The 72,089-nt window shown below is 42.7% G+C and overlaps 1 protein-coding gene across 3 annotated transcripts; it reads left to right on the forward strand.

Moving 5' to 3' along the window:
* The first annotated feature begins 1,533 nt into the window (after positions 1–1,533).
* LOC147630864 (protein ACTIVITY OF BC1 COMPLEX KINASE 1, chloroplastic-like) lies at positions 1,534–42,878 on the forward strand. 3 transcript variants are annotated; one of them, XM_086809241.1, is made up of 15 exons: positions 1,534–2,178; positions 2,359–2,565; positions 2,681–2,770; positions 2,893–3,039; positions 15,448–15,612; positions 15,777–15,917; positions 16,061–16,240; positions 16,384–16,579; positions 39,908–40,035; positions 40,130–40,201; positions 40,702–40,805; positions 40,886–41,039; positions 41,211–41,280; positions 41,453–41,549; positions 42,739–42,878. In XM_086809241.1, exons 1-14 carry the CDS (start codon positions 1,804–1,806, stop codon positions 41,515–41,517), a joined length of 2,094 nt encoding a protein of 697 aa, XP_086665367.1. In that variant the 5' UTR covers positions 1,534–1,803; the 3' UTR covers positions 41,518–41,549; positions 42,739–42,878. The 3 variants fall into 3 exon arrangements, 2 of the variants coding, with proteins under 2 accessions (XP_086665367.1, XP_086665366.1); XR_015267492.1 differs by lacking the exon at positions 42,739–42,878 and having other exon boundaries at positions 40,689–40,805; positions 41,453–41,714; XM_086809240.1 differs by lacking the exon at positions 42,739–42,878 and having other exon boundaries at positions 41,453–41,714.
* The last annotated feature ends 29,211 nt before the right edge of the window (positions 42,879–72,089 follow it).

A 72,089-nucleotide genomic window follows, 5' to 3' on the forward strand; every position in this document is an offset into this window, starting at 1 on the left:
TGACAAATGTGTTCCCAATCCTCAAGACATGTGATCCTTAACTTTGGTGTCTGCTTCAAACACCATCCTCTACCTCTCCCAAGCATAGTCCATCTTTAATTCTTCGCCACCTCTTCAAATCAAGCACCCCTCTACTATCACACACTTTTAACATCTCTAATGTCATGGTCACATCATCTTGTATCACTCTCATCATTATGTTATAGCTGTCCCGATCAAAGGAGAAAAAAGTCTGGGATAAATGCTGAGTTGGATTAAGTGAGACCTTGTAGCTTTCATTGTCGTTTGTTTTCCTAACCCATCTCTATCATCATCAAACAAATGGCTCTTTGGCATCTAGACCCTCATTGCTTGTGCTATCACTTGTATCAGTATTGGAGTACTCTTTAAACACATCACCAACGAGGCAATCCATTCTTGTGCAAGAACTTGTATAAGGAAGACCACATACATTAACGACCACTTGCTTTGTTATGTGTTCATCTCACTGGCTAAGTGTTCTTTTTCATGCTTGAACTTATTAAAGTAAGAATTAATGCATTGGCATGAGAAAGAGAAGAGATAGAAATACCTTGATAATCAAATGGAATACCAGTTTTTTTTCAACACCTTCCAAGGAGAGAGGGGGAGAAAGAGAGAGGGAGGGGGAGAAAGAGAGAGGGAGGGGGAGGGGTAAAGAGGGAGAGTGGGGATGGAATATGAATGGTGCAACTGTAAATCCACCATAGTCCGAGTTTACTTATTTCCAGAGATTACTTCATGGGCGGCAACCTTTTGCATGGAGCTCAAATTTGAAAAAATATCTTACTTGTTATTAACTCTCAATGATGTGCATTCATTCGGCCCACGTGCTAATTTAATCCAAAATGAATGATGCGTTTTGAATCCGTTCCTCCCGAGCAAACCAATGAGATCTGGGCAGCCACCTAATGCCGACCACCCTAGATTACTCGCCACTCGGGATCACCGATGACCATCCACTTGCCCGCCGCCCGCTTGTGCCCCTCCTGAGTCCTGTGTCAAATAAAGTCGAGGGCCATTGGGACGTGTGCAGCTAGCTGCCAGCTCCAGCAATAGGCGTGTACGAACACGGAAGATTCACACGCGTTGTCAGTTGTTGCTTCTGAATGCAAGGGCACCTCAAGTTGCCAGGATTCTCGGCGCCAAACACTTCGAGGCAAAGGACTACTCCATCGAGGAGTTGGAGGCATCACTTTGAAACAAAGGAAGGCCCTATTTTCCCAAGAGCCTCTTGAACCTTATTGTGGTGTGTTCGCGCCAAAAGCCTCCACACACGTCAGCAAATGATCCGACAATGGAAGTCAACCCTCTGATCACAAATAACTTACGTAATACGCACGGATGTACTGGCCACCAGCCTTTCCACGTGTGCACTATCTCCAGAAAAGCAAGCAGACAGTGGAAGTCAACTCTCTGATCACAAATAACTTACGTAATACGCACGGATGTACTGGCCACCAGCCTTTCCACGTGTGCACTATCTCCAGAAAAGCGAGCAGACTGGAGCCATTCTTTTCTCAGCCAGAAACTGCAAATACAATCCACAAAAAAAATAGGAAATAAAGAAATCACAATACCCTCGCGTGGTAGTTTTGTAGACGCTGATGAGGGTCAGGGTTTGCATCTCAGACATTTGCATTTTTTATTGTTAGGGTTTGCATCCCATACACAATAGCAGGTTTAACGGTTTCATTTTCCACTTACACAGGGAGTGCAGCTTGGTTTCTGCATCTCAGACAGTTATATTGAGAGCAGTTTTTAGGGTTAGGGATATAGATCGCCATGGCCACTGCATCATCCGATCCCTTTCTAGGGCTGCGCTCGCACCCATTCGCTTCAGATACACAGGAAAGCAACCATGGCTACAGAGGCAGTTTTCTGGGAACAAGACTGTACACAGAGTTTGTCGTTTTTGCAGAAGCTTTGAGCAGGGGGAAACCTTCTGCTCGGAGAAATGGCGAGGTCTTTGCGGTTTCTTCTGCTACCACACAGATGAAAGGTGGTTCTTCTGTAAAAGGGTCCGTTTTGAAGCGCCGTGGAACCCTAGAAAACGCTTTCGTGAAAACACCGATGGAGGAGAAGTCCAGCACAGCCATGGATGTCCTTGACTTGGAACGGGGTGTTTGCATCCCTTTCAGAAAATATACACCAGAAGGGGCAAGCTTTTCCTTCAGCTACACTTTTTTTTCCCGGAACCGTTTTTTAAAATTTTCTGACTGATATAAAATTAAACAAATATCTTGAGGTCATTTGAGACGAGAAAATCTCCAGGAGTTTTCATAAAATCCAATTAGGTTTTGCATGTGGTTTTGAAATGAGTGAGCTCGTCTGGAACAGGTCCGACAGAAGGTTTTAGATTCACCTCGAGCCTTCTTTTCCGTTGTATCACGTGGTGCTGAGATCCTCTTGAAACTAGGCTACTACTGGAGCAGCCTCTCCTATGATTGCCTCATTGGCAAGGGTGAAGAAATGGTGCCCTATAGAGCTGGGCAGCTCAGGAATTTGTTGTGTGACCTAGGACCCTCTTTCATCAAAGCAGGGCAGGTACACTTTCAAGTTCAAGGCTTTGAAAATAACAGAGCCATTTTCTTGGTGGATTTTCTACATGACAAACTTAAGCATAACAGAGCTGTTGTTGATCTCCTTTACCTTCTTGCAGGTGCTCGCAAACAGGCCAGACATCATTCGTGAAGACTATATGAATGAGCTTTGCATCCTGCAGGATGATGTGCCAGCATTTCCTAATAAGGTGTGATTTTGGCCAAGTTCCAATGTATAGCAGATTCAGCTTGCTTTTTATTTGGATGAACAGTTGTGACCATTTGTTTAGTGCTTTGTGCATTCTATAACATGCCTCACGTATGCATGCAGGTTGCCTTTGAGATCATAGAGGAGCAGCTAGGTGCACCACTTGAGCAGTTGTTCAGCATAATATCAGCAGAAACTGTGGCGGCTGCAAGCTTAGGGCAAGTTTACAGGGCCACACTTCGCAGCTCAGGAAAAGAGGTTGCTATTAAGGTATTTCTGCTTCGTGCCTTTTTTTATAATGGTTGATTACCAGGTAGGCTTGAACCTGCAACCTCTTGCTAGGAAAACAAACACCCTTACTGACTGGGCTAGCACTTGTTGGCAATTTTGTAAATGATATATATATATATATGGTGGTGTGTGTGAGTGTTTCAAGTGCACTTGCACTTCAAATTTCCTTTTAAAAGACAAAGTCAAACATTTATTTGGCTATGCTATATCAATTGATGGGTCCTATGACTAGTTCCTTTTTTAAATGTATTGCATGGATGCCAATGCGCTTCCCTTCTCCCCCTCTCCCTTCCTTTAGAGTTGTACATAGGAGCAAACTGTAGGACCAAACTATGACATGCTTCTGAAGCTCTTCACCTTCATTCAAGCAAGGCTGCACACCTTACTGGAGGCTAAATTTGGAATTGGATTGTACTGCAAGGCTTCATTCTGCTCTCATACAACTTGAACTGCAAGGCTTCATTCTGCTCTCATTCAAGCAAGGCTGCACACCTTACTGGAGGCTAAATTTGGAATTGGATTGTACTGCAAGGCTTCATTCTGCTCTCATACAACTTGAACTGCTAAGATCTGTGCTTTTGGGAAGAATGCTAAATGTGGGATGCCCTGGGGCTTTCTATGGGGAGGGCCTACTCTTAGCTGCGAGCCTTAGCTGCAGGTCTGTTAGCCAGCCCTTCTCGTTCAGGGCAACAAGCTCGAAAAATACGGATACCCTAAGGGTATTTGGTGTGCAACTTGTGGTAGAGGACCGGTGACAAGGCAGTTCACACTTTATTGTAGCTGGAGCGGAGTGCGCTGATTGGGGAGGAGTTGATCTTCACCATGAGGAACTAGGATGCGTAGCATTTTCTTGATTATGGATGTACCTCGCACAGCTTGCTTTTCTCCAGGTCGGACTACTAGGACCTGGGTCCCAATCTTGCTCAATTGGACTGCTTTTATCTTGATGTGTGGGCATGTGACTGAGGTGGCTCCGTTGGCATCCTAGCCGGCACCACCTTTTCTGACCTTGCCCTGGTTCTCTTGCATCTTGGTGACCTGTGGTAGCAAGACCGTCAACTTTCTGCAGGATCCCAGATTGCCTCATACAGGACCCAAAGATCTGCCAACTCATTGAGATGTGGGAGTTCTCCTTCCCCTGGTGCTGCTGCTACAGCTCTGGATAGGGCTGTCCAGAAGGTCAGCCTCTTGTTTCAGGGGGCCACCCTGGATAGACTCTAGGTATTCTCCACCATAGCTTAGCCTCTCTTCAACATCTTCAACTCATGGGTTTGGGGAACCTTATCCACGACATCGACTTAGCCATTCCCTGGAGTAGCGGACCTCTCTAGCTTAACCTCCTCTATAACTTGTGCGGGCCCCAAGAGATCTCGATTTACCACTTTTTTCAACCACACAATGCAAGATGCAAGAATAATCAAGTGTTGTAGGCATATGCTCACTTATGGTAGTGCTATGTGTGAACAGGGCTTAACCAAGGGCACTTTTTCCCATGTGGTTTTTCCCCTTGGACATCAAGTGTGAAAGGACACTCTAACATATAATATTTTGTACTTCTATATTATATGGATGTGGCACACATGCAAGGGTAGACTTGCATTTTGTGGATACCACACTTTTGGCTCTCCCTCTCTCTCTCTCATTTCTGTGTGTGAGCTTCTCTACCCTGCACCTAACCCTAATGTGCAGGTTTGTGTGTGTGAGTGTGTGAGTCCAACACCCGACATTTGGTATCAGAGCAGGGAGCTGCCTGTGGATTTTTGCCCCAAGAAAAATTGCTGCTGACTGTGGAAATCCGTTGCCGAAATTCCGTCGAAAACTGTCATTCCGTCCGTCGCCTGCGTTTTTCCGTCGTCGGACTGCCTGCTTCCGTCGACACTCCTCCGTCCGGCCACCAGAGTCGGGTGGCACTAGTGGGGAGCCCACCACCGCCGCCTAGCTCGCAGGCAGCACCGCCCTCTGCAGTCAGCCGGCGTTTTCCGTCAGCGCTTCCATCCGCTGCCCAGAGCCGTCGACGGTCAGACCCGTTGCGTTCCGGCCTTGGTCGCCATCGCCCAGGTTTGACCACGCCCTCCCCGTTACGCCTGACGCCGGTTGCTGTTCCCACGACGGTCGTTTTGTTCGGGTCGCTGTCGACTCATGTCTGCCGCCTGTTCGGGTAGCCGTCGACGTTGCTGCCAGCGTGCCGTCCGTCCTGCCCGACTCCAGCGCCCTGTCACCTGTGTTCGCCGCCAGCGCCTCGTCACCTCTGTTCGCGCCAGCGCTTTTGCTACGCGGGGGGTTTTCGAAATTGAGGACAAAATCAGCAAATTGAACCTCTTTCATTTGCAGAAATTTGGGGGTTTGCAAAATTGAGGTCAAAATTGGCCAATTAGATGCACATTGAAGCAATTGGAGTGCATTAAAATTGGGGATTTTCTGATTGGAGCATGTAATTGGGCATTACAGCTGCGATTTGTCGCGTATGTATACACATTGTGTGTAATTGGATAATTTGGTGCAGGTTTACACTTGCTTTGGTTTGCAGGCATACATTTGCACAGGACATTTGGTTGCCTAGCAGTGCACATTGGTGCTTGGTTTGCTTGCAGATATATTTTGTTGACATGGCACAAAATGCTACAGATGTATTTGGTGTGCTCACCCAGGAGGACAAGCTGGATGGATCTAACTACTCCCTCTGGAGTTTCATGATCCGTAATTTGCTGGTAGCCAAAGGGCTTTGGGGCATCGTGTGTGGTGATGACACACGCCCACATACCATACAGCCAGCCACGCCTCAAAGGGGAGGTGCTCCCACACAAGAGCAGAAGAGATGGGACTCTAGAGATGCACAGGCCATGTCATTGATAGCCCTTTCAGTGAAAAGGACTATTATTCCGCACATTCGTTCATGCAAGACATCGAAGCTTGCATGGGACACATTGGAAGCAATGTATCAGGTACGCAACGAGGCAAGAGTTGCCTACTTGAAGAGGCAATTGGATCTTCTTTCTATGGATGAGGGTGACTCCATGGCAGATCATCTCACCAAAGTGAAAGATTTGCAGGAACAATTGCTCAACATTGATGAGGTTATCCCAGACAGACAGATGGTCACCAATACTCTTCATTCTTTACTGCCTTCCTACCTGGGCTTTCACACCTCTCTCAACCTCTCAATGAGAGGAGGTGGTGATCCCGTCACTTTTGAAGAGCTCGTGGGTTTACTCTTGCAGGAAGAGCAAACAAGAGCAAACTTATCGAGCAACCGTGGTGGAGAAAAGGCAATTACAGCCAAGGATAAGGGTAAAGCAAAGAGCTTTAGGCATGGGGGACAACAGTCTAGCAAGGTTGGTCATGGACAGCCCTCTTCTAGTGGTGAAAAGTCTGACAAAGGGGATGCAAACAAGCCCAAAAAGAAGGGCAAATGTCACTACTGCCATAAGCCTGGACACTACATCAGTGAATGTAGGAAGCGGATTGCAAAAGAGAAAAGGAAAGAAGCAGGCAATGCAGTAGCAGACTCTTCTGATGACAAAGCACAGCAATCAGCTAATGTAATCCAAGAAGAGTACACTTTTTTGGTCACATGCACTAGTGACACACCAAGTGCTTCAGACACTGATATGTCTTGCATTGCATCTGACAGACAGAATGCATCATGGTATTTTGATAGTGGTGCTTCGAGCCACATCACTTCATGCAAAGATGTATTTCAGCACTTGGTTTATGCTTCAAATGGCTGCACTGTATCATGTGCAAATCATACCACATATCCAGTAAAGGGAATTGGTAATGTCATACTTATTGCAGCCAATGGTGCCAATATATGTATGAAAAATGTATTGTATGTTCCAGGGATAAAGAAAAATCTGCTCTCCGTCTCAGCCATAAACGACCAAGGTTTAAAGGTTGAATTTGAAGACGGGAAGTGTTTGGTAAAAGACCCATTAAAGGGTTATGAAATAGTCACTTTTGGAACACGATACAAAGGCTTGTATAAGCTGGACAGCTATGACAAGCGCACTTATGATGCAAATAGAGTGGCTGCCCACACTCCTGCTATGCATGACGCAGAGCTATGGCATGCTCGTTTTGGGCATGTAAATTTTCAGAGTTTGATGCTTTTGCAGAAGCATCATATGGTTGATAATATGCCGCCTCTTGAGTCTCCACCAAGACATGTATGTGAGGGGTGTATTTTGGGAAAGATGCAACGAAAACCATTCCCCAAAGATGGAGCTGTTAGAGCTGAAAGGAAATTACAGCTCATACATAGTGATGTATGTGGTCCAATGCGGACACCATCCATAGGGGGGCATCTTTACTTCGTCACATTCATTGATGACTACTCCAGGTTTGCTTGGGCTTACCCTTTGAAAGTGAAAGCAGATGTGTTTACATGCTTTCGACACTTTGTAGCAATGGCTGAAAATATGTGTGCATGTAAAGTCCAAACACTCCGCTCAGATAGAGGTGGAGAATACATGTCAAATGCATTCAAAGATTATATGCTTCAAAAGGGCATCAAACACCAATGTACTGTGCCTTATACACCGCAGCAGAATGGTGTAGCTGAAAGGAAAAATAGATCTCTAATGGAGATGGCAAGATGCATGGTGAAAGCACAGAAGTTGCCTCACAAATTTTGGATGGAAGCCATAATGTGTGCAACTCATGTGTTGAACAGGTGTCCAACAAAAGCTTTGAAAACCATAACACCATTTGAGGCTTGGTATAGTCGAAAGCCAACAGTGGATTACATGCGTACATTTGGGTGTTTGGCATATGCACATGTGCCAGAACAACTCCGAACAAAGCTAGATGACAAAGCAATTAAATGCATTTTTGTGGGCTACAGCAATGAGAGCAAAGGATATCGTCTCTATAATCCAACTACACGAAGGATTTTTGTCAGTAGAGATGTGGTATTTGCTGAAAATTCACAACAGCCCATGTACAGCTTGTATAAAAGCAATGATACAGGCATACAAGACATGTTTGATGGACTTTTACCTTTGCATATAGGGGGGATTCAGATCAGCCAGCCCCTACACAAGAAAATCCACATGTAGAACATGTGGACCAGCCAGCCATTCAGCCCCCTTCAATGGAAGAAGTGGAAGATCTTGTCAGGGAAGAGCAAACAGCCATGGACACAGCCAAGTCAGTGCTAAGATGGTTGCTGAAAACTTTGTAAGAAAGCAAACTTGCAGTTCCACTCACAGGTAGAACAAGGGCTAGTTCCAGCCATGCTTTGAATGTTCATCGTGGGGAGTCTGCATTCGCAATGGGTGGTCTCTTTGATTCAGAAGAGCGGGATTTACAGGAGGAAGTATATGTAAATCAGCCCATTGGTTTTGTTGTTCTTGGTGAGGAACATAAAGTATGCTGGTTGCACAAAGCATTGTAGGGGTTAAAGCAAGCTCCAAGAGCTTGGTATGATAAGATACATGCTCATCTAACCAGCCAAGGTTATGAGGATAGTCTTCGTTCCCTTTGCTCATGATAGCTCTGATACCATGTGAGGGCAAAAGGACAAAAGAACCTGATGTGCGAGAGATCAGAGCAAATCAACACAGCATGAAATGGATGAATGAATATATTTATAATGGTGAATGTAATCCAGTACAAGAAGGCCTCTATGTGAGGCACTGATGAAGTGACCCTGAGGAAGTAGACTTGGCGATGAAGCAAGTCGGAGCAACAGCACGGTTGATGAGTGACGAAGGCTCGCGTCGGGGACTGTAGTGGCACTCCGAGTGATGTAGAGGGCTGCGAATGCAGGGTGCTGAGCAGGGCCTGCGAAACGCAAGTCTGTTGTTTATGGAGGTACAGGGTGCTGCGCACAGGGTAGGGCGGCAGCGGTATCACCAGGGCGATGACTGCTGTGGCTGAGTAGGGCGCTGCCTGGATCAGTCGTGGGCGTGGCTGCTGTATGCTGTTGGAGCAGGGCGCCACACTGTCACGTGCATCCCTCACTTGGATGCCACGTAGACATTTCTGTACAGAAGGTGCAGGACCTGGGATGGTGAATTGGTCCCATGTGAGCCCAGTCTGGGACGAGTCAGCCAGGGATCCATCTCAGTCGTCCGAGGTCAGGTGTGCATTGTCCTGCACATGAGTCCAAGGTCAGGTGTGCACTGTCCTGCACATGAAACAGTGCCAGTCCGCGCTGTGAGTCTCCCTCTGGAATGATGTCAGATGTTCTGTGTATCTAGTTTGCAACCGGATGCCAGACCTCTGTGGGCATGTAGGTTTGCATGTAGAGATGGGGCCAGCCCATAGGGCTACCCCAGTGCGAAGATTTGCACTCTTAGTGTGGGCATGGGGGAGATGTAGAACCACCCCCAAGGGGCCAGGAGGGCCCAGGCTGTGCCCACCAGCCATGGCATGGGCTGGAAGGGCTGTCGGCCAGCCCTAGGGCTTCTGGACAGGCAGCCGACAGGGCTAAAAGCCCCACCCAGCAGGTCGGCCAGGTGTGGGGGGCAGTCCCACACCCATGCACAGGGCTGCCCAGCAGCCTGGCACTGTCCCAGCAGGCATGCGCAGAGTGGCCAGCAGGTTGCATAGTGTGAAAGCATATTATTGCTAAAGACCTAGTCGTGAGGCTTTTATAAAGCTGGCCGGCTGGATGCTAAGGGGAGTATAAATACTCCAGCCAAGAAACAATGAAGGCATGTGAGTTTTCACCAAGTGCTCAAGCCAATCAAGGGCCAGTCAAGCCAAGGAGATTGCCAAGCAAAGGGGTGGACTTCTGAAGGTCAAGGGCAGGGATTTCCCAGCCAAGAAAAGGTCAAGATTTCTGTATTTGTATTCAGATTTACATCATTCTAATAAAGCAAATACACCATCCGTGGTGGGGGCCCTACAGAGGGTAATTGGGACCCAATACTGTGTCCTCTCCATCTTCCCCTTCTCTCTCTATTTTCTGCACATCTCCTTTCAATTTGTGCGTTAATTTCGTCGCGAAAAGAGTGCTGATTTCTGAGTTTTGAAGTACCGATCCTTCTCCGAAGCTTCCGCATATTACAGTGGTATCAGAGCCTACTTCAAGGACAAAGATTCAGCAAAGAAAACCATAAATTTTTTTCGCTCGTGTGGTTGGTTTTTAGACGCCGGTGGACTACCCCTTTCGGAGTGACTCCTGTCCCTCGAAGGACGGTTGGTTTTTAGTCTCCGGAAGTCTCCCACACAGATAGTGGATGGTCAGATTGCGTTCCGGAAAGGAATTGCATTTTCCCGCTATGGCGAGCTTTGGCGACGAGAGAGAACTAGAACCATGGGACCAGAGTGCACCAGGCAGCCCAGCGAGGGCACCCGGCTTGAGTGTCACAGACATGTTCCAGCAGATGATGCGAGCAATCGCAGACCAGACAACCAAGTTGGATGAGCAGAAGGCGCGGATTTTGGCTCTGGAGGAGTGTTCTCGCTCTCCAGCGTCGCGTTTTCCATCTCCTCCTCCCTCTCCTTCCGTATCCCAGATACCAGATCCTCGTCACAGGGACCCTCTCGTGGGGTCACAGCCGCAGCCAAGCTCCTTGCTTGAGATGCAGATGCGTGCATTGGAGATTCGACAACGAGAAGACGACGCCATGCGACGAGTGGAACACGAGCGTTACCTCAGAGCTTTGGACGCCAGATTGACACCAGCGGCGCCCTCCAATCATTTTCCCGAGAAAATGAATTTCAGTAAGTATAATGGTAAACTCGATCCCACTATTTATTCATGGTTACATCAATTTGAAGCTTACTTTGCCGCAGTTAGGAAAACAGATACTGACAAAGTGATCTTAGCTAGTTGGTACTTGGAAGGTGAGGCCATTTCTTGGTGGACTCAGTGGGCTCATGCCCACACCAGACCAGGTATGGCAGCTTATGTGTGGGACGAGTTCGTCCGCGACCTTAAGCAGCGGTTTCTACCGCCCCACTACCTTGAGTGACTCGAAGACGAGTTCAGGGAAGCGCGTCAGTATGCGCAACCAGTCCTTCAGTTTGCCAATAAAATTTCGACCTTGTGTCTACAATTCGGCATTTGTGGGTATATGCCAGGCATATTTCACCCACATTGACAAGTTTTCTGATCTCTCGGTAGACCTCACCGATCTGCTAAAGGGAGTGAAAACAAGAAGGCAAAAGGTTCGAATGACTCCACGAGCGTTGGAGGCATTCCAAAACCTCAAGGTGGCTTTGTCAGAAGTGCCTTGTTTAGCCCTTGCCTCGTGGGACGAACCATTTCAAGTGATCACCGATGCGAGTAACATCGCAATTGGAGGTGTATTGCAACAGAATGGTCATCCGGTAGCTTACATGTCTCGTAAGTTACTGCCCGCCGAAAAGAACTACTCAGTCTATGATCGTGAACTCCTAGCAGTTATACAGGCCTTGAAACATTGGAAACATTTCCTGTATGGCCGTGACTTCGAGGTTCGCACTGACCATCAGGCATTGCGCTGGAATCAGGCGATGCCAAGTGCACAGTGGAGTGATCGACAACACCGCTGGAGTCAGATATTCCAATAGTTCGGTGGTATGATTGAGTACCTTCCAAGAAAGGCCAATCCAGTGGCCGATGCTTTGAGCAGGAAGGGACAAGTATCTGCGATTCAGACCACTAGACTTGACCTTGTTGGTACAGGACTAGAAGACATGAAGCACACGTACGCGGATTCCGAGGAATTCGGTACACAGTGGGAACAGGCATTGGATGCCACAGGACCATGCCATTTTTTGATACGCGATGGTTGGCTTTTCTACAAAGGCCGACTATGTGTCATGAAATCATTTCGGGCAGCTCTTCTCCATGATGCCCATGACGCCATTACAGGTGGTCATAGGGGCATGAATTCGACTCTGGAGAAATTAGAACGACAATACTATTGGCCAAAGATGAGGCGTGATGTGTTTACATATGTACAACGCTGTGACATTTGTCAAAAGGTGAAAGCTCCTCGTGGAAAGAAGATAGGGTTGTTACAGCCTTTGCCAATTCCTGAGGGTCCTTTCCAGGACATTTCGATGGACTTTGTCACAAATCTGCCTCCCAGTCCGAGTAAGCGTAATACGCAGTGTTTAACTATTGTTGATAGGTTCAGCAAATTTGTTATGCTTATTCCTTGCAGGGCCAATGTGACTGCCGAGGATGTTGCCCAGCTATTCATTCGGCATTGGTACCCGATTGGCGGGATTCCTAGGACCATAGTGTCAGACCGAGATGCCAAGTTTACCAGTCATTTTTGGAGGGCATTGTTTGATAATTTTGGTACTAAGTTGAATTTTTCCAGTGCATTCCACCCACAGATAGATGGCCAGACAGAGATATACAACCAGTTGGCCTTTGATGTGCTGAAGTGTTATGTCCACGATCAGCAAGGTAAGTGGGAATCGTTTTTGCCTTTAGTTCAAGCTGTTTTGAATGACTCTTTTTCTTCAGCTATTGGCAGGACTCCATATGAGGCAGCGTTTGGAAGGCCTTTCCAGTCGTTGTTAACCAAGACTTTGTCTTCAGTATCTGAGGCGAACAGAGTGACGGAGTCTTACCAGGAGATCCTAGAGTCCGTGAAAGATAGATTGGCTAAAGCACAAGAGGCCTACACTCGACAGGCCAATAAAGACCGAAGGGACATGAAGTTTTCGGAAGGGGATTGGGTGTATCTTCGGATTATGAAGCAAAGATTGAAGCAGGTGGGCAAATGATGCCCAAAGTTGTCTTTCAGGAGCTTCGGACCATTTTTCCATCCGGAAAAAGATTAATGAGGTGTCTATGCAGTTAAAGCTACCTCCGAGTTGGACTATGCACGATGTATTTCATGTCAGTTGGTTAAAGCCATATGTAGGTCCACCCCCTTCAGAGGTCAAAGATGAAAGCGGAACCAGACATTATTGATGAAGCAGAAGTAATGGTTCCAGAATAGATCCTTCTGCACCGTTTCAAGCATGGCTCAGGCCGAAGAATACGACGGTTCCTCACGAAGTTTTAGGACCGAGGAACTCATGAAGCGGTATGGCTCGACAAAGAATTTTTCGAAGACTATCCGGCATTATTGACGGATTATTTGGAGGCTATGCAGCTTCCGTCAAGTTAAGCAGAAGGGGATGTCACGTGCATCCCGCACTTGGATGCCACGTAGACATTTCTGTACAGAAGGTGCAGGACCTGGGATGGTGGTGAACTGGTCCCATGTGAGCCCAGTCCGAGACGAGACAGCCAGGGATCCATCTCAGTCGTCCGAGGTCAGGTGTGCATTGTCCTGCACATGAGTCCAAGGTCAGGTGTGCACTGTCCTGCACATGAAACAGTGCCAGTCCGCGCTCTGAGTCTCCCTCTGGAATGATGTCAGATGTTCTGTGTATCTAGTTTGCAACCGGATGCCAGACCTCTGTGGGCTTGTAGGTTTGCATGTAGAGATGGGGCCAGCCCATAGGGCTACCCCAGTGCGAAGATTTGCACTCTTAGTGTGGGCATGGGGGAGATGTAGAACCACCCCCAAGGGGCCAGGAGGGCCCAGGCTGTGCCCACCAGCCATGGCATGGGCTGGAAGGGCTGTCGGCCAGCCCTAGGGCTTCTGGACAGGCAGCCGACAGGGCTAAAAGCCCCACCCAGCAGGTCGGCCAGGTGTGGGGGGCAGTCCCACACCCATGCACAGGGCTGCCCAGCAGCCTGGCACTGTCCCAGCAGGCATGCGCAGAGTGGCCAGCAGGTTGCATAGTGTGAAAGCATATTATTGCTAAAGACCTAGTCGTGAGGCTTTTATAAAGCTGGCCGACTGGATGCTAAGGGGAGTATAAATACTCCAGCCAAGAAACAATGAAGGCATCTCAGTTTTCACCAAGTGCTCAAGCCAATCAAGGGCCAGTCAAGCCAAGGAGATTGCCAAGCAAAGGGGTGGACTTCTGAAGGTCAAGGGCAGGGATTTCCCAGCCAAGAAAAGGTCAAGATTTCTGTATTTGTATTCAGATTTACATCATTCTAATAAAGCAAATACACCATCCGTGGTGGGGGCCCTACAGAGGGTAATTGGGACCCAATACTGTGTCCTCTCCATCTTCCCCTTCTCTCTCTATTTTCTGCACATCTCCTTTCAGTTTGTGCGTTAATTCCGTCGCGAAAAGAGTGCTGATTTCTGAGTTTTGAAGTACCGATCCTTCTCCGAAGCTTCCGCATATTACACACACTAGAATGGCGTGCTGCTGGAGCAGGGCACCGATGCTGAATCAAGATGATAGCGTTGATGTGCTGCAGCAACAGGGCGGAGCAGGGCACTGCCTGAATCAGTGGTTGCTGCTGAATTGGTGCACGATGATAATCAAGCTAAAGGAGGGGCAGCGTGGAGCTTATATGGTGCTGGCCCCTCAAAAAGCCAGGTCGGCTGGCTGTTGGCCAGCCTGGCCGACCTGGAGAAAAGATCTTTTTAGGCCTTTGTAACATGAATATAGAGGGCCTTCTTGGGCCCTTTTTGCTGCCCATTTTGGGCCTCTTTTGTCACACAAGAGGAAGGGGGGGAGGCAATGGCGATGGTGAGGAAGAGGGGCAAAGCACATCACAGTCAAAGGGGGGACAAAGGAGTGGGAGACAGGCATGCAACAGTGTTGACAATGGTGAACCATGGGAGAGAGAGAAGAGAGATAAAGAGAGAACAAAGCTCTTAGAGAGAGTATTTGCATGACTCATTGATAGGGATTTGATTGATATATGTGAAACAATGCCTTTATCGGCATAGGCCTTATCTTTTAAATCACAATCACAAATACACATAGGACACATGTCACACTTATCCAGATATAATGGGGTGTTCATACCTAAGTAGGTGTTCACACGCATACACATGAATAAGGTTACACACACACACACACACACACACACACACACACACACGAGATGACTCACACAGGAGACGGACACATGCACATGAGGTTCCGAATACCTAACAAACCCTCCTTCGGAGGGAAGGTGGTGAGACCCAATACACCAAGGAAGTAGCTACCTTCTTACTATCGGAATGTGCTGCGGAAATGAGACAAAGTACTGAGAGCAGAAAACACAGAAATGCAAGAGAGGAGAAGTGCTGTATAAACTCTGTCCAGATATAATGGGGTGTTCACACACATACACATGAATAAGGTTACACACACACATATCAGATGACTCATACACGAGACTGAGGACACACACACATGAGGCTCGAATACCCAACAAACGGAGGGGGGGGAGGGGGAGGGGAAAGAGCTCCATTACTTGCTTTGATGTTTACTCAAAGTGGCTTCTAAACCTCTCAAGAGCTTGCCTTGGAAAGTGGCATCTGAATGGATCCTGGTTCTTGGCTTCTAAGGCCAGCTTCTAAAATTTTGGACTTAATTAATAGAGATTATGTTCACCATTCTCATTCCTGGCTTGTATTTCTACAGGTTCAGCGGCCAGGGATAGAGCCCATAATCTACAGGGATTTGTTTCTTTTTAGGACATTGGCTTCCTTCTTAAATGGCATAAGTCTGAAGAAGCTGGGCTGCAATGCAGAGCTTATTGTTGATGAGTTTGGTGAAAAACTACTAGAAGAGCTCGACTACACTCTTGTGAGTCTTATAACTGGACGTTCTTGATGTGCATGCTCTGATTTTCTTATCTTTTTCTTTTCAAACCATATAAAACCTTGCCACAAATTTTTTTATTCGGTTGGTCTGTTGATATTTTCTGCTTTTAATGCAGGTGCTGGTGGATTTGTGGTTCTACTGTGTAGGAGGCTCGCAACATCAAGGATTTTTTGGAAAATTTCAAGGATGATGCAACGGTTAAGATACCAGAAGTATATCAAGATCTAAGTGGGTCAAGAGTACTTGTAATGGAGTGGATCGATGGAATACGTTGCACCAATCCTCAGGTTTTCTATATAATGCTTGTTCTTTTTGTGTGCATTCCACAGTTAATGTATAGATTTCAAACATATTTTAGGCTGCCTCGTCGTTGCTAGGTTTCAGGCTTACAATTAGCATTGCTTTCAAGGTTTATCTCTGTTTGGTGCAGGGTATCAAAGATGCTGGGATAAATGTGCCAGCTTTCATAACTGTGGGAGTGAGTGCAGCTCTGAGACAACTGCTTGAGTTTGGACTGTTTCATGGTGATCCACATCCAGGGAACATTTTTGCCATGCGAGATGGACGGATTGCCTATGTAGACTTTGGGAATGTTGCGGTGCTGAGTCAGGTATATGGCTCATTCCTGTGTGGACTAGTTGGAAGCACCAGGGCGTCCGCCCTGTTTGTGAAGAACAGGACAACACTATGTTTTCATGGACATCACAAATTCCCATGTTTTTTTCTTGGGTGGCTTTTTTGGGTTCCAAACAGCAAAACAAGCAGATTCTCATTGATGCGGTTGTCCATGCGGTAAACGAAGATTACACGGAGATGGCTAATGATTTTACTAGGTTGGGATTTCTTGCCCCTGGGACAGATGTGACTCCTATAGTACCAGCTTTGGAAGCAATCTGGCAAAACTCAACTGTGAAGGGGTTGTCTGACTTCAACTTCCGTTCTGTGACTGGTAAAGCTTGTTCTTTTCCTTTCAGTGTACTTTTTAGGATGTTGCTGCTTTTCTTTTTGTAGTCGAATGTGTAGATTTGTTTGAATGTATGTAGAGGCATAAGTTGCATGTGATGAAACCGTGTTGCGGCTCATGAAATCTATTTTGATACCATCCAGCTAGACTAGAGGTAAGCATCGTATAGTGTATACACAAATTCTGATGAAAGTGACTCATATTACTCAGGTTGCAGTATGCATATGTGAGAAGGATTGAAAGGGATTTTACAACGGTACTGTCACTGCGTCCCCAATTGCCAAGTGGGCCGGAGTATTTGCTTCACTGATAAAAGGAACAGCTTGTACTGTTGGCTGCTGCGGAAACCTGATTGTGTGCTGCACTGCTGCAAATGATTGGAGCTGCTTCAAGTAGTCTGCTTCTGCTACAGGCCGCACACCCCCCCGGATGGGGAACATGGAGCTGTTAGACTGGGATTGAAGATTTGTAAAATATCGGGCTAGTAAACTTGGCCCTATTGCAATTTTCTGCCCATTTATTACCCAGCTAGCCACTAATGGACTGCTGGCTCCCATCCATAAGTTTATTCTGTAGGATCTCCTTCTCTCTTCTCTGTTTATCTTTGCATTTTTAACAGCAAAATTTGCACTTTATCCCCTTCTGCTAACCCAACTGCTGGTGTCCGCATAATGCTCACTCAGTGACATCTTTCTTACCAGCCAGCATAGACTATAACATCATGGACTTTTGATCTTTGTACAGTGTGGCCCTAGTGTAGGATTTAGACATTGATCGATTGGATGCGGTGATGAATGTGACATCAACATTTTTTGGTTTGCTCAGCCTGGCTTCCTATATCTATTCCTGCCCTCGTACATTTTGTAGACCACAAGCATGCTATCAAACGAAAATTCTGGATGTATCCTCAGTGTATCATTGGCCTTCCGGGATGTTACATGAGTCGTAGTAGCATTTAATGTAGAAACATAGCGAATCGATAATCGACTCTCTCACCCATTTCTGGAAGCTTTTGCTCATGCTTCCGAGGACCGTTTGACAGTCAGAGCCCGTTGAGCATTTCTTGGGTGGTTTGAAACTGTTCTTGCACGTAGTGGTTCGTGCACATCGGCCCCATGATCTTTTGGACGTGGTTCATCTTGATAATCTCGAGACACGAGAGTTTCAAGTCTGGGCCTCAACAACAGGGGCAGCAAAAAGGCAAAAATAAGAGTAGCAAGTGGAGGCCAAGGATGGTAAGGACAAGGCAAGTGGGGGAGCGTTGGTGACTTGCCTCACCCCTGAAGAGTGTCGCATTGAGATAGCTGCTTGCAATGCTTTTATTGTGATTCCACCGAGCATACTGGAAAAGGAATGTCTAGAGAATACAGAGAAGTAGAATGGTAAGGGCAAGGAGAAGAACAAGGAGAAGGATAGTTTGTTTGCTCAACAGTAATGATGATCACAACTTCTCTTCACTTGACCCGGTATGGTAGGATCTTAGTAGCCATGGGCTGACATGATACAGTGATGTGGCGAGAGATGATTCATGAACATCCAGTGTCCATACTCTTTGATGGAGGAGCCTCAGAGGACATCATTTGCCATGTGGTTGAGTGGTTGAAGCTACCTATGACGGTGGACACTAGTGGCGTAGTCCTAGCCATCACACTGAAGGGCAAGTGGAAGAAGTCGAACGAGTGTGGGTTTGCTAAGACCTTAGAGGATGCCCTGCCCCGTTGGCTTTTGGGGGTTTTTCTGGATGTCGTACGTTCGAGGTGGCGCTTCTGTTGGGAAAATCGGAGTTCATGTGTGTGAACTCCTCGTTGAGGTGAAAGTGTGTGTGTGTGTGAACAGGGGCTTCTAGCCACTAGTGTGTTTGTGTGGTCAAGTGTCATGAGCAGAGTGTCGAGAAAGATAAGGCATTCAGCCTATAAAAAGGCATTGTACTTTGAAGGTTAAAATATCAATCATAATCAAATCATTGTACCGTGCAGTCACTTGTCTGTGTCATTTGTCTTTGCCCTGTATACTATGAGAGTCGGGGGAGGTTCCACTGCCTCTTCTGAGCTGGGTTCATACCACTTTCCAGGATCAGAGATGCCATGACTTTTTCTTCTAGAGCTCCGCAGACACAAGGAGTCCTTAGTGAGTTCTAGATCAGCAGTACTTGCTTGAGGACCAGCACAGAGAGCTCTCACCGACTTCTTCCATACCAGCACTCCAAGGGCCAATCCACCCACCATACATGGACCACAGGCTAGTGCAAGCGCTCGGTCAAGAGGTGTGACACTCGACAGAGCCACTGAGTTATGCAGAGCTCGATGCCCCAGACCCATGGCCCTTGCCCACGGCCACGCCACCACAAGAGGATCCGGGCCATCATCTCCCACCATCACAGGACCTTCATGCGCTGGCTCAGTTTTACCACCTTGAGCACCATGTCATAGCGGCTCATGAGGGATGTATTAGGGTGATATGAGAGCTCTCTGCTCATGTACCTAGATCAGATTTTATAGTTCTAGATTTTGGTTATCTTTCTTTATTACTATTTTGTACCCAGGATGATGTACCTCATGGATATGATGTTGGTCTCATGGGTCATTTTGGCCTTTTGAAGACGTTAATACAACTTTCTTTCTTTTCTTTCTTTTCTCCTCTCTTGCATGCACCATTGAGATCTTTTGTCCTCCTTAGCTTAGGCCTGTGTATCCCTAAAGATCTTCATGTGGTATCAGAGCAGGTCAGGCTGCTACCGAGCTGCCGCCTCCTTGCTGTTGTGCACTGATGCCTACAGGTGCCACTTTGACTGCTGTATGCTGCTGCTGTATGCCGCCCAGAGCCAACACAACACTGCCAGCGCTGTGCCAATGTAGCCAGTTCAGCGCCGCCACCATAACAGCGCCGCCCTGCTGCTAGTGCAGCACTGCCTGTCGTCTCTGGTAGCCTCTAGCTTCCACATCTACGTCACCAATCCGAGCAGTGTGCCACCTGCCACCTCTTCCTCTTCACGGACCTCCCGTGCATTTTGGTGCCTTGCTGCTGCTTCTGGGCGCCACTGCCTCTCTAGGCTCCCGCATCTCTGCTCTATGCGGACTCCGGCTCTGCTGCACCTCCTGTGCAGTGCATGCCTAGGCCCGCCTGTGCTGCTCCTGTGCAGATTGCCTCCACTCCAACGTGGCACTGTACTATTAACAGTAGACACCCTTTTCAGTTATCCTTCCGCCACTCTCTTCTCTGTGAGACTGACACAGCCTCCTACAATGTTGCCATTGATGCTGCTCAACATTAACCCAGCGCTCTCTTCATTCATGCGCTGCACTCTGCCCCACCATTGTTCTACCTGAGTATATCTTTTCTGCTCCAAGTGTTGCTATCAAACCATTGCAGGTCAATACCTTAAAGCACTATGGATCAAAACAGAAGTAGCATCTCTTTCGAAAGGTTCTCTGGCACGAATTTTGTTGTGTGCATGGCAACATGGATATGCTTACCCCGATTTGCAGCCATGATTTAGGTTTGGTTAGGGCTTTTGTAGGCTCAGGATGGCACATGAGAAAGTCCAAGGGACTGGACAGCAGTCGGCCAAGTGGGTTGAACCACACGTGTGAAAGTCGGCCTGCTCGAGGGCATCGTGTGAGACTATACAAAGGCTTATCAAATCATCGTGTTAATTGTCTAGTTCCCCCTTGGGGATAGATCATAAGACTAGCATAGACATAGGAGTTTTCATAGTCAGGACGCCTTTTAGGTGTGCTTCAGGCCACCGGATTTGTACAGTCATACATGCACTTTTGATAATATGAATATATTATAGATTAGGTGAAGCTTCTGTGTGACATTGGTATTAGAGCTTAGTGACATTGGTATTAGAGCTTTAGGCTGGTTCTGAGATATTGTGGCTACCCATGTCCCACCCACACTTACTGTATCGTGCATGGATGAAACCATCGCATGTGTCTTGATCTTTTGGTGGTGTGGTGACCAAGCAACATTGTATCAGAGCATCAAGTTCAACAATGCTAAGTGCTAAAGTTTCCCAAATGAAGGTGCACAGGTCCAAGGTATAGGAAAAGTGCATAGAAGACCCACTGGAAGTAATGCTAACATGGAAGAAAAGCCATGAGGTTGGTCAGGTCGTACTGCATAACCTGCAAGAATGGCAGACCTGATAGTCGGATGCCACTTGGTGCATACTGGGAAACGCTTTAAGAGTAACGGGTCCAAGGGATGAGGATCATCCACGGGGAGTGGTGCAAGGAAAACAAGGATTAGTCTCGGGAAAGAAGAACGTGGAAGTGTTCAGGGACAAGGCATGAAGGATAGGGGACTGAGTGGAACTGATGCATTGATCCACACCAGATTGTGGACGGGAATGAGAAGATTGCAAGGTTTTCAATAGAAATGTTGCAAGGCATTGAAGGATGACAGTGTGGGTTTTCATGAAGAGAGAAAAGGGATGATGACAATCATCCATGGTCAAGGATTTTGAAGCCCATCATCAAGTTTAGTAGAGGGGGATGTCATGTGCATGGCAACATGGACATGCTAACCCAGATTTGCAGCCATGATTTAGGTTTGGTTAGGGATTTTGTAGGCTTAGGATGGCATAGGAGCAAGTCCAAGGGAACAAACAGCAGTTGGCCAAGAGGGTTGAACCACACGTGAAAGTCGGCATCATAAATATGATTTATTCTCTCTTTCTGTTGGCCGATAGCAAGTCAGCCTGCTCTAGGGCATCATATGAGACTATATAAAGGCTTATCAAATCATTGTGTTAATTGTCTAGTTCCCCCATGGGGATATCCGATAGATCATAAGACTACAGTGATACATACACTTTTGATAATATGAATATATATATTATAGATTAGGTGAAAACTCTACGTTTTTCTCTCTCTTCTCTCCTTTTCTTTTCTGCATTATTGCATCAGTGTTCTTGTGAAAAGCATTTAGGGAGTAGCATAGAGCAATGTATAACACCCTGTCTGCTGAGAGCTGCAGTCTAATCCACATGTATCTAGACTCCTGGTCACGTGCTACCACCTGTAGGCGCTCCTGTAGCTCTCGCTTGAAGAGTACCGCTATACCTCCAGATCCTCTCGATGTGCTCTGCCATGTGGTCCCCCTTTATGTAATCTCCCACTGATAGCCCTCTACAATATATTCATATTATCAAAAGAAGAGAGAGGACAGAAGAGAGAGAAAAACACAGAGTTTTCACCTAATCTACAATATATTAATATTATCAAAAGTGTTTGTATGACTGTACAAATCCGGTGACCTAAAGCACATGTAAAAGGAGTCCTGACAATAAAAAGTCCTATGCCTATGCTAGTCTTATGATCTATCCCCATGGGACAATTAACACAATGATTTGATAAGCCTTTATATAGTCTCACATGATGCCCTAGAGCAAGCGGACCTGCCTGCAAAAAGAGAGAATAAATCATATGTATGTTGCCGACTTCCATACGTGTGGTTCAACCCTCTTGGTCGACTTGCACTTGTTCCTGTGCCATCCTAAGCCTACAAAAGCCCTAACCGAACCTAAATCATGGCTGCATGTCCATGTTGCCATGCACATAACATCCCCCTCTACTAAACTTGATAATGGGCTTCCAAATCCTTGACCATGGATGAGTGTCATCATCCCTTTTGTCCCTTCATGAAAACACACGCTTTCATCCTTCAAAACCTTGCAACCTTTCTATTGAAAACCTTGCAATCCTCTCATTCCCCTCCACAGTCTAGTGTAAATCTATGCAGCGGTTCCACTTTGTCCCTTGTCCCTGAACACTTCCACGATCTTCTTTCCTGAGAAGACTGATCCTTGGTTTCCTTGCACCCCTCCCAGTGGATGATCCTCATCCCTTGGAACCATTACTCTGAAAGCCTTTCCTAGTATGCCCCAAGCGGCATCCGACTATCATGTCTAAACCATTCTTGCGGGTCATGTTGTACAACCTGACCAACCTCATGAATTTTCTTCCATGTTTGTTACTTCCAGTAGGTCTTGTTCCTGTGCATTTTTCCTATACCTTGGACCTGTGCACCTTCATTTGGGAAACTTCAGCACTTCGATTGCTGAACCTAATGCTCTGATACAATGTTGCGTGGTCACCACACCACCAAAAGATCAAAACAGGCGATGGTTTCATCCATGGGTAATACAATAAGGGCGGGCGGGACATGGGCATCAACAATATCTTAGAAACAGCCTAAAGCTCTAATACCAATGTCACACGGAAGCTCTAATGGTCTCATCAGGATCGAGATATGCCATGACAGAAAGGATGAGAGTAGAGGCGAGGAGGAGGACATAGGGCCATTGGGAGAGTCACCATATGCAGCCCTTTCAGATGAGATCATACACTACTCAAACCGGGGGGAAGTCCTCCTTATGGGGGACTTCAATGCACGGACACAGAGCCGACAGACACACACTAGAGGTGGAGGACACGGGAGCTTGCAGGGTGTCAGAGGACATGGGGCCTGATAACACCAGATATGGTCATCACTTACTTGAGCTGGGAGCGCGACACCATCTCGTTATTTATAATGGGATGAGACAGTGGCAGGATTCAGGAGCACTGACATGCTTTCCACGATCAGGGGGGGTAGCACAATCATAGTCACATGGGAACGCCGTTCCACTGGTGTGGAACGGGGGAACGTGGAGGAAGCCGCCTTGGGAACGGTGGAACGTGGAGCAACGTGGTTTTTATTTTTTATTTCCCCTGATGCGCGAAACGGCAACATTAATGTTTTTTTTTTCCACGTTATGGCAGCCGGCAGCGTAATAGCGTATCCTTTTTTTTTTTTTTGAATAGAACGGGTTACGGGTGCCCAACGTTTTGGGCACCCGTTGTATAAAAAAAAAAAACGGATACCTGCTTTGAGCGCCGCCGCCGACCCCTAAAAAAAAAACAAATCAAAAAACGAATAGATTATGCAACGTTAAAAACAAACGTTGAAACTTGAAAGACGACCTGCAGGCTGCCCTGCAACGTTCAAAAAAAAAACGTCAATATCAACGTTAAAAAAAAAAACGTACCTCTCTGAGAACTTATAAAATCCAGTGCAGCTGCAAGTACAGTGTGCAATGTGCATAGCCAAGACTCAAGTACAATCTCTCTCTCTCATAGCCAAGTACAATCTCTCTCTCTCTCTCTCTCTCATAAGGGAACCAAGACAGCTTTCTCTCTCTCATAGCCAAGTACATTGTACAATCTCTCTCTCAAAGCCAAGTACAATCTCTCTCTCTCTCTCTCTCTCTCTCTCATATAATGCCTCCTAAGGGAACCAAGAGAGCCAAGAAGAACGAAGCATGGTCATGGTGGGATGAGGTGGATATTCTTGAGGCCAATCAAGGCGGAGGAGCTAGGAAGTGGAAATGTCGCTATTGTGGCAGCACCAAACATGGGGGAGTCAACCGAGTTCGAGGTCACCTAATCCATGAGCCGGGACAAGAAATCCAACCATGCTTGTCAATCTCAGCTGAGAAAAAGAGAGAGCTAGAAGCTAGGCATAATGAAGTGATTTTTCGTGCTCCTCCTCCAAGAGCTATGGCTGCGAACCCATCATTCTTTACAACTCCTTCAAGCAACTTCTCCACATCCGTAGGCTCTTCTTCCGTGCATCAACCGCCACCCCCCAAAGGCACGCAAAGAACTCTTGCGGGTTCTTGGAATCCACGCAAACGAGAAGCCGTGGATGCATCTATTGCAAGGTTCTTCTACCATGACCACATCGCTTTCAATGTGGCAAGGTCCCCTTATTTTCGGGAAATGGTTCGTCTCATTGCTGAATTTGGACCAACCTACACTCCCCCTTCTTCGGAGAGCCTTCGAACCACGCTTTTGGCAAAGGAAAAGGAAGCTGTTGAGCAAGCCATGCAAAACGTCAAGGAAGGGTGGCAACGCAACGGTGTCTCCATCATTAGTGATGGATGGAGTGATAGCCAATCTCGCTCCATCCATGGCATCATCGCATACTCTCGAGGGAACACATTTTTTGTGTCTTCCCATGATGCCTCTCCAACGGGCAAGTATGCCGACGTCATCGTGGAGGAATGGGCAGAGGCAATTGAGCAAGTGGGTCCTCAAGATGTGATCCAGGTCATTGGTGATGGGGAGGCCTCAAATTGAGCTGCAGGCGACCTTCTTTTGGCAAGGTATCCACACATCACATTCACTCCATGCATTGCACATGGCTTGAATAATCTTCTGAAAGACATTGATGGTCTTTCATGGGTAGCACCATGCATAGCAAAGGGAAAAGACAGTTTCATTCATCACTCGGCACACATTTAGCCTCTCCGAGTTTAGGAAAAGATCCCCAAACTTGGATCTTAAAAAATATTCGGAAACTCGTTTTGCATATAATTTTATTATGCTAGAGAGGCTAGTTGCACTCCATAACATTCTCAAGCAGCTTGTAGTGAGTGATGAGTGGAGCACGTGGCCCACTGCCCGTAGCACACAAGGAACAACTTGTTACACCCACATCATGGATGCTCCTTTGTGGGTGAAGATTGAGCATGTTGTCAACATTACGAAGCCCATTATCTACATGCTGCGTATGGTGGATGGGAAAAAACCTTGCATTGGCAAAGTTTATGAGGGCATGGACAAGATGGTGGAGCGTATCCTTTCTTTGGAGCCCGACACAACAAAGAAGGCAGAACTTCAAAGTTTGTGTCAAGCAAGGTGGGACCGATATCACTCACCAATGCATGCAGCTGCATTTATGATTGATCCAGAGTTTCAAGGCAAAGGCCAGGAATCGGATGAAGAAGTCACAAATGGCTGGGACAAAATCCTTGCCAGATTGGTGCCTGATGCTACGATGAGAAGCAAGATTAGAATTGATTTGGGAAAGTACAGAGCAAAGACAGGTAATTTTGGTTCAGCAGATGCCCAGCAAGATAGGACACTTATGGGAGGTGCTCTTTGGTGGGAGAACTACGGATCGGGTACTCCAGAGCTACAACGGCTTGCAATGCGCATTCTCAGTCAGAATGCAAGTTCTTCTCCAATTGAGCAACTATGGAGTGTTTTTAGCCATGTTGCCTCGAAGAAGAGAAATCGGCTACTCACTACCAGAACAAATGACCTTGTGTATGTGTCAGCCAACTTGCGACTATTAGCCCAGGTTGCTAGTGGTGACTTTGACCATGAGAGCTTCATAGATATGGAGCCACAGTTTGAGTCGGATGATGACGACCCTCCACCTCCACCTCCACCTCCACCTCCACCTCCACCTGCATCGATGCATGATGCATCTATGGATGATCTAGCTGACATCTTTGCACCTATTTGATATCACCTAGGACTTTAGGTTTCTTTGTTCTTAGCTATCTAGCTTTCACTATGTGGCTGTACATTGTACAAGCTATTGTACTTCTAGTTTTCTAAATATGAACAAGGTCATTGAGTTTGCTATCAAATTCTTGTCTCTTTTTGTCTACTTTCAATTGTATATTTGTCTCTTTTTGCCTGCTTTTAATTGTATATTTGTCTACTCATGTGTATTGAAATATGATAACGTGTCGTTCCGGATCCCGTTCCGGATTGCAAGGGGTCCCGTTCCCGTTCCGGATTGGCCCCTCGTTCCCATATCCGTTCCCGTTCCCTGGTGACTATGAGCACAATGGACTACATCATGGGGTCCATGGAGACCACACAGGCAGTGACATCTTTCACCATCCCCCCCTATCCTATTGGTGCGGATCACACGTACCTCTTACTGTCACTGGCAAGCTCCACACCAGCACCCACACAGCCCACACAGGCACAACTTTCTACTTCACCCATGACTTGGCAGACATATATGAGCATCATGTATATGACGGGCTATTCCAGATGGATCCCTTGTCAACTCTAGACACACTCACCACCCAGCTGTCAACTCTACTACATACGGCCGCCACCCGCAGCTTCCCCCATCATACATACATTGCACACACAGATAGATTTGGGAGCATGCCCCAGAATCGGTGGTATGATGATGAGTGCAGAGAGCTATATAGACACCTCCGTGCCCATAGAGCAATGGGACCATTACACATAGACAGGCGAGCCGACAGATTAGGATCCGCACACGCCGTAAGAGGCGTGCATATGAGGAGGCACAGTACTGGGATATATACCGCCTACTCATGAGCAGAGATGCAGCCACTGCATGGCACAGGATGAGAGAGTGTCATTTCCCCACGGATCTCCTCGTGATCGTTCTTGGTACGAGACTCGAATCCTGCAAACAAACAAACAAACAAACAAACAACAAGGGGGTGCGGGCTTGACTCACCTCCCAACCATGACAGCCTTGGGCAAGCCCACAGTCTTGGTTGTCCCCACCGAGCCACGAGCTGAGCTAACTAGGTTGACGTACCGACCAATCTCCTCCTCGCGACGTTCCATACCGCCACGAAGCTGCCCTTGCGGGCCTCGAGATTGCTGCTGGCCTCGGTTGCATAAAGCAGGTGCACGTCTGCACTAGATCCAGGCTCCAAGACCATAGAGCTCTCACAAACTCGAGAGACTCTCTATATCCCAATAACTAACCTTGGCCACCCTTTTATAGGCTCTTGGCCGGTCATCGGGCGTCCACACTTGGGCGCCCGCCCGTCCATACTTGGGTGCCCTCCCGTTAGTATATCCCTAACTTAGCTCGCCAATCAGCCTGCCTAGCTCCAAGCTTTCCCACGCCCCGAAACTAGTCTTGTGTGCGTGTAGCACACGGTAGATACACACTGTGCACATGACATACTCCCCTTCCTCTCAGAGCTCACTCCTGAGCTCACTAAAAAGGCAGGGTAATCTCTCTGAAGAGTAGTTAATGTCTCCCATGTAGCGTCGTCCTCAACACGATCCTTCCACTTGATCTTGTATTCCGTGATAAGCGTATTACGCAATCTTCTTTCACGAAATCCAAGAATCTTTTCAGGTTCGTGCGGAACAAATGTCATGTCCTCGACATCTATAATTTCTTGAGGAGTAACTAACTGATCCGTTCCACCCAGTACTTCCTTAAGTCTACTGACATGAAATACAGGATGAACTTTCACATGAGAAGGCAAATCCAATTCATATGCAATTGAACCAATCCGTCGTGTAATACGAAATGGTCCACAGTATCTAGGGGATAATTTTGGAGATCGACCTGTCCGTAAAGTCTCGGAATCTTTCGGAACTCGCAAATACACCATCATTCCTTCAGAGAACTCTCTAGGTGAATGATGTCTATTAGAATAAAACTTGTCTCGGTCTTGAGCACTTCTAATAGATTCCTTCGCAACTTGTAACATTTCCTGCATATCTTGCAAAAATTTACGTGCTGCATCATGCTGAAGTCCTGAGAATCCTACTGTAACAGGTGATCTAGGTTAAAAACCATACATAAGCATGAAAGGACTAAACCCTGTACTCGTATGCTTAGTACTGTTATATGCAAATTCTAACTTAGGAAGATAATCCTCCCATGAACTCTGTCTTTTGGATACATATGCTCGAAGCATATCCTCCAAAATGTGATTCACTCTTTCAGTCTGGCCATCAGATTGAGGATGATCAGAGGAACTCAAATTCAAAGTTGTTTCCAACTTTTCAAAAACAAGTTTCCAAAAGTCACTCGTAAACTTAGAGTCCCTATCACAGACTATGTCCTGCGGGGTAACCCGTACAGTCTAAACAATCTAAACAATTGCTCGATAAACTGCCGTGCTAATTGTGTAGCTGTAATAGTCTTCCGGGTCGGTAAAAATCTAGCCATTTTTGTCAAGCGATCTACCACAACCCAAATAGAATCGTGGCCTTGATGTGTTCTTGGCAATCCGGTAATAAAATCCATGGAAGTACTTTCCCATTTATTAGAAGATCATGTTTTCAAGTGTCAAATTTGTCAGGCAAATAAAGCTGAATGCTTTAGACAGGCTGGGTTGTTGCATCCTTTGCAAATCCCAGGTACATACCCTTTCATCTTTGGCCAATAAAAAGTGTTTCACTAACGATAGCGTCCTGTGTACCCTAGGGTGTCTAGCAGAAGGGGCGTTGTGACACTCCTTAAGAATCTTGGACCTAATGTCCGGGATCTGTGGTACACAAATTTTGTCATTACGGAATAGCAAACCATTCCGAATCATCCCCACTGGCCTCTTGCAGCCTGAATGGTAGACTGCTTAGTCATTGAGTCTTGGTCAATCAATGAGCTCCCGTCCTGGATCTTCTGCCAAAATGGACCAAAATAACTATCAATCCTGTAAAGCCCTCTCAATGACTGAAATAAGTCAGTAGAAATCTCGGTGAACGACAAAGTATTCACCTCTCTAATTCGACTAAGCGCATTTGCAACACTATTCATAGACTCTTTCTGATAACGGATCTCAAAATCAAAATCTTGCATTAACTCCGCCCAACGAGCTTTCCTTCCTGTCAAATCATCCGCATCACACACATACTTGATTGACTGATGATTAGTCAATACCACAAACTTGGAGCCATATAAATAATGTCTCCAAACCTTGAGAGCATGAATCACAGCATAAAGCTCCTTCTCAAGGGTTGGCCAACGAGATTGAGTGTCGTCTAGCTTTTTACTTTCAAAAGCAACCGGTCTACCATCTTGAAATAGAGCAGCCCCGATAGCATAGTCACTCTCACTGGCATCAGTTTCAAGAACATAAGGCCGGCAATGCTAAGATAGGTGCTTCCTTGACTTTATCTTTTAAAAGTCTGAAGGCCATATCCAAATCGTTATTCCAAGTGATAGGCTGATTTGACTTACGTCCACGACCTTTCAATAAGTCGGTCATCGGTAGTGTGAGCTGAGAGTACTCCCGCACAGATTTCCGAAGAAAAATAACAAAACTGAGGAAAGAACGAAGTTGTTTCACTGTTCACGGTATAGGCCAGTCTAGAACCTTCTGAACTCGGTCATAGTCAATGCTCAATCCATCTCTCGAGTGATCTTGTGTCCCAAGTAAATGATGTCGGTCATAAAGAACTCACATTTACTTAACTTAGCATATAGTCGATTCTGTCTTAAAATAGATAAGACAATCGTGAGGTGTCTGACATGATCCTCAAGAGTACGACTATACATCAAAATATCATCCAGGAACACCACCACAAATTTCCCCAAATGTTCACGAAAAAGATCGTTCATCATTTGCTGGAAAGTGGCTGGAGCATTGGTTAACCCAAAAGGTAATACGAGAAACTCGTAATGGCGATACCTAGTCCGAAAGGCGGTTCTTTCGACATGCCTTTCATGAATACGTATCTGGTGGTAGCCAGTACGTAAATCTATCTTCGTGAAATATTTCGCTCCTGCTAACCGGTCAATCAGGTCATCTGATCTAGGGAGAGGATAACGGTTCTTAATGGTGAGCTTGTTCAATCTCTTGTAATCTATACACATTCTCCAAGTATTGTCCTTCTTTCTCCGAAGCAACATAGGTGCACCCCAAGGTGATTTACTTGGACGGATCTGGCCCATCCTCAAATAATCTTCGAGTTGTTTAGCCAACTCATCTTCCTCAGCTTGGCTCATCCTGTAAGGTGGAATATTGACAGGATGAGCACCAGGGATCAAGTCAATACGATGATCTACTGTCCGTTCAGGTGGTAAACCATTTACATCCAAAGAAGGGATGAGAAAAGAAGAAAGTAGAATCAATATACAATGGAAAGCGGTATACAAAGAAGAATCCATTATATTTCCAAAATCAATTGTATTTACAAGAGGTCCCTGAGAGGGATGAATACAATCACCTAAAATACTATACTGGGTGTCCTTATGCAAAGAAAAAATATGACTAGACCAATCTATCTGGACTTCAAGAGTCTTAAACCACTCAATCCCTAATAACAAGTCTACATTTCCTAGATGCATTACATAGCATTCCAGAGTGTCTTTGTAGTCGTGAATCTGGATTGGAAGCATCTCCACCTTTCGATCCCAAACTTGCCTTCCTGAAGGTAAGCGTACCTCATAGGTATGATCGTTGGGTGTCGTATCAAGACTCAATTTCTGCACAAGTTTGTAGTTAACAAAGTTGTGTGAGCTGCCAGGGTCTAAAAGAATGTAAATCTTATGGCCATTCACTTCTCCATAAACTCGGAGAATATCATGCAAGCCAAATACTTTAGAATTGAACAGACAATCAGAACAAGTACTAGGACGAGAAAGTACAGTAATCGACGTACCTGTCAAAGACAACTGGTTAGCTGCCTTTGGCTTGGGTCGTGCGTTTGTCTTTGAACCCTTTTGCTTTGGGCACTCGTCACGCATGTGTCCTTTTTCTTCGTAGATAAAACAACGTCCTTCCTTCTTGAGCTTTAAAGCCCTAAGGAGTCGTTTCTTCTTCGCTGGTGTCAAACTTGAATTCTTCGAAGGTTGGTCCGAAGACTTTTCTTGTGTCGTGTTAACCATAGGTGCGGAGAACTTTCTTTTATGCTTGTTCCCCTGCTTGGTAACGGGTTTCGACTTGGAAGAGACCATTGTATCATCATAGATACGAGCTGAATGAATGGCCTCATCCAATGTTTTGCATTTGTTATTTTTAACCTGTAAACGGTATGAGTGTGGTAAACCAGCTACGAAGAATCCCAAAAGAGTAGTGTGATCCATCTTTGTAGCTTTCATGTGCAAGTCCCTAAACTTCTGGAGGTAGACCTCATAAGTGAGGTGCTGCGAGGTCATGGTCAAAGCTGAAAACCGGGCAACAACATCATAATACTCCTCTTTCTTGAGGAATTCTTTCTTGAAGACGTCTTCGAATTGTGCCCAAGTCGTTGGCTTAGGGTTGAGTTCCTTCCACCAAAGCAAAGCTTTGCCGGACAGGAAACCTGCTGCTAACTGGATCTTCTTTCCATCATCATATGGATGAAGCTTGCATCTGGGCTACGATTTGTGCCTGACGTTCCGACAAAGAAGCTTCATGAGCTACTTTGAACTCTTGGAAATCTGATTTTGACACAAAATCGTCAAAAAGATCGGCATCGGTACCTTCCGTAGCCGGCAAGCCTTCGCGTTCCACAACAAGGGGCTCCAACTCCGATTCTTGGGTCGACATCGTGAAGAGGGTAAGTGGAGAGAAAATTCGATCTTTGCACAATGAAAGTGCAAGGGAACTTGAGAGCTTGAGAGCTTGAAAACTTGAGAGATGTGTGGCAAGAAGCCCACTTAAGGGGTTTATAAAGATAGCCCCAAAAGCTAAAAATCCCCAAAAGCTATCTTTAGTGTTTGCTTTTGTGTTATATATATATATTCTATTTTCTTAAAAAAAAACACCTTGAAACCTTAGAGGAGGGGTTTTTAAACTTAAAAAAAAAAAACTAAAAAAAAAACGAAAGCCCACAGTCTTGGCCGTCCCCACCGAGCCACGAGCTGAGCTAACTAGGTTGACGTACCGACCAATCTCCCCCTCGCGACGTCCCATACCACCACGAAGCTGCCCTCGCGGGCCTCGAGATTGCTGTCGGCCTCGGCTGCATAAAGCAGGTGCACGTCTGCACTAGATCTAGGCTCCAAGACCATAGAGCTCTCACAAACTCGCAAGGCTCTCTATATCCCAATAACTAACCTTGGCCACCCTTTTATAGGCTCTTGGCCGGTCATCGGGCGTCCACACTTGGGCGCCCGCCCGTCCATACTTGGGTGCCCGCCTGTTAGTATATCCCTAACTCAGCTCGCCAATCAGCCTGCCTAGCTCCAAGCTTCCCCAAGCCTCAAAACTAGCCTTGCGTGCGTGTAGCACACGGTAGATACACACTGTGCACATGACAGAGAGCCTCGCCGTCGTACCCCGATTGAGGATCCACACACATGGCACACATATGCAAAGAGCCTCTACCATATCCCTCAACAACCGCCCATACCACAGCCTAGGAATCTCGCCCTTCCACCTCTACTTTCTTTACCGCCTCGATGGTAGAGAGCGCTATCCGCTGGTTACAGCATGGGAGATGACTGACCACACATGTATACAGAGTGAGCATCTTATTTATGCAGCTCACACACTGGGACCCTTTGTTGCTCACCTCTTTAATAGGGCACTAGTGGAGGGCCTACCAGCTGGACTATGCACACCATCGTGCCTCTCCACAAAGCGGGAGACATGCCAGACCCCAGCAACTACAGGACTATCATGATTGGTCATACATTGGCCAAACTTTATGGCGTAGTGCTTGAGGCAGAGTTGAGCTCATATGTAGAGAAGGAGGGACTGCAAGCACCAGGGCAGGTTGGATTCCGACGAGCTTTCTGCACTATTGACCATATATTCACTCTGAGATGTCTGATTGACCAGGCTAGGGGGCAGGAGAAGAGATTATACTGCTGCTTTGTGGATTTCCGCAAAGCATTTGACATGGTGCCACGAGAGAGACTCTTCCAGCGCCTATAGTCATTGGGGATCCCATCAGAGATGGTTTGGGGCATCTATGCTTTATATGAGCAAGTCTTCGGGCGCATACGATGCCCTGGGGGGCTATATGATGTTATTGCTAGCTTCATAGGTGTGAAGCAAGGATGCCCACTCTCTCCTACACTATTTGGGCTTTACATCGATGAGGTGGCTGACTTCATTGGTCACGGTGGAGGGGATGGGGTAGACATCTCACGTACCACAGTCCACATTATGCTATATGCAGATGATATTATTCTGGTCTCTGAGTCACGGATGGGACTACAGCACCATCTCCATGCACTCGATGACTTCTGCACACAGAGGGGGCTTACAGTGAACCTTGGGAAAACCAAGGCCATGATTTTCCACACCTCAGGGCCGGTTCGACGAGACAGGCCAACTTCACACTAGTAGGAGGACAGGTAGAGGTGGTAGACTCATATGTGTACCTGGGGATTACATTTATGACTCCGCCAGGAAGATTTACTATGGCACAGGCAGCTAGGGATAGTGCTTAGACATGTGGGGATGCACTTAAAGGACACAACCAGTGATTGGTGCTGCCAAAATCATGGATGGTAGTGCTGCCCACGCATGGGCTGAATCAAAACACAGTTCTATTCCCAGTTCTTGCCACTAGACTTTGCAAAAGATGTACGCAAAGAGTGGGATTGGTTCTCCCAAGATGAGGGAGGCAGTCTCCTCATACGTGGCGGGTAGTATTGGAAGACTCTACTTAAGGTTACACCATTTATGCAGATATTTGATGATGAGAAGAAGAGGAAATTGGAGTCGGGGTTGCAACAGCAATATGAGGAACACAGATACGATGGAAAGTGTTTTAGATGTGGCAGCACAGCTCATGGGGTTGCCAAATGCTTTGAGAACACTAAGAAGGTCAAGGCTAATGAATAGCTTAGTGCATATCTTTTTGAAAATTTTGATATGAGGAATACAGATGCGATGGAAAGTGTTTTAGATGTGGCAGCACAGCTCATGGGGTTGCCAAATGCTTTGAGAACACTAAGAAGGTCAAGGCTAATGAATAGCTTATTGCATATCTTTTTGAAAATTTTTATATGAGGAATACAGATGCGATGGAAAGTGTGTTAGATGTGGCAGCACAGCTCATGGGGTTGCCAAATGCTTTGAGAACACTAAACTATGTTCAGCATATGTATCATTCTTTTATGTATGAGTTTTTGGGACATGGTATTATGCATGTTTGGTGATATGTATATGATAAATTTTGTAAAGAAAATATTTATTTATTGGAGCCATGAAACATGTGATGTTTTGGGGTTGTTTTTGAGCAAAGTTGTTGGTGGGAAAAGTGTGTAGACAGTCTCTCTTTATTCAGGGCATTCAGGGAATGCTAAATGGTCATGTTTGAGGCATAAAGGCTGTAAAAAACTTCATGGGCAGCATGTATGGTACATGACACAGTGTGCTACTTGAGCGTATGCAAATAGGTATCTTGAGTGGATATGTATGGAGATGCCATGTATACTATGTGAATTCTCTATAGGTTTTGGAGAACCTGCCACGTTGATGGCTTGGTGGAGCAAGTTTTGAGACTTGTTGGAACTATGAGTTGGATATGTATCTAAAGAGGTACTATGAGATATGGCAGATGGCCATGTGGGCTTTTTGATCGGAAGCCAAAGAATGATAGATGGCAGATGCTATTAGGAACTTATGACTAAGGGTCATGAATATTCTGTGTATTGCACATGTTGGACTTGCAGTGGGATTGCAATTGTTAATTTTATGGACATACGAGCGTTGTGATTGGTGGTCATATGCCTGTGTCACTTGGCTTGTATTAAGCAAGGCTAGAGAGCGTGTGAAGACAGTCTGTGAAGACATTGGAAAGGCAAGGAAAAAGTTAGGTGTGGAGACAGAGGGTGTTTTCATGGCCAAGATCTCTTTCAACTGCGGACAACTCCGTAGAAGCCTGGTGTGTGTGTGTGTGTGGGGGGGGGGGGGGAATGGATGCCACAAACCCTCTACTCTTCAAGACATGTAGGGCACATTAGTCCGGGGTGGACACGCAGGGCGTGTTAATCGTGAGCATGTGTATGGAGCATATGGTTTGCATCCATATGGAGTCCAAGGGCGTGGTAGGATGTTTCGAACATCGGGCAAGGCGCATAGGATGTTCTGATCCTCGGGTAGGACTCATAGGATATTTAGGACCAGAAAGAAGATGGGTGTTTCTCCAAGTGCATTATGCATTCATGTGTGTGCTTGACCTTTATTTTTTATTTCTGTGACTTGTTTTATGGCCTAGATAATGCTTGGTATTTCTCCATGTGATTGTCCATGGGGCCGGGATGCTTGGGCACCTTATGGATGTGTATGTGCACATATGTTCGGGCCTAAAACAGTGTTCGTATGGGTTTTGCAGGTGGTAAGTGTGTATTGAACTTAATTTACAACTTTGAGTATTTTATTACTAAAGTTTATGGTTGTAGGTTCACACTTCACAAATTAAAGTCAGGCAACTTATAAGTTATTCACGTGGACCAGGCATAGTTTTAAAACACGTGGACAACTTATTAGATGGGCTCCCAGCTTTTTGGAATAAAAAGCATCCGACACACTAAAATAGGGCTTGTTAAAAGTGCATTGACAGGATGCTTTTGGACACTTTTGTGATTGGCGCAATGAAGAGAGGAGGTTACAGGGCTGTCTCGACCATCTCCACACGCCGCACAGGGCTGGTCGTACAGAGCAGCATGTCGTTTGGCACCTGGCCGTATAGTGCTGTTCACACGTGTGGGGATCGTGTTGTTGGAACTTATTGTTTCAGGGCTGGCCGTAGAGGGTGTTGGCTGGAGAGAGGGTTTTCGCTTCAGGCGGAGGTGTTCCCGTTCACTCCAAGGCATGCTGGTGAGTTCACACTAGCGGGTCGGATGTGCCTGTGAGTTCACACATAAGTAGGATGGAAGTGCCTGTTGGTTCAAGTGAGCAGGATGGGAGAGCCCGTGAGCTTGCTTGAGCCGGGACAGAAAGCACCTGTTGGAGAGCTTTCTGCAGGGCAGAGGTATTTGAAAGAGAACACGTGCAGCGCGTGATAGACGGTGGAAATACTGTGTCTTTGTTTGCTTGTGTTCATTTGAATGTACTTGGAGTAATAAGGTGCAAGCTGGTGGTGAATCCCCGAGTATTTGTGATCTTGTATTTTGAAACAGACTCCTTTTGGAATATAATCCTTAAGGGGATGGGTCGGCCCATCCTGTGGCCTTTAGTGTGGTGTACTGTGCCAATTGTTATATGTTGTGGTTGCTGCTTATGGCATGATTATGTGCTCTTAAGTATGATTTTGAAACATGCACCCACCCGTTATAGGATCTTAAATCAACTTTGCATACATCGGGATGATATCCAAAAGCCAGCTTTCCGAACTTCGTGAGTTTCTTGTGCAGTTTCTGCAAGGTTCTTGTGATGCCATTTGGGTTCACGAATGCCCTGTACCTTGCACACCTTAATACGTTGCCATGTAGGCCTTGCAGCCACCTTAGAGGCAAAATAAGAGGTTGTATATGGGCAATTTGGAGCTGTTTTGACAGCCCTATAGGTGCCTAGAGCTGTCCAACTTATACAAGCCTTTGTATCGTGTTCCAGAAGTGACTATTTCATAACCCGTTGATGGGTCTTTTACCAAACACTTCCCGTCTTCAAATTCAACCTTTAAACCTTGGTCGTTTATGGCTGAGACGGAGAGCAGATTTTTCTTTATCCCTGGAACATACAATACATTTTTCATACAAATATTGGCACCATTGGCTGCAATAAGTATGACATTGCCAATTCCCTTTACTGGATATGTGGTATGATCTGCACATGATACAGTGCGGCGATTTGAAGCATAAACCAAGTGCTGAAATACATCTTTGCATGAAGTGATGTGGCTCGAAGCACCACTATCAAAATACCATGATGCATTCTGTCTGTCAGATGCAATGCAAGACATATCAGTGACTGAAGTACTTGGTGTGTCACTAGTGCATGTGACCAAAAAAGTGTACTCTTCTTGGATTACATTAGCTGATTGCTGTGCTTTGTCATCAGAAGAGTCTTCTACTGCATTGCCTGCTTCTTTCCTTTTCTCTTTTGCAATCCGCTTCCTACATTCACTGATGTAGTGTCCAGGCTTATGGCAGTAGTGACATTTGCCCTTCTTTTTGGGCTTGTTTGCATCCCCTTTGTCAGATTTTTCACCACCAGAAGAGGGCTGTCCATGACCAGCCTTGCTAGACTGTTGTCCCCCATGCTTAAAGCTCTTTGCTTTACCCTTATCCTTGGCTGTAAATGCCTTGTCTCCACCACGGTTGCTCGATAAGTTTGCTCTTGTTTGCTCTTCCTGCAAGAGTAAACCCACGAGCTCTTCAAAAGTGACGGGATCACCACCTCCTCTCATTGAGAGGTTGAGAGAGGTGTGAAAGTCCAAGTAGGAAGGCGGTAAAGAATGAAGAGTGTTGGTGACCATCTGTCTGTTTGGGATAACCTCATCAATGTTGAGCAATTGTTCCTGCAAATCTTTCACTTTGGTGAGATGATCTGCCATGGAGTCACCCTCATCCATAGAAAGAAGATCCAATTGCCTCTTCAAGTAGGCAACTCTTGCCTCGTTGCGTACCTGATACATTGCTTCCAATGTGTCCCATGCAAGCTTCGATGTCTTGCAAGAACGAATGTGCGGAATAATAGTCCTTTTCACTGAAAGGGCTATCAATGACATGGCCTGTGTATCTCTAGAGTCCCATCTCTTTTGCTCTTGTGTGGGAGCAGGTTCTACATCAAGAGCTCTTTGAGCACCTCCCCTTTGAGGCGTGGCTGGCTGTATGGTAAGTGGGCATGTGTCATCACCACACACGATGCCCCAAAGCCCTTTGGCTACCAGCAAATTACGGATCATGAAACTCCAGAGTGAGTAGTTAGATCCATCCAACTTGTCCTCCTGGGTGAGCACACCAAATACATCTGTAGCATTCTGTGCCATGTCAACAAAATATACTTGCAAGCAAACCAAGCACCAATGTGCACTGCCAGGCAACCAAATGTCTTGTGCAAATGTATGCCTGCAAATCAAAGCAAGTGTAAACCTGCACCAAATTGTCCAATTACACACAATGTGTATACATATGTGACAAATCACTGCTGTAATGCCCAATTACATGCTCCAATCTGAAAATCCCCAATTTTTATGCACTCCAATCGCTTCAATGTGCATTTAATTGGCCAATTTTCATAAAAGCCCCAATTTTCTGCAATTGAAAGAGGTTCAATTTGCTGATTTTGACCTCAATTTTGAAAACCCCCAAATTGCAAGCAAAGCAACATGCCCAATTTTTTCAATTTGTCTTGAAATTGAGAAATCCCCCAAATCGCACCTGCAACTTTCCTTTGAATCTGACCTGCACAGAAGTGTCTGCAAGATTTGAATATTTCAATGCATATTTTCGCTCACATGGAAAGTGCCGGCAGGCGAGTGTAGTACGGATGGTAGGGACTTCTCTTGCAGACGTCAGTCCAGGTCCAGATGTGTTGCTTTGTTGGAAGAGCTGATGTTTGTGGAGCCTTAGTAAGAGTAGCTGACGCACGAGCAGACCTAACGATGGGTAGAAGGCAGGCGTGGAGGCTAGCTTTGTTGGTATGCAGAGGCGGGCGCTGGGTAGCCTGGGCGCCGGCCGGAGAGGGAGGAGGGAGGTGCCGCCCGCGGGCTGAGCGGCGGCAGTGGGCTCCCCACTAGTGCCGCCGGCTGCTGGTGGCCGGAACTGGCGGACGGAAATTTGCAGGCTTGCTGCTGCTTCTCCACAGGCAGAATTCCAGGGCCAGCTCCCAGCTCTGATACCAATTGTTGGGAGCTGGACTCACACACTCACACACACAAACCTGCACATTAGGGTTAGGTGCAGGATTGAGAAGCTCACACAGAAATGAGAGAGAGAAAGAGAGAGAGCCAAAAGTGTGGTATCCACAAAATGCAAGTCAACCCTTGCATGTGTGCCACATCCATATAATATAGAAGTACAAAATATTATATGTTAGTGTCCTTTCACACTTGATGTCCAAGGGGAAGAACCACATGGGAGAAAGTGCCCTTGGTTAAGCCCTGTTCACACATAGCACTACCATAAGTGAGCATATGCCTACAATGTTCACTATGGGATCGTAGAGGCTGTTTTTAATTATCTTGCCTTTAGCTGCATGTGAATATGACTCCTGTGGGACTCACTGTAGGTATTCACTAAAACTTAGTCTCTATCTTAAGGCAGGTTTGAAAAGTAACAAGCCCCTTAAACATTTTGATTTGGACTGACTTTAATAGGGTTTCACATACTGTTTCATAGTGTAGGTCAAGCTAGCACATACATGGCTAGTCTTGAATGGGCATTGAAACACGTATAGAAGTGTGTGGTTTACCTGATGATGGAGCTAGGATTTTAAAATCAAGGCAAGGCAAAGTGCATTATTAATCAGGAGATATGTTGCAAATCATCCAGAGTGGTTGGGTTGTTCTAAGGGGAGTCTTTTGGGAGGATGCTGAGTGATGACAGATGAGTATGAGGCTTTGTATGGAAGGGCTCAACCTTGTGTAAGGACACAGGTTTGGAGGAATGTCATTGCTCGTTCATCTTGATTAGAAGCTTCTGTCTCAAGTCTTTCAAGAAGGATCCTATATCAAGGTTGGCGTAATTATATGGAGTTGTTTGTGTTGCTTATTACAGTCCAGACTCTTTTGAAAGGCAGTAGAAACTAGTACTTGGGTGTTGATGAGAACATAAGCAATTTTTTTTCATTTGTGTGTGTGTGTGTGTGTGTGTGTTTGCGTGGGCGCAGGCCCCCGTGTGAGTTGAAATCAGTGCTTTAACTTGATTTTTTTCTGATACCTTTTACTCTGTCCATGACAGCCAAATTTAATCAGCTAGTGTATCAATATCCTATACGCATTCCTGAACGATTTTCCCTAGTTATACGCTCGCTTTTAACTCAAGAGGGAATATGCCTTACTTTTCAGCCAGATTTTAAGTTTCTCGAGGTAACCAAATGAGTTTCTATTACACCATCGCAAGATTTGATGTTAAATTTTTTGATTGTTGCTGATGGTGCATGGTTCATGGTTCATGGTGCAGGTAGCTTACCCATATGTGGCAAAGCGATTATTGACTGACCCTGACCCTGCCTTGCGGGAACGCCTAATTCAGGTATGATTGTGGTCCCATTTCTAGAATGCTTATCCCCATGGGGTTATACTTTGTAAAAAAAATTCCATCGACAGATCTAGGTTAGATTATTGACTGAGCTTGTGGTCCCATTTCTAGAATGCTCATCCCCATGGGGTTATATTTTGTAAAAAAAATTCCATCGATAGATCTAGGTTGGATTCTTGCTTGAGTTTATAAAAGTAGGGTTATGAATTTCCTACGAAGAAGGGTGAATTTCCTACGAAGAAGGGTGACAAGTGGGGGAAAGATGCCACACCAGTTGGAAACGATTGTGCCACATGGAGGAAGGACATGCATGCCGCGTTCATTTTTTTTTTCTAATGCCTCTTTTTTTGTACTGAACTGGGAGGAAATTTCCACATATGTGCAGTAAGCGAAAGATTGAAACTTGAAATGTTGTACATCTTTTTAAGATGGCTGTTGGGATGTGTTTATTCGAAAGGTTGCCTAAATGGGTTGATGCCAGTTCTACTGTATAGGTTCTATTCAAGGATGGTGTATTTCAATGGAAGCGTCTAGAGAACTTGATTCTTCTTGCAAGAGAGCAGGTTGAGATGATGACTCCACTGCAAGCAAGGAACCGGTAGGACGGACATCTTCAACTCATAATCAAGCTTAGAATTTATCTTTCTGAGGCATGAAAACATTTGGGGATATTGGCAGGCGTGACTTGGTGAGGACATCAGCATCTAGTGGAGCAAAATTGGATCTCACAGATACAATAAAGGATGGTGCAAAAGTTGTGCTCACAGATGCTGGAATAAGACGTCAGCTGCTTATGGCATTCACAGAGGACTCCAGATTACACATTCGTGAGGTCTTCGCATTCTTATAGCCTCTTCCCTGCTGCTTTCACTCATTAGGAGTCCGTACTCTCAGTTATTTAGGCCGTAGCCCAAAAATAACCACATGCATATTCGGGAGGAGTGTTGTGAACTGATAGATACAACTAATTTGTAACAAGCAGCTAATGCTGTGTTTGCTGCAGCTCATGGACATCTACAAACTCATTGAAGGGGAGTTCAATGTTGCAAATCTAATCGTTGATCTGGTCCAAGGTGATCTCTCTCTCTCTCTCTCTCTCTCATGCGGGCGCTGGTGTGCACACAGGTTTTTGTTGTGGGGGGGGGGGGAGGGGTTGTTTGTAGCTCATATGACACACTTTCATCCATATTCATGGAATTCCGCAAGGGGTCATTTACATTTGATTCAAAACTTGTATGTCATCAGGAATACCTGCTGCAACAAGGGATTTAATGCTATCATGGAGTGACTCAGTCCTTGTTGACCGCTGAGCTGATCGTGCAAAGAGGAGGATTGCTCTTCAGTAAGCACATTTAAGGATTCCGGTGTTGTCATGCTTATGCATGCGCCTTATTCATGGGTTGCAGCAACCTTTGTAATTTATTTTTCCCGGAAATTTGCAAGGAGGTGCATTTTAATTGAACATAACACCAAAAAGATAACCTTTTACAAGAATTCACTTCTCCAAGTATCCCATTCCTGTCATTCTTCTCGTTTACATTCTTTAACATTTTTAGCACCAGCTAATACATTCAAGCGAGACCTCTTACCCTGTTTTTTGAACTTACGATGCTCATCTTATCACACGAAGAGTATCCTTACACAGCTTGTAGGTATCAAGAAACACATTGAGGAAAACATCATTATAGCAGTTCTTTTGAAGAGTCTTTCGTAGGAAGAGTATAATAACATTGTTACTACTCTTACCACAACTTGCTAGTATCTACACTCGTGGATATTGAAGCATTGTTACTAAATGAGTTCAACAAATTCAAGAAATGGGCAAGGCAACACAGAAGGGGCTTTCTTCAAAAAGTGAGGCTTCAAGAAGTATGGCTCAAAAGCACCCTTCAAAGGTTCGAGTCAGAAAAATGATTTCTTAAAAAGTCTTGCAGCTTCTATGGAAAATGAGGTCATCATAATTAGCATTGTAAACAGTAACTAGGACTAGCATTGATATCATCAATGCCATGGATATTTTGTTGAGGGAGGGTGTTGAAATAACACACCAAAGTATCATTCATGTAACATGGGACTAGATGACAAATGTTCTAAGGTCTTCAGATCAATATTAGATTTTCATAATATGTTATTTTGGGTTTATTTATCAACTAGAAAGGAGACATCTAGAGAAAGCGGTTGGTGGCTCTAGGTGTGACATCCAGATATATGCTTTTGGTGCTCTTTTTGATGGTGCTTAGTTTTGGGATATCTAGGTGGAGATTAGCACTTAATCTCTTTCTAATCTTTTGTACTCTTGCTTGTTTAAAGGTTTCTATCTAATGAAAGGATACATCCTCCTTCTCCTCTCTTATATTGTCATTATGTTTATTTTATTTTAATTAGTCTTAATCTCTAGCTTAAGTCATTAGCCATGTTTCTTTCATGTGATTAGTCTCATGATTACATAAGTCATATTTCTAACAAACGAAGCATGCTTTAGCAAGGCTATGATAAGATCTTGACTTGAACATGTTTGGCACTGTTTGCAGGGAACTAGACGAGAACTTAGCTTAGTCTATCCATCCATTTTAAGCTATTGGGATCACCTAATCTTATCCAGTTTAGATTAGGTCACACTCTGATTGACATATGGCACAAGCATATTTGTCATGTGAATATATGTAGGTCTAAAGTTGTCGATTCGTCGAAGTTTAAGGTTGATTGTATGCACAAAATATGTGAAGCATGTCAGTTGTGGTGAGCAAGCTAAATATATTTTCTTTCATGAAAAGCACCTTAGTGTAAGGCCATTCGATGATATATATTTTGATGTATGTGAATCAATCAAGATTGCAACATCTGCATAATGCATATACTATGTTATATTTACTAATGATCACATTAGAAAAGCATGAGTTTACTTCATGAATGAGAAAAGCGAGGTATTTGCTTACTTTTAGAGATTTAAAGCCTTGGTTTAGAAGGAAAAAGGTAGCACAGTGCAAAAACATAGTCACTTGGTTTTTCATACCATTTGTTTTAGTTTAGATTGGCCTAATCTCTCTTAGTAAAGTCTTGCCCATGTCCAAGGACTTACATATATTAGATTTTATGTCATTTGTTGATCAACTGGTTGTTGCTTGCTATAGCACAGTGACAAAAAACTAGTCACCTGATTCTAAGCAGATTTCGCGCGTTTTTTTGAAGATTTGAGTTGAAGATTTTGCTTGGCACTAAGGTCATCCAAAAAGTCCCATTAATCTCTATGAGTGAGCTTAAATTTTTCTTTCATCTCATTGCATTACTAATCATAATTAAGTTTTCTTAAGCTTTGGCTAATATCACATACATCAACTTCAATTGTATTTACTTCAGTCACTTGGATTGGGTTCTTATTGATTGACATTACAAATCACGCAAAGCACCACTGCATTGAAAGCAACTAGATGCTGTCTAAAGTGTAAACTTGGATAAGACCTTTGTAATGGTGTCAAGCACAATGAGCCAAGTTCACTAGAGAAGGGTTCCACACTTGGCTTACAAAAATAAAGTATCTCTTAACACACAAATGAATTATCTCTAATGCATAAAAAGCTATGGAAGATCATTAAAGAAAATGCACTTGCTAGTCCTAATGATTGATGAGTGGGTATAAAAGGATGAACAAGCACTCTTCAACAAAACCACCAAGAAATGCTTCCAGTGTGGAAGGATGGGACATTACTAAGCCACAATGTGACCATTGCAAGAAGCTGGGACATAAAGAAGAGTGTAGATTTAAGAATCAAGAAGCCAACTACATGGACTCTTCATTGAGCAAAGAGGAGGTTTCCAATGACAGACTCTTCTAAGAGCTACATCAATAAATCTCACTATCCAAGCCTAGCTTTTAGCCTACATGTTATAAAAGGAGTCGACCATATGCGTAGACACTCATCTCATCTCATTTTATCCACCACACCTCACCACCTTAAGTAGCCATGTTGGCACTAGGGGGGGGGGTGGCATAGGAAATCACACCTTACCATCGTAAGTTGCTATGTTGACACTAAGGGGAGGTGATGACATGATGTAACACCTTACCACATTAAGTAGCTATGTTGGCGCTAAGGAGAGGTGATGGCACTAAGGGGGGGTGTAGGCAATCACATCTTACCACCTTAAGTAGCTATGTTGGCACTAAGGGGAGGTGATGACATGATGTAACACCTCACATCCAACCACCTTGCAGTAGCTTAAGAACATGGTACAAGGGGGATTGTTGAGAAATATGGTGCCATAGAGCACAAGGAAGGTAAGAAGTGAGTATTAGTCTAGCAAACAACCACATGAGTTAATGAAGCCAAGTTATACTCACCTCATAAAAAGGGTGATTGCTTTTCAAGCAATCAAATGAAACAAGCTCTCAAGTCTTTTTATGAGTACAAGTATTAATCTTATAACCTAACTGAGCTTAATTCTAAGCTTGTGTACTTAGGTTGCATCCACCTTACCTTGGTTTTTTGCATTATCACATTTGTTCAAAACTTTCATAGCCACAAGTACTTATGTTTTTCAACAATTTAAAGTAGAATCAAGTGATCAAACTATAGTAGAATCGAACGATTAAAGAAGTCAAATCGCTCGATCAATGAAGTTAAATCATCAATAAGAAAAGTTGCATCATCGATCAAAAGATTGAATCAGACAATAAAAAAAGATTAATCAGTCGATTGATGAAGATGAATCGAGCAATTGAAGAAGTTGGATCGCAAGATTGAATTGGTCCTAAATCGCACAATTGAATCATGCTCACCTACTACTACTGAGGAGATCTGCTAGAGTCCCTCTATTTTGTCAGTGGAATAGGGTATGGAGGCCCATAGCTTGTTGTTTAGAAGGAACGATGCAGAGGAGACATATATAGGGTGAAAATTACCTTTGTTGAAGGGAGATCATAGTGGAACATTTGATAGAGAGTCTCAAGCCTTCATTGCAGAAGAGAGGGAATGAGAGAGAAAGAGAGAGACTCAAACTTGTTTTTGTATTTTGTATTTTATTTTTTAAAAATTTAGGTTAAATTATATATACTCAACATAAAAATTGTTTTTAAAATTTACCTTAAGTTATATATACTCAACATAAAAATTATTTTTTTCTTTGGCAATGGATGATGATTAGCCTCTAAATTTATGTTTTAATATATCATTTTTCATTTAAAGAAACTATATAAATTATTATAAGACTTATCCTCATAAATTTATATTTTTAATTTATATAATATTTGGATGGCCACCACAATCAAAGAGAACAAAGGGTAGTCTTAAGAATGATTGAGCGTCACACTGACCCACACTATTGGGCACCGTTATGTCGGTGTGGCTAATCACCACAACATGTGAACTTACCTACCCCTATTCTGTCGACCTTGGAATAGGATGGAGATGCCCTTATGATAGTAGGGCCATCAATAGATTTAAATATAATATTATACCTTGGGACCAATGTTAAGGAAATTTAATGTCATGATTCCCACCTTGATTTCATTCCTTGAAAATGATTGCATTGGGAGTTTTGTTTATAATTGTAACATTTAAGCAAAGTTTACATAAAATAAAGCACATTTTCTAGGAACAAACATTGAGCTTGTAGAGTTACTTAGCTTGTTTCTTAGATTTCCTATGGAGGTTTTCTATGGTTTTGATATCTCATGGATAGAGGGGCTATTGCTATACTTCATGAAGAGAATGATTTATTGATGCTAAGAAAGGTTACACAGAATGATGTGTGTCTAATTGAGAATAAGGAGCTAGTCTCATATTTCAATTTCAAGCCTACAAGCATCAAGATATATCAGTGTATGGCTAGGTCCCAGTGTAAGAGATCATGTTGAAGTGTCATTTACAATTGGAGGTAACGAGATACATTATACCTTAGACATTCAATTTGGAAAAAAGTTTATTGTGTATGGGGCTAAGTTGTCTTTTGAATCTAGGTCATTGCCTTAAAGAGATCATGTTGAAGTGTCATTTACAATTGGAGGTAACGAGATACATTATACCTTAGACATTCAATTTGGAAAAAAGTTTATTGTGTATGGGGCTAAGTTGTCTTTTGAATCTAGGTTATTGCCTTAAAGAGACCTAGATAGGTCACTTGATAGTGATAAGTAGATTACCTGCTTCAAATTCTCTAAGCATTGCCAGACGGTGTCTTAGGTAAAATTCATCATAGAGCTCCTTAACAATATGATGGAAATATTATGTTTGAGGTGAAGATTGTATGGGTATGTATGGAGAGAGGATGTTACAACAAACATTACTAGTTTCTATGTGACCATCAGATTAAGCAAATGTGGGGAACACCAACAATGTGACAATAAATTGTGTCCCTAATTTCTCACATTAGGTGTAAAGAACCAAAGTCAATGGAAGGGACACTTGTCAAGGGTTCCTAGTAACAACCAATTAATAAGTGGTTCACTCATATGCTATCACTATAAGAGTATTCCATTTTGCATTACTTTGTAAGTTGTATATATAGTCTTCCAAGGGACACTCTTGAACATCCAATCACTTAGGTGTGCTATTCATGTTGGTTTCCATATGCATGTGGTAGCAGAGGGGAAATCTAGGAGAGAGTTGGAGGAGTTGAGAGGAATAGGTGTCTAAAATGGTGGAAAGTAAACATGCCTTAGGCCTAAGGCACTAGAAAAAATGTTAGTTGAAGATATGGTGTTAGAATCTATCCTTCCAAACAACCAGTTATCCTTCAGTATGATTGACATTGAGATGGATGCCCTTTTCTAAAATTTAGAACCCTCCTTTGACAACAAGAGGTTATGTGATAATCATTTTGCTAGCATACTCTACTTCTTGAATGTTTTGTGTGCTCTATGTTAATTTTTGTTGGTGATGTTTGTGTCTATAGGATTTCCAAATGGAAGAACGAAGCAAAGAAAGGGAGAGGTGATGGAGAACAAAGCTTTAAAAGTCTTTTGTAATTAAAGTCCAAGAGTAGATATGATTTTATCCAAAGCGTTGTTCTTTCTATGTAATTAACTTTTTTAACATTTAATAGATGCCACATTTTCAAAATATCTACAAAGGATCCAGGTTCGGGGGGTAAATAAGATGCACCTTTATGGAGAGCTTAGGCAGTGTTGGGTCTTCTTTGATTATGTAAAGAGGGTGAATGATTAATCAACAATGACATGCCATTTTTACAACCCTCACCTTATGGAACTATAGCCATTGTGGAATCCAAAGGTGAGGACATAAAGACTCAAGTAATTTTTTGGACATTGTTGAATAAATTCATGGAGAAAGAGGACTTTTAAGGAGCTAAATTTCATGGATTCATGGGAGATGAAGCACAAACCAATTGGAGGGATGTTAGAACTATCTTCAATGGGGGGCTTGATAATTAATGTTTGCATCCCTCCTCTGACCAACAAGAGTTCAAGATGAAATGTACACAATAGAAGAATGCTCCAAGTAGAGTGGTTGTTGTACATGAGTTGAAATCATTGTGTGAATGGTTAGACAATGGTTATGCAATTAAATAAAAACATCATATGTTTGAAACTTGGATTGTCTCTAGTAGTATTCTAGCGCTTTCCATTGGGGGGGGGGGGGGGGAGTACATATTGAAGGTCACCTGAAAATGGCTAGATTGTACTTATTTTATAGTTTACCACATTAGTATTTTGTTAAACAAACAAACATACTTATTTATTGTTGTGTAAGGAATAGAGGCTAATGACCATTACCTTGTGCCTAGGAATAATCTATCTAAATCAATCCATGGGAGTTGGATGAGTACAAACAATGGGGTCAAGTATATGTCATTGTGGATGGTGCATGTGGTGTCACTAACATGTCTACAGTCTTGCAAAGTGAGTGCCAAACAAGCATCCTATATGAGAGGAAAGCATATTAGTGAGGGTCCAGATGTGTAAAAGCTGAGAACAAGAGAATCTATGCGGAGTAAACAATCCCATTCACATACAAATTTTATAATTCTTACGAATGATGCGGCTACAAAAGTTCGAGTGGTAAATGAAGAGGAGATGGACCTTGGGAACATTAAGACAATGAGGAGGAAAAGACCAAGGTCCTACTCCTTTGTAATCTCACCAATCACACGCCTGAGTATAAAAATGTGAGTGAAAAAAGTTCCTAGAAGAATACACTCAAGGTCGTGTATTACGTAATAATACTACAAATGAGCATGTAATGGGTGTAGATGAGGTGGAGATGCATTACACCAATTAGGCAATTCATCGTACAGAACTAGGGGGGTCAGGTTTATTGCTAAGTTTATTTACCTACAAGGGGGGGGGTGGTAAGTGTAACAAATTAGTTAACTCAAAGGGAAGAACAAGAACTATAGGGGTCCTTGTGCCCTCAGTTTTTGGGAGGATAAGCACACCGATAGGTCTAAAGTCACAACAAATGATTTGGTTTTGTGGTGATAGTGATAACCACTCTTGGAATCCATCAAATGCAATAGAGGCATTACAATCTCTAACACCTGCAAAGTGGGTAGTGCTAAAAAGACTAATATTAATGTTGTTGAGTTGAAGAGCTTTGCATAAGGAAGTTTGTTTTGTGATAATAAAGGGATAAGACGATCTAGACGAGAAGGGTTTATTTTGCGATAATAAAGGGATAAGATGACCTAGGCGAGGAGGGTTTGTTTTTTGATAATAAAGGGATAAGACAACCTAGGTGAGGACCATCGAGCAATGTGGGAACTCAAGCAAGACTAGAATTTTGAAAAGGCTATAAAGTAACCTTTAGAAAGATAATTACTAAGGATGTGCAAGGAATGATTCAAAAATGGCTATGGAGTGTCAAGTGCTTCATATTAATGAAGTACAAGCTCAGAAGCATGTGGAGTTTCTCATAGGAGAGGGCTTCAGTATGTACAGTGGGACGGTTGCCCATTTTCCATCTTGCACTTGTGATGACTTTCTACGTAGGTCAGGTAGATTAGATCTACAAACAAATTTATTATATGCTTTTATGCTCTTTGGTTTTGAATGTGGAGAATCTCAAACTGGTCCATCAAGTAACATTGATAAAACAAGAGTTTTATGATGCTCTTTCACGAATGCCATGAGCTAGACACACAAACACATACGTGTCTCTTTAAGTGGGATCTATTGTAAGCATGTAACTATGAGGTTGTCCTTGCTACTATGTGTTTGGTGTGTTTAGTAATTTGGGTAGCTTGGGATGCTTATGGGTTTTGGATTTTTGGTGTCTCTCTACTCATAATGCAACTAAAGGATGGTTTTAATTATAAGCATTTTCTATTTGTGTTATTTCTTTTTTCCTTGAAATACATGTGGGTGTTTTAGAATTTGACAGCGCCTCTCTTTCTCTAGAGAGCCCTCTGAGCTTTTTTTCCCTTCTTTCTCTGCACATGAACTTTGCTCTCCTAATATTTAGTGTAGACAACTGCTTCTGTTTAGGATATATCAAAGCTACCTATCTCAAGGCATATACTAAATTATTAACAAAGTGTCGTAAAGCAACATTATTAGTAGCTCTATCATTTTGGCATCTCTCTCTTTTTCCCAATGAACATGCATGCTTTCCCTCTTTGCATGCTAAATCAAGGTGCTCTTCGTAGGTTTCTTTTATGAAAGCATACATGCATACCATCATGAAAGCCATCAATAGCTTCCACAGTAGTTTTCTCATTTTCCATGAGCAAATTTGTAGCATTACCCCTTTCTTTTGTTGTGCTCAAGATGGGCTCCATCCTCAACCCATGTATTTTCTCCCCCCTCAATCACACAAATTTGTGATACTTTCTAACAACTGTGAGCTCACGTCCCCTACTAGAGAGCTAGGTTGACTTGGTTTTTGGTAGTTTTTGTGTTTTTTTAGACTTGATAGGGTGTGCTTAGTGTTCTTAATCCTAATTAATGGTTTTGATACATTTGGATAAGTTTTTTTGGATTATTTTTAAATGATTTTGTATTCTTCTACTCTACCAATTCAACAATGCATGACTAAATTATGGAAAATTATGAAATGTGTGAATAAAAAGTGACGACAATTTCAGTCTTATCCAACTTAATGGAGCTCAATGCTCATGCTTTTAGAGTGGAATCTACTCCTAATCCCAATTTTTAAGCTATTTCTTGGATCAAAGTAATGAAATCTAAGCCTCCTCGGCTTTGATTTCATACAAATCACCAAAAAATAGGGTTAATGTCCTAATACAAAATAGGGTTAATGTCCTAATACAAAATAAACTCCAAACCAAATTAGACACAACAAACAAACACATTCAAGGTTCTAAACTATATGTTTTCCAAGTGTGAACTTAAAATCAACACTGGGAAATATTGGGTAGTTCTAATAGGTTGAAACATGGATGGAAGAATGAAGCTAAGTCATACGCTAGTCCCTGACAATAGTGGTGCTAAATATGTTCAAGTCAAGAGCTTACATTAGCCTTACCAAAGCATGTGTCATTTGGTTTTACCTTAGAGCTACTAATCGGGACTTTTTTCCCTCCTTTTTTAACCTCGCCGGCCGTCGGGAAGAGAGGAATGGCTAACTGGAATACATAGTGAGGTCTAGCCATGTTTTAGCAAGTAGTGCATATCTTCTAACAATTTTGGCTTTTCAAAGCCCTGGAACAAGATTGTAATATTTTTTTAAAGGTCCAAAGTTTTAGGGGGACAAAGCACCCTTTATTGTTTTGGAGGAATCATGTGCAAAGGAGCCTTTTTTATCCCACATGCTCTCTTTTCCGAAAAGCATATGCTATTTTTGCCCATGTCTTTCTCATCACCAAGAGGGGGCGTGGCCTTGTTTGGTCTTGTGGCTTAGGCTTATGGCTCTTGAGTGCACAACACTTGGGTTCCCTTGCCAGTGTGGATTGGCACACCCTTTTCAGTGGTCTTGGCTATCACTTGTGGTCATCCTCATTGACTGCGCACTGTTGTCGGTGGCTATCCATACAAAGATATGCCACCACACCTCACTTTCAGGGGAAAAAGAAAAGAAGAGGCCTTCTTTTTTGATTTAAAAAAAGAGTATTTTCCCAAAAAAGAAGCAATCTTTTAATAAAGGACACCATTTCTTGTTGAAAGGACTGCACGATTCGATATAGCACAGTGAAGGTAGAGCTCAACATCACATGCAAGAGAGGAGCCCAACCTTTGTGGGTGCAGTAGTCAAAGAGTTTAAGTCTTATTCGCTTGGGAGAATATATACCTAGATAGGGATGAGATTACAGTGCTAGTTGAATCTTTGTAGTCACTATAGGTGTCCTATTGCACCTTTTCATCTCATGAGTGGTGAAAGACCATCTTTGTATCTATTGCATAGTGTTGAAGTATACAAGTGAATGGGTGTGTGCGGGAACAAGCCCTTAGCAAGAGGCTGTAAAAGAGAATCTGTAAATGAGTGAGAAGCAGTGAAAAGGTGATAGGTATCTACTGGGAGAGAATAAAGGGTAGCATGAGAAGATTTAGGATGTGTGGAGATATTCTGGGAAAAGTGAAGAGGTCGAGAGAATCAAGCAAAAGAGGTGGAGTGAATCCAAGAGAGATCAGTGGGATTAGATGCTTGGCATCTTGTGGATGTAAACTGTATAAATTGAGGCATTGGCCTAATGAGAATTTGCTGGTTTTTGAGTATCCATGCCTACATTAAGCTATCAGTTAATTGCTCACTAATCTCATCTTAATCATCATCTAATTACTTTGTTAATGATGTTGATTCTTGCATTTGATCCACCATAGCTCATCACTTTGCTTGCTTTTTAACATGGTATCAGAGCCAAGCTTGGTATTCATGTGGTTTTTATCCACCATAGCTCATCACTTTGCTTGCTTTTTAACATGGTATCAGAGCCAAGCTTGGTATTCATGTGGTTTTTAAGCCTAATTACCTTGCTAATAATTCATGTGGTTTTTAAGCCTAATTACCTTGCTAATAATTCTACTAATCATAATTATGAGATAATCTAATTTTTAGCTCTTTTTCAACTAGCCTCTGTACCCCTAGCTGGTGGAGGAGCTCCCTCTCCCTCCAGCCTTAACAATAGGCTTCAACCTTCTGACCACACCTAGTTACACTCCCCAAGCTTCAGCCCATTAAGACAAATCATCAAACTGCCACGCAGAGTTGTTGATTTTCGCGATTTTGTAGGCGCTACCTTCCTGAAGCAATTTGGAGATCTTCACTTACACAAAAGGACTTGGTCTAATTCCTCTTGGCCCCAGGGGTTTTCAAGGGTGCCCTACATGCTGGTGATGTCACATTTGTGAAATTCCTCAAGGAGAAGTGGCATCAAGCTCTACATCAAATCTGCAAGTGACTTTGGTAAAACTGAGATTAAGCATTCAATGTTTCGTCAAATCTTTTGTTTCTTGGCCTGATCCTCTACTAAACTAATTGCTATTGATGCCTTTTAAAGGAGTTGAGCTCATTTGAACTCTAAGGTCCCAGATCTGGCCTCCTCGCACACTCTATTTTTTACACACAAAACAGGGGATTATTTTGCTAATCAATAATTAATCAATACTAATCACTATATGTTGGCGCAATTGGGGATAAAATTCACCATTAGGTATCTGGTACAGATCCCTATAACTTCATATTACAATTCGGAGATGGTTTGATACTCCAACCATTCAATACAGATTTGTTACCCTTGGCTTTATGTAATTTTTGGTGAATTTATGCTGATAAATTTGTTGTAATCATCACCTAAACACCAGATTGAGTTGTAAAAGGGTAGACACTGCCCTTGAATCTTGAAATTAGATCAAGAGGTAAGAATCCCTTCACATAATCATGAGCACGACACAAGAGATAGCTAAATTTAATGGAGAGCAGTTTTATACATGGCAAACAAAAACCATGTATTTGCTCTCATGTGAGGAAAAATCTATGGGGACTAGTTGGAGGGAAGAGATGAATGCCCAGAGGTGAGTGGGAAAAATGAGTGGAAGAGCAGGAATGAGAAAGCATTAGGACTCATCGTACTCAGTTTAAATGATGAAATCATTCACCACATCACAGGGATACAATGGGCAAAAGATGCATGGGATGAACTTAATAATTTATTTGGCACTCAAGCAAAAAATTCAGAGATAAATCTGCTAATGCAATTCTACAAACTTGATATGAAGGAAAGGGAATCTTTAATCACACACTTGAACAAATACAAAAGCATTAAGCAACAACTGGCAGCCCATTGGCAAGAAGGTAGAGGATGATGAGGCACTAGCAGTGCTTCTGAAGAGTGTGGACAAAGGTGAATATGAAAACATTGTAGCAACCTTGAAATGAAGATACATGAGATAGAAGGAGCTCTACTAGACAAGGAGACCAAGGTCAAAGAGAAGAAATGGGTGGACTCAACAGCTAGAGAGGAAAAACCATTCTTCACCACCCGAGGAGGATTCTCATGAGGACGAGGACGAGGAAGAGGCAAAGGAGGAGGAAGGACCTTCACTTGCCACAACTGTTTTGTAAGATTCCTCCCTCCAGCTTTTGAGGTGTAAAAACCTCCCCTTATGTTCTTTTAATTATTCTCCTCTTTGAAATAGAAGAAAGATCTTATTTTGCCCTGTTTTGGCCTAGAGAGAGAAAAAGTCTAGAGAGAGATAATCCTAAATTAAGATATCTTTGGGATATAAAAATCCTCCTAGTGTCGAAATGGATTCCCCTAAAACAGAAATTCAAAAAGGACTTTCCAATGTGCATTTGGAATTAATTGAAAATGTGTATAAAGGACCTTAGCCTAAGGGTCTACATTTTTAGAAATTTTTGGATTATGGTCCAATTAAGGTTCCAATGGGCCAATTGAATTAATCCAAGTTGGGATGAGATAAATCCAAAGAATAAAAGAAAATACCTAAAAATGAGTAAATGCTCACATAAGATGAAGAGTTGACTGAGTACAAGGTTTATTAGTTAAAAACTATGAGATATTACTAAAAAAAAGATATTTTAGAATAATGATGCATTTTTGACACCTTGGTGTAAGGAGAGGGGGACTCTTGAGGTAGGCGCCTAATTCACACATGTGGATGAGTTTTTAATTCAAAAAAATTATGATATTTTTATCTCTCCTCTCTCCTAGATCAAACCAAATCAAAAAGCGAGCCAAACTAGTCCAAATCTTGTCCAAATTGAGTCAAACTGAACCTGAAAAATTCTAGAACCTAGTTGGACTTGTTAGTGGCCTCCCTCACCTATAAATAGATTCTTAGTCTTTTGTAAAAAAATCTGTGAACTATACCATTCTAGTATTACATTAAAATAATGATATTTTCTATTATCCCCCTTAAAAATCCCCTACTTTTGGAGAGATTGGAGCTTCTCTCTCTCTTCATCATTGATTCGTTGGGGGCTTCCTTCTAAGATAAAGAAGTAAGCCAAATCAAGAGATAAGAAGTAATTTCATGGTTTTTATTAATATTCTCAATGATTTCACTTCTCAACCCCTCTCAAGCTTGAGAAGTTTCTATTTAGTTAATTTTAATGCAAATCAAGCTTTCTCTAAGAGTTTTAATGATTAATCACAAAAAGTTAATCTTTATGCTTAATTAGAATGCTTTTTATGTATATCTCTCTCTCCCAAAAGAATAGTCATTCCTATGACTAATTATTTAGCAAATGAATACTTCTCATTGATAAATTCTTAATTCAAAATCAATCTCTAAGCTTGTTAAGCTAGAGGTTAAGAAAATGGATTTTTTATGCTAATAAGATTATGGTAAACTTATGATTTAATTCCATAAATTGGATTTAAGTCTAAGGATAGTATTCTATCATAATTGTATTACAAAGTCTTATTCTTTCTAGAAATATTAAAAATTATCAGTAATAGCAGCAGCGAAGCTATGGTAATTTTTTTAGAAATTAATACATAACTCATTTTTATGCATAATGTGAAAAGAGGACTTCCTACCATATATTAAAATAAGAAATTAAATGAAAAAAGAGAAATTTTTAGCATAATGCAAGTTTTTAGTATTTATCAAAAGTGGAATTTTGAGCATTATTGGAAAATATGGGTAGAATTGATTTTTGTAAATCCCATGAATCTTTTACTCAAAAGAAGAATATTGAATTTATTTCACTTGAGAAATTTGAGAAAGACTATGAAAATATCCATCGAGAAAAAGTACCTTTAACTAGGCCAAGCAATTGGCAGAGATTTAAAAAGTCCCATCAGTATCGAAAGTAGAAAATGTTAATAAATGTGATTAGATGTGAATAAGATGAGAATACAATGTGATAAGATGTGAATGCAATGTGATGTGATGTAAATGGATGTGGATGTGAAGAGATGTGGATATGGGATGAGATGTGATGTAAATGGATGTGGATGTAATGAGATGTGGATGGGATGTGATGTGATGTAAATGGATGTGGATGTGGATGTGAAGAGATGTGATGGGATGTGATGTGATGTAAATGGATGTGGATGTGAATGTGATGAGATGAGATTGTCAAGATATGATGATATGTGAAAGGAAGTGATGTGATGTAAATGAATGAGAATGAGATGTGGATTTTATGTAATGTGGATGGGATATATGTGATGTGATGTGGATGTAATGAATGAGATGGATGTGAATGGATGCGATGAGATGTGAATGGATGACATGTGATGTGATGTAAATAGATGTGAATGGATGAGATGTGATGTGAATATATGTGATGTGATGTGATGTGAATCGGGATAGATGTGAATGAATGAGATGTGATGTGATGTGAATGAATGAGATGTGATGTGATGTGAATCGGGATAGATATGAATGGATGAGATGTGATGTGAAATGGATGTGATGTGAATCAGGATAGATGTGAATGAATGAGATATGATGTGAATAGGGATAGATGTGAATGGATGAGATGTGATGTGAATGGATGTGACGTGATTGGATGTGAATCGGGATAGATGTGAAGGGATGAGATGCAATGTGAATGGATGTGATGTGATGTGATATGGATATGGGTAGATGTGAATGGATGAGATGTGATGAGGATGTAATATGATGTGACTAGATGAGAATGGATGAAGGACGATGGGAATACATATGATTGGATGTGGATTAAGCAATGTGAATTGATGTAGAAGAATGTGGAATAACGAGAAATGATGTGGAACAATGTGGAAAGATGAGAGTTCGTTAGAAACTGTATTTATGACCTGTTTTTAAATGAATGTTTTATGTCAAGAATGCTGGATAAGCATTTTGACCATCTTGTGAATGAGGTCGTGGAGACCTAAGTGTTAAAGTTGCAATAGTTGTGACGGAGAGTCAACGGAGGATGTCTCACGTAGCAAGGTCGACCGAGGTCTTGACCAGGCTCGGTTCGATTTAAATGGCGAGCTTCCGGTGTACGGTGGATGAGGGATCAAGGAAGCGGCCTATGAGTGAAGTGCTAGGTGACCTGTGAAGGAGCCTATAGGGTGCTGACTATATGGTGCTCGGGCTTTGGGTCATTGAAGATACCTACATGTGCATCGAGGAAGAAAATGGAACAAGGAGTTAGAGTTGTTTTTTGAACTCGGGCATGGATTTGGTTGATTGTCCCTGGTCCTTCAACGGATGAGTCCATGGCTCTTTTATATGGATATGTTGGTTGATCTTGCTGATCTTCAACGGCGGAAAGCCCATCTGGATTTTTATAAGTGAATATATTTCTGGGTGCTATGAGCTAGAAACTATTAAAAAGGCCCCTGAGTGAACAGGTGGTGAGCGATCTGGTTGCCAATGATGCCATAGGTACACTGATGAAAGAATGATTGGAAATTAGAATTCAACCTGGATATTTTGGAGGATTATGATCAGTGATACTATGGTTTCATTAAAAAGATTGTTTTAAAGATTGTTGAATCTGTGAAATAGGTAATTTCATATTGGGTGTGTAAGTGGTGTGACTATCTTAAAGTTTGCTCTTGAAACGCCAGCTAGGGGACTTGGGAACTCTTTTCCTTGGTACCCGGGGCAAGACATATTAACCAAATTCCTAAATGGATCCTATCACTACAGTGGTTGGGCGGTTGGCTAACCCATGGGGTTAGGCTGGACTGATGGATCCCTAAAATGAGACTCAATTATGTTATGTTATGATAGTTGAAGCAAATCTCGGATAGTCGTTCTATGGAAAAGAATCAATGGCTATGCTTGTTGATGAGGAAAAAAGCGTTGGTCTCTATGATCCAAGTGCAAGTCTCTTTCTTGATCTGACCATGATATTTACGGGTTCGGTCGGATGAGTTTGGTTAGTGAAGACCTTGAGACTACGTTAGAATAAAATATCCTGGAGGATTTGCCTATGCTTTCTGGGCGAGGGAAGTTTTTCCGGGTTCGGTTTTGGAAGAACCGAGGGATTAGTCTCTTTTCCGGATATCCGTGGGCGAGGCCCCGAGTGAGAGGCTCTGCCCTGCTACTTCCAGCACTAGCACCCCCGATTTCGTTGCGTGGAGGGGGCAGGGATCTTTCAGCTGGTATTAGAGCAAATTGGCTAAAGTGGATCAACCGAGAAGTAAGAAATATCAAAAATTTATGAAGTACTAGTAAAATATTGTAATTGTGTGATGAAATTCATACAAATTGATATTCATAAATAAAGATTCATAAATTGGCAATTGGGTCTTCAGATGGAAGTACCGCAATTGTATGGAATCCTTGACTTGCTTGAGGCCTAGATATGATGGTATTTACCTTATAACTCCAAGGACCATGACTACCCATATATACCATGGGTATATCTGTAGCTCTTTACTGACACTATATCCGAGTAAATCTAAGACCTTGAAATTATAAGCAAAAATGCTATCTAGATGAAGAATTTGAATGCTGGTTGATATGATCTTAGAATTCTGGTTGAGAATTGATGAGTTCATTTGGATTCTGATTGAAAATGATTCCTGAATTCTGGTTGAAAGAAGATAAGTTGAACAAAGCCACAATGAGGATGAATGTGACAAATCCCAGTGATGATATTGGTAACTGGAATGACGATTATGATTTCAACAAATCACTATGAGATTAGTGGATTGTGCTGACAGATTGCTGCTGTTGACCCTTGACCCAGTGGATCTAATTAAGGGATGCCAAATTGAAAACCTACATAACTGAAATTCCCGTGGAGGAATGATCATATGGAATTTTTGGTCTGATGGACCATTACTGTGTTAAAAATATGAATGAATTATTATGTGATAATGAGTTATGTATGTTCTTCTGTTAGAAGGGTTCTTTATTCCATTATTCTGTGGGGGCTGACCAATCTAAAGAACCCCAGAATGAGTTGGATCTAAAGTCGGATTTGAATTATAAATAAAGGGACTTAACAAGAATTTTCGTATTGATAGGATCATGGATCGAGGTCGTCGTGGTAGGAATGTTAATCCCCCCCCAACTCGATGAGGAAGAGCTTGACTTGGATGTTTGTAAAACTCTTCACAGATCGCAGCTTGGACCTTTCAAGGGTGAAGGGAAAAACTTGGGCGAGACTATGGAGAAGTGGATCGAAGCAATGGAAGAATACTTCGATGTCACTGGGTACAACGAGAAAAGTAAAATAGCTCTTGCAAGGCTTAAGATGGAGAAACCACTGCGAGACAAACTGTCTGGATCGGAACACCCAGACATGGAATGATCTCAAAATTTACCTAAGGAAGAGATTTCGTTCTCTCGGCTTTATGGAAACCAAGATGAATGAATTCTTAGAGTTAACCCAGGGGAGCAGAACTATTGAAGTGTATCACCAAGCGTTCGCTCTTCTCCTCAAGTACGCCACCGCTGGATGAAGAACAGCTGATGGCCAGGTTCATTCGGGGACTGAACGAACCTTTGAATATCCTAGTGAAGAATGCTAAGCCGGTTTTTGTGGCCGAAGTAGTGCGGATGGCGAAGGATTTCACCAAGGCCTTTGATGTCAAGATCCCGTTGAAACCAACACCATCATCTTTCAAAAGATTTCTAGCTCCAGAAGGTGATTCCAACCTTCCATCGCCTAAGAGACAACAAGGTTTAGCTCAGAATATGGAAAGTTCCAGAATGGAAGAAAGGTCCTTTTCCCGGAACTTAATCCCCTGGAATTCAACTTCAGAAGTTTCACCTGAATAAGGAAGTGAAATGCTATAACTGTCAAGGATTTGGACATCGTAGCATAGATTTCCCAACTCCTTTTGGATCAACGTTTTCGAGGCGGGGAAATCCGAGACCAAGATTCCAGACTCCAGCTCCTTCCTTCCAGAGCAATCAGGTTCCTTTCCGTCAAAATCAGGGAAATCCCAGAGAGGTAGACCCTCTAACTAAACCTGAGTTTTAATCCAAAGTAAGGCAAGACCTCTGCCTCAGAATAGGGAAAGTCAAAGAGAGATGTTCCCAAATCGGCCGTTCGCTTCCAAGGCAGTAACGCTGGAAGTGATTGAAAAAGAAGAAGATGAAAGAGATTATACTCCACCTGTGAGATGAGGACATTTCGCATTTTTTAAGTGGGGTAGGATGTTAGATTCCTCCCTCCAGCTTTTGAGGTGTAAAGGTGTAAAAATCTCCCCTTCTGTTCTTGTAATTATTCCCCTCTCTGAAATAGAAGAAAGATCTTGTTTTACCTTGTTTTGGCCTAGAGAGAGAAAAAGTCTAAAGAGAGATAATCCTAAATTAAGATATCTTTGGATATAAAAATCCTCCTAGTGTCTAAAATGGATTCCCCTAAAACAGAAATTCAAAAAGAACTTTCCAATGTGCATTTGGAATAAATTGAAAATGTGTATAAAGGACCTTAGCCTAAGGGTCTACATTTTCAGAAATTTTTGGATTATGGTCCAATTAAGGTTCCAATGGACCAATTGGATTAATCCAAGTGTTGGGATGAGATAAATCCAAAGAATAAAAGAAAATACCTAAAAATGAGTAAATGCTCACATAAGATGAAGTGTTGACGGGGTACAAGGTTTATTAGTTAAAAACTATGAGATATTACTATAAAAATGAGATATTTTAGAATAATGTTACCTTTTCGACACCTTGGTAAGGAGAGGGGGACTCTTGAGGTAGGCGCCTAATTCACACATGTGGATGAGTTTTTTATTCAAAAAAATTATGATATTTTTATCTCTCCTCTTAGCTAGATCAAACCAAATCAAAAAACGAGCCAAACTGGTCCAAATCTTGTCCAAATTGAGTCAAGCTGAACTTGGAAAATTCTAGAACCCAGTTGGACTTGGTTAGTGGCCTCCCTCACCTATAAATAGATCCTTAGTCTTTTGTAAAAAAATATGTGAACTATACCATGCTAGTATTACATTAAAATAATGATATTTTCTATTATCCCTTAAAAATCCTCTACTTTTGGAGAGATTGGAGCTTCTCTCTCTCTTCAACAATCCTTGGAGCTTTCTTCTCAGCATACTAAACCAATTGATTGGTTGGGGGTTTCCTTCTAAGATAAAGAATCAAGCCAAATCAAGAGAGGTAAGAAGTAATTTCATGGTTTTCCTTAATTAATATTCTCAATGATTTCACTTCTCAACCCCTCTCAAGCTTGAGAAGTTTCTATTTAGTTGTTTTTAATGCAAATCAAGCTTTCTTTAAGAGTTTTAATGATGATTAATCATAAAAAGTTAATCTTTATACTTAATTAGAATGCTTTTTATGTATATCTCTCTCTCTCCCAAAAGCATAGTCATTTCTGTGACTAATTCTTTAGCAAATGAATTCTTCTCATTGATAAATTCTTAATTCAAAATCAATCTCTAAGCTTGTTAAGCTAGAGGTTAAGAAAATTACTTTTTTATGCTAATAAATTATGGTAAACTTATGATTTCTTTCCATAAATTGTATTTAAGTGTAAGGATAGTATTCTATCATAATTGTATTACAAAGTCTTATTCTTTCTAGAAATATTGAAAATTATCAGTAATAGCAGCGATACTATGGTAAAATTTTTAAAAATTAATACATAACTCATTTTTATGCATAATGTGAAAAGAGGACTTCCTACCATATTCTAGGATTGGACATCCTATGCTAAAAGAATGATTTTCATCATATTCATGGAAACTAATTTTTAGTGTTTATGCATAAATAATTGATTAAGAAAAAGAGAAATTTTTGGTAATTTTATATTTATGCAAAAAGAGGAATTCCCATGATATTGGAGATCCATGTAATTAAGTGGAAAAAGAGAAATTTTGGTACATTAAAAAATGGATAATTTTATTTAATTTAAGAGGAATATTAGACAAATTTATTTTATGCATGAGAAAATTTAAATGATAAAAGAGGAATTCCCATGACAATTGCAATTCAATCATTTAAATGGTAAAAGTGAAAAATGGATATTTTTATTAAAGAAAAGAGAAATTTTAGATAAATTTATTTTATGATAAAAGAGGAATTCCCATGACATTTGGAATTCAATCATTTAAATGCAAAAAGAGGGATTCCCATGATATTTGAGATCCAAGAAATTAAATGAAAAAAGATGAATTTTTAGCATAATTCAAATTATGAGTATTTATCAAAAGTGAAATTTTGAGCATTATTATGAAATATGGGTAGAATTGATTTTTGTAAATCCCATGAATCTTTTACTCAAAAGAAGAATATTGAATCTATTTCACTTGAGAAATTTGAGAAAGAATATGAAAATATCCATCGAGAAAAAGTTCTTTTAACTAGGCCAAGCAATCGATAGAAATTTAGAAAAAGTCCCATCGGTATCGAAAGTAGAAAATGTTACTAAATGTGAATACGATGTGAATAAGATGAGAATACGATGTGATAAGATGTGGATGGGATGCGATGTGATGTAAATGGATGTGGATGGGATGCGATGTGATGTAAATGGATGTGGATGTGATGTGATGTAAATGGATGTGGATGGGATGAGATGTGATGTGATGTAAATGGATGTGGATGTGATGAGATGTGATGTGATGTAAATGGATGTGGATGTGATGAGATGTGATGTGATGTAAATGGATGTGGATGTGATGAGATGTGATGTGATATAAATGGATGTGGATGTGATGAGATGTGGATGGGATGTGATGTGATGTAAATGGATGTGGATGTAGATGGGATGTGATGTGTGATGTAAATGGATGTGGATGTGAATGTGTGACGAGATGAGATTGAGATGTGATGATATGTGAAAGAAAGTGATGTGATGTAAATGGATGAGAATGGGATGTGGACGTGATGTAATGTGAATGGGATGTAAATGGATGAGAATGAGATGTGGACGTGATGTAATGTGGATGGGATGTATGTGATGTGATGTGGATGTAATGAATGAGATGGATGTGAATGGATGCGATGAGATGTGATTGGATGACATGTGATGTGATGTAAATAGATGTGAATGGATGAGATGTGATGTGAATGGATGTGATGTGATGTGAATCGGGATAGATGTGAATGAATGAGATGTGATGTGATGTGAATCGGGATAGATATGAATGGATGAGATGTGATGTGAAATGGATGTTATGTGATGTGATGTGAATCGGGATAGATGTGAATGAATGAGATGTGATGTGATGTGAATGGGGATAGATGTGAATGGATGAGATGTGATGTGAATGGATGTGACGTGATGTGATGTGAATCGAGATGTGAATGGATGAGATGCAATGTGAATGGATGTGATGTGATATGATATGGATATGGGTAGATGTGAATGGATGAGATGTGATGAATAGATGTGATACGATCTAATATGATGTGACTAGATGAGAATGGATGAAGGACGATGGGAATACATATGATTGGATGTGGATTAAGCAATGTGAATATGTAGAAGAATGTGGAATAACGAGAAATGATGTGGAGCAATGTGGAAAGATGAAAGTTCGTTAGAAACTGTATTTATGACCTGTTTTTAAATGACTGTTTTATGTTAAGAATGCTGGGGAAGCATTTTGATCATCTTGTGAATGAGATCATGGAGACCTAAGTGTTAAAGTTGCAACAACAGCTGATGGAGAGTCAACGGAGGACGTCTCGCGCGTAGCAAGGTCAGTCGAGATCTTGACCAGCCTCGGTTCGATTTAAATGGTGAGCTTCTGGTACGGTGGATGAGGGACCAAGGAAGCGGCCTATGAGTGAAATGCTAGGTGACCCTGCGAGAAGGAGCCTAGAGGGTGCTGACCATACGCTGCTGGGACTCTGGGTCGCCGAAGATACCCACACATGCGTCGAGGAAGAAAATGGAACAAGGAGTTAGAGTTGTTTTCTGAACTCCGGCATGGATCTGGTTGATTGTCCTTGCTGGTCCTCAACGGATGAGTCCATGGCTCTTTTATATGGATCTGTTGGTTGATCTTGCTGATCTTCAACGGAGAGTCCATCTGGAGTTTTATAAGTGAATATATTTCCGGGTACTATGAGGTAGGAACTATTGAAAAGGCCCCTGAGTGAACACATGGTGAGCGTTCTGGTTGCCAATGATGCCATAGGTACACCGATGAAAGAATGATTGGAAATTAGAATTCAACCTGGATATTTTGGAGGATTATGATCAGTGATACTATGGTTTCATTAAAAAGATTGTTTTAAAGACAACTGAATCTGTGAAACAGGCAATTTCATATTGGGTGTGTAAGTGGTGTGACTATCTTGAAGTTTGCTTGAAGCGCCGGCTAGGGGGCCTGGGAACTCTTTTCCCTGGTACCCGGGACAAAACATAACCAAATTCCTAAATGGATCCTATCACTATAGTGGTTGGGCAATTGGCTAACCCATGGGACTAGATGGGGTTAGGTTGAACTGATGGATCCCTAAAATGAGACTCAATTCTGTTATGTTTCGATAGTTGAAGTAAATCTTGGATAGTCTTTGTTCTATGGAAAAGAATCAATGGTTGTGCCTCTTGAGGAGGAAAAAAGCATTGCTCTCTATGATCCAAGTGCAAGTCTCTTCCTTGATCTGACCATGAGATTTACGGGTTCGATCGGATCAATTTGGTTAGTGAAGACCTTGACTACGTTAGAATAAAACCTGAGTCTGAATAGACGCCTTGATGCCTTGTATTGCGGCCCGAGACCACGTAGACAGACTTCCACCTTATCATCATCATCTACTGAAACACATCTACTGAAACACCAATAGATGCAAGGGATTCTACAATACCCTTTATCTTCAATGCATAGTCATTCACAGACATACTCTTTTTCTCCATAGTGGTGAATGTCACATTAAGCTTAATCCAAATCTGATACAAGTGATTAAGATACGACTCTTTTTTTAATGTTTTTGGTTGTAATGATACTATTCTTGAGGAAGTTGACATTTTTCTAAAAGTATACTATTTTTGAGCCCCAAAGGCTACTCACATGAAATATATTTAAGTACACCAAGAGGAAGCATGGCTCACTCGTGTGGGGAAAGATTGGACCCAATATTGAGTATTGAGTATATTGTTCATTTTGTTTCAATATTTGATAATATTTGGGAGACACCTGAATCTTCAAAAATTTGAGGAGGGAAGTAGGTCAAAATTGCATTCTAGATGAACCTCTGAGAAGTGAATGGCCGTTCCATTCATAGTGAATGGCCGTGGCAATTTTGCCATGCCTATTCCATTCTCATGGGCATATCTTTTGAGATCTCTAGCAATTAATCTGGAAATGGACATTAAAAAGGAAATAATTGCATTGATTAAGCATAAATTATGTCGTTAAACAAGGGATACAACTACACTGTCAGGTAATATTGTAGGTGGTAGTCAAACCTGCAACATTAAAAATCTCTGAAAACTAGAAGTGAACACCCATACCATCTATAGCGTATGCTCGTACCATTTAAAGTGCATGGCCGTTCCTTATCTAAAGCGTAGCCTATGGCTACTTGTCATGCTCGTCCCCTTTTTCTTCCCACGTCCATTTCATCTCTTTTGTCCCCTTTTCCTTCCCACGTCCATTTCATCTCTTTTGTCCTAGCTACAACAAGCGTATGTTCGTGCCATATTTTCCAACGCCCGTACCATATCTCCTTTCTGAAGTGTATGCCTGTGGCAACTTTGCCACACCCGTACCATCTGCTTGCTATGCCCGTGTTAACTCTGCCATGCTTGTACCTTTATCATTCACAAGCACATGTTTGTTCCTTTTTGAAGCCACGTCTATGTCTTCCAAGAAGCGTATGCCCGTGTCATCTTCTTTCTGAGAAGTATACGCCCTTGTCCACAACAAAGCGTATGCCCTAACCATCTTAAAGCGTATGGCCGTACCATTCCTACAAAAAAAAGAGATTGTTCACAGGGGGTCCAATACAGTAATTCCACTCATTCATGCACCTACGTTTGAGAAAATTGGTGCGAAACAACCCTCTCTTGGATGATATAAACTCTCCTAAAGCTCCCTTGCTCATAAGGTCAAACCCATCGGTCAATAAAGCTTGGAGCCAAACGATGCTAGTCTTTGATAGCACTAGTGAGAGTGAAGATCATCCTAGCACACGGGACGAGATACTCCTGACCTCAAAACATGAGAAATCGAGGCTCAGTGTATGGATAGACCACCTATCCAGGAGCAAGACCCTACCTCTCCTACCCATTCATAGACAAGCCTTGCTTAAAGGCTCTGCAACTTTCTCCTAGGAAACGCATAGTCACAAGAGCCACATTCTAGGATGAGAGGTATAGAAAACTAATAGGAAAGAGAGCCCACACTCCTATAGATCCCAAAGAAAAAATAGGGAAAAGTGAGAGCCATCAAACCCATACTTACACCAGTCTAGAGGGCCATGCTGCCCGTTTGGGGGTGGCCGATTCATACTAAGCTTAGAGACCCATACTAAACCCAAGGCCAGATCCAACTCTCCAAGGGGGGCCCGAAATGCCGTATCAGAGAGAAAGGGCCTACCCACCTATATATTAGTGTAGGCCACCTATATATCAACAATACCCACCTCAGGGAGCATATCGAGGGTACCACATGGGGCCACATGAGGCATAGCCCAGACAAGGACCTCTGATGGTCTACTATCTGCCTAGCCCAGATCCTCCACCCATTGTTCCCCAACCAGCACCCGCTCTAGCCATGGCAGGGCTAACACTGGAAATGTGGAGAATAAATAGGGAGGGGGTGGCTGCTGGCATCACGGCCCCAGCACTAGCTCCACCAGTACAAGGACCTAGATTAGAGCAAAAAAAACCCACAAACATCTCAAAATTAATCACTAAGTTTGATGGGACTAGAGATCCCATCTCGCACTTAGAGATGTTTAACCAGATCTCTATGAAGCCTTTGGCCATGTGGATGACCAAGTCAAGGTAAGCGCCTTTGGCCTCACCCTAGATGGTAAAGCCGACCAGGTCCTTGAAAACAAAAAAAAAAGATAAGGCCACCTTTGAAGCCTTGAAAGAGGTCTTTAAGGTTAGATATTCTCATCAAGGAGCCAGATGGAGTCAGCAGCTACATAATCTTAAAGGCCTTGAAGGAGGCCTTTAAGGTTGGATATTCTCATCAAGGATCCAGATGGAGTCTTGTTGGAGCAGCTACATAATGTTAAAAAAAAGGATGGTGAAACCATCCGAGATCACATCAACAAAGTTAGATATCTCCACTTCTGTTGTGCTGCTAGAGACAAGTTCTTTGATGAAAGGCTAATAGGGAGATTTTTGGAAGGTCTAAAGGATGTACCCCTAAACAATTCTTTGTATGCCTTGGCACATACCTCCTTCGAGAAATGATGTAGGAGTGCTATGGACTTTGAGGACAACTTCAAGGGAACACGTTCCCAAGAACTCCATGAGGGTATATCAAAATCCTCATTTAAGACCACCAGCACCAGATCTAAAGAAAGAGTAGGAAACCACCTCTGGACAATAGGTCGCCTACATTAATGCAGCAAATGACCCAACATTGGAGAACCGGCCAATGCCAGGATTGAGTTGGCCATGTCTATCCTAAGAGGGAGCTAGTATGGTGGCCCAATTTGTTGAGCTAACCATACCAGCACGGATTGTCTCTATTTGTGACCCCGTTCCACCCTCTACTGCACATATTGCCAAAGATGGGGCAATCATGAAATCACAAACTGCTATCAGCAAAGGGTTGCTCAAGCTCACACTCTACCTCAAGACTTGCCAGCAAACCAATGTACCTCAACATGCAAAGAAGTGGCCCAAAGAGGAATTCTTAGGGTACCCAAAATGCCCTTACCACCCCCAGCTATCCCACCTCAACCCCCATTGCCACGAGTCACACCTTGATGGAAATTTTTGAAGAAGGGGACAAGGGGGAAGTTCCTAAAGGTGCCACCCACGAACCTCTAGAGCCAACTAGTCCACCCTCCCAAATTCTAAGCCACTACATGATGGAGGTTGACCAAATGTTCCTAGTATACTTAGCCACCCCAATTCCATGGGGTCGGGACATGAATACAATGGCTAAATGACCATCCATGCAATGCTACCATTGCGCAGGACCTCACCAAAGTGGCTGAGTGTCCAATGAAGAAAGGGATGGCAAGAACCTCTATAGGTGCTTCCGCATTAACTCCTATATGTGTTGGGTGTGGAATAGACCACATGTATAAGGATTGTCCGTGCTAGGACCAGGGATAACAGCTCATGAAGCTAATCCCAGCACCAACATTAACGTGATGAATGTGTAAGAGATGACTTCATCCATATGGTCCCTCTGCCTTAACCAGATTGTAGAACAAACAGAGGGCCATAGCTCATGCTGTAGCAAAGGCATTGGCCTCGCAAGACTAGGGACATGCAAAGGTATTATCTTCAAAGAATATCCCGGAACAAGCACAAGCAACTAGACGCTCGAGAAAGAAAACCATAAAAATTGTCAAAGGGGATAGCCGGGTAGTTATCAAGAGTGGTTCGGAAGGTGGCACGACCATACATGCATCAACCTCTTCATTAGGATGAACATCTGCTACATTTGGCCACCAAAGATAGGGAACCAGTTGGCACTAACCAACTCCTCATCAAGGAAAAGGAAAGGCTCTTGGCAGCCCTAGAATTGGTCAGGGATTACCAAGCTCAGATAGAAGATAAGCCACCAATTGCTTACCTAGAGCCATGCCCTTCGGTCTCCACCATGAGACCCACTAAAGAGGCTTAGGTATATGCTCCGAGAGACTAGTCACCCCCTCATAGGCCAACACAAGCAGTAGCACCCATTATGACAGCCACCCCCCACCAAGGAAACCGTGTAGCTGAATATCTCAAATACTTGGGGGATGACCATCTCAAAAGAATTGACATAGAGATCCCCATCCAAATACCTTATACAAATAAGAGCTTGAGAAGAAGCCAAGGTTACCTTCCTCAAGGAACAACCTTCGCTCCTAGAGACATTGTAGGTCTCTCTTCCTTCCTCTCTTCTCAAATCTAGATCCCTATTGGCACCTTGCTTCAAAGCAGCCCAAGCTTATGGAAGGATCTGAAGGATTGGATGGAGGGACGCCTTGGGGTAGGCATGCGAGAATCCGTAGAGCTAGATAGCTATAATGAGACAGAGGAAGACAAACTCATTGAATCCCATGAAATCACTAGTAGCCCCACAGTTTGAGTCAATAACCTTGGACAATATTTTGAAGCGATGAACTTAATGCTGCATTACCGATAACCTTCGACGGCGTCTAGGTCACTGCAATCTTGGATGGGGGGGGAAGGAGTGAGCATTACTACCAAACAATGATAGGAAAAATGGGGAGCATCCGCCATGGTTGACATGAAATTATTGGTAAAACTCACTAACGGAGCCACTGCTAGACCCATTGCCGTCAAAAATTTTATCAACGAAAAAAAATTCTGTCAAAAATTCCGTTGAGGGAATCCAAATTCTCATCGAAAATTTTTTTTTCGTCCGATGGGAAAAAATTATGTCAACGGATTTTTTTTCCGTCTCAACGACCGTTGATGAAAATTTGGATTCTTGAATCCAAGTTTCCATTGACGAATTGAAATTTTTGTTGACGAAAATTTGGATTCTAGAATTCAAATGAATTTTGGAATCGAATTCTCATCGACGGCTTTTACTATCAACGAACTAAATTTTTTATCTTATAATAAAAGTGAAATTTTTGTTCATTATGGACCAAAATTTCTCTTTTTCAGACAGAAATTTCACTGTCATGATAGGAAAGTCAGTCTTTTGGATTCTAGAATCTACTTTATCAACAAAGTGGATTCTAGAATCTACTTTATCAACAAAGTGGATTCTAGAAATTTCACTGTCATGATAGGAAAGTCAGTCTTTTGGATTCCAGAATCTACTTTATCAACAAAGTGGATTCTAGAATCCAAATTTCCATTAATTTTTCAAAACGACAACTGTTGTCATTTTCATGGTTCAAAATCTAAATGTTATAAACTAAAATTTTTATTTTTGCAAAGACTATAACTCTAAATCAAACTATTAGATCAAAATAAAGTAAACTAATAAATTGTAGTACTCACTACCATCTAAAATTTGACTGTTTAGATTGTTGGTCTTCTATCTGAATCTAGAGAAATCGTTTTTTTCAATAAGCCTCTTCTATGGCTATGGAGTCCATATACCTTCTTATCTTAATATCAAATATATGCTCTAATTCAATGATTGGGATAAAGTGCAATGATTGGGATGAAGTTAGTTAAATTCTAATAGAAGAAAAAATACATTTTTGTAATTTTAAGTAAAGAATGTATTATAGATTACATAGACATGCATGAATTATTAGTAGTTTTAAAGAATATTAGATCTTGTCATTGACCTTGTTTTTTTCATTTTGTTATTTGACATGAAAAACAAAAAAAATTCACCTTTAAATTAGCAATATGTACATTTTTTAAAAGAAGTTTGAAACTATGCTTATTTTGCAGAAGTCATAAAAAAAGTTCTCTTTAATGTCTCCAAAACATTGTAAAATTGATCAATATTTAGGACTAGTGAAAAATCAAGATAGCCTGTTGCAAACGACTACTCAGACTACTCACGACTACTCACTCACGACTACTCACGACTCGTGAACATTTTTCATGACTTGCTGCTAGTAGGTACATCCCATGAGCAGCATACCCTTTGCAGAGAGGACTTAGTAAAAACTACCAAATCCACTACAATCCACCTATGTCAAACGTGCCATAAAAACAATAGATGATGAAAAGGATAGCAATGAATATACACCTCTTTCAAAGCTAGAAGACTTTGAGAATTGGATGCATATCCTTCCTACCTTGGACATACTTCTAAGATGCACGGAACCAGGTTTGCTATATAGCCGACGGGAACGAGATCACATCTCTCTACATGCTTAGCACTTCATATCTACCCAATGTCACCACTCATGAACCTGAACATGCCGATAAAGCAGAACCATAATGGGGAACATGCTCACATAGAACTCGCAAACCCAATGGATTCCCTGGGCACAAGAACACTATATTTTCCTATCGATTCAGACACCCACTTGGGGCTAAAATATGTAGGGGTTGTTGAAGCACATGAACACTTCAACAAAATATAGCAAAAGGAGTTCACAAATAACTCCTTCATGGTCCACACGACCACTCACAAGCCAATGGAACCCATTGACCTCAAACCTAAGCACAAAAAGTTAGCGTTGGTAGAAAAAGAAGCCAAAAAACTGATAGAAGAAGAAAGGGCTAGGGAAAAAGAGACCAAACAAGTTCGCAAACACTTCAAAACCTTCTAGATGGCCGAAATATTTATGCAATATGACTTGGACCAAAGGTCCCACGATGGACAACCAGGGACCTCATATGATGGTCCAGCCAAGGTGAAGGAAATTAACCTAACAGGCCTGAGCGTGAAGACCCGAGGGGCCAATATACATTGGAGATGACCTCTCTACCGAGGAAGGGACCTAACTCATCACTCTACTCACACAGAATTCTAGGATTGCTTCACCTAGAAGTACATGGATATGAAGGGTGTACCTCCCTTTGTAGTCAAGCACACCATTCCAATGGTTGATGGAGCGAGACCGGTCAAACAAAGGGCTTACCCTATCAATCCAAAGTATTCCAAGATGGTTCAAGAAGATATTGATAAACTCATTTGATGTCGGAGTCATCTACAAAATAGAGCACACAGAGTGGGTATCACCCATAGTGATAGTGCCCAAACATAATGGGAAGGTAAGAGTGTGCGTGGACCTCAAAAAGGTCAATGCCACCACCATACGAGATCACTATCCCTTACCCTTCATGAAGCATGTGTTTGAACAAGTTGTAGGAAAAGAAGCCTATAGCTTCCTTGATGGATTCTCTGGCTACAATCAGGTGTTGATCGAACCCAAGGATCAACACAAAAAAACCTTTACAGAATGGGAAACTTACACATACCGTGTTATGCCTTTTGGGCTAACCACCAATGCCCCCGGTACCTTCCCAGCGACTAATGTGTATGGCCTACAAGGAATATCTTTGAAAATTCCTCGAGGTCTTTATGGATGTCCTTTGTGTCAACTCTGTGTGGAAGGCACACCTTGACTATTTACGTAATGTGTTAGAAAGATGTAGGTTGTACCGCATTTCATTGAACCCACTCAAATGCTAATTTTGGGTTAGGCATGGAGTTATCCTGGGACACATTGTATCCCAATAGGGAATCTCCATAAATGATAGCAAGGTCTAGCTCATCCTTGAGCTGCCCCACCCACCAATTTTAAAGGAGTCCAACATTTCATGGGACATGTTAGCTATTATAGGTGTTTCATTTTTTTATAGGTGTTTCCTGTTAGCTATTATAGCTATTATAGGTGTTTCATTTTTTTTTGTATGCCAATATAGCTCAACCCCTTTACGGACTCTTGATCCTCTTTGAGTGGACAGAGGAATGCCAACATGCTTATACCACCCTCAAGAAAGCCTTGGCAAGTTCTTCTATTTTAAGGTCCCTATAACTGGGACATTATCTTTCATGTCCACAT

The sequence above is a fragment of the Cibotium barometz genome, chromosome 15 (assembly GCF_041138505.1).
Source record: "Cibotium barometz isolate CiBa-2024 chromosome 15, ASM4113850v1, whole genome shotgun sequence".
NCBI lineage: Eukaryota > Viridiplantae > Streptophyta > Polypodiopsida > Cyatheales > Cibotiaceae > Cibotium > Cibotium barometz.

Bases quoted from the DNA above. Each gene is read 5' to 3' on its own strand.
- LOC147630864 (XM_086809241.1), top strand. From the start codon at position 1,804: ATGGCCACTGCATCATCCGATCCCTTTCTAGGGCTGCGCTCGCACCCA. The intron at 2,566-2,680 runs GTACACTTTCAA...ACCTTCTTGCAG, and splicing joins CTTTCATCAAAGCAGGGCAG to GTGCTCGCAAACAGGCCAGA. The intron at 15,613-15,776 runs GTGAGTCTTATA...TCTACTGTGTAG, and splicing joins AAGAGCTCGACTACACTCTT to GAGGCTCGCAACATCAAGGA.